Genomic DNA, 71,301 nt, shown 5'->3' with positions numbered 1-71,301 from the left:
CAGTGCATACATGTAAATTTAAAAAATATGTGCAGTAAAGACAGCTGATAGACTCATGAGGGATTTCCTTTTCTGTGACACTTTCCTTTTTTCTTGCTGCCTTTAGAATTCTATCATTGTCTTTAAATTTTGCTTTTTGAATGATGATATGTCTTGATGTGAGTCTGTCTCAGCTGATCCTGTTTGAGACTCTCTGATTCCTGTGCCTTGATACTCGTTTCCTTCTTCAGATTAGGGAAGTTTTCAGCCTTAATTTTATCCAATGTTTTCTCAGCCTTTTTCTCTTTCCCTGCAGAGACCCCTGTAATGTGAATGTTACTATGCTTGCTGCTGTCTCAGAAGTGCTTTAAACTCATGTAGCAGGACTTTTCTTCTTGCTTTTTTGATTGGGTGTTTTTCATTCTGTCTTCCGGATTGCTAATGGATCATCTGCATTGCCTAATCTTCTGTACTACCTGCAGTTCTGCTCTGACTGGTTCTTTTTTTTATTTTCTAGTTCTTTCGACAGTTCTCCCGGTGTCCATCTCTTCTTTTCCCCAGTTCAGTTATCATTCTTGTTGCTATTGCTTTGACCTCTTTGTCAGGTAAAGTATTTATTTCTTTTCATTATGGTTATTTTGTTATTCTTTCATTTAAAATGTGTTCTTGTGTCTTCTCATTTTAACTTTCTGTATTTCTGCGAAATTAGGTGAAACAGTTGCCTGCCCCAGAATGAAAGGTGTCCTTGTGAGAGAGCATTCCTGTGCAGTCTTCTGTGCCCAGCGGGTTTGTTGGGAAGAGCTGGACCTGAAGTGATCCTGGGCTGCCCTCTTCCCCTGGGACGTGCTGGCAGCCACTGCAGTGGGGGCTGCAGGGCTGGAGTCAGAGGGACTGGAGCCAGTTCCAGGTTGAAGCAGAGGCTTCTCCTCTGCTCAGTGACTGTTCCAGCCCTATCAGGGGTGGCACGGGGTCCTGTGGGGCTGGAGCATGATCTCTGTGGGAGTGGGGTTCTCCTGGGTGTGGTGGCAGTCTCTGGTTTGGGATGTGGCTGAGGACTGAGGGCTTGCAGCAGCCCTTCTGTACTGGTTTTACCTTTTCCCCAGTGTGCACACCTTGGCTAGAGGGTGGGTCGGGGCCAGAGAGATTGGGGCCGCACGACTGAGCTGGCCCCACCCCGTCAGGCGTGCACAGGAAAGTGAGTTCTGGGGATGGCAGGCCCTGCCCTGGCGCTGGTGCTGTTCCCTGCAGAGTGTGTGCGGGGACACTAGCTGGCCGTGACTGCCGGCCGTCTTTTCAGAGGCAGGGCCGCACCCAGGCCAGCGCCACTTTCTCCCACGGTGTGCACACTCACTGGCAGTGGGGGCATCCCCCTGAGTGGGGAGCAGCACCAGAACACGGAGGGCGGGAGCAGGAGCCTGGGGGAGTCCGGGGGTCCCCCTGAGCCACCCCTGCCAGCCGGCCGGAGCCCCAGGCAGTGTTCAGCCTGCTGTGTCCCTGCCGTGACGGGGAGTCAGCGGGTCTCTGCACAGGCTCTTCAAGAGCAGTGGCTCCGCATCTTACAGCGCCCCAGCAAGCTCGCTGGTTTTCACCCCAGATGAGGGGGCTCCTCATCCCGGTGCTGAACCCTGTGCCTGGGTTCCTGACACGTGGTTCAGACCATGACATAAGGCATGGGTGGTTGTCAGGGCTGGAGCACCGCTGTGACAACATGCTGTCTGAGCACAGATGCCCACAGCTCCTGCTGTGTGTGGCTGGTAGGGAGCCCTGCAGGGAGCGGCTGTACGTCTGTCCGGCACAGACAGATGGGGCTTGTTATGATCATTCCTCATAAAGATAGTATAAGGACAGGATATACCATCTGGTTTTCCAAGGGATTGAATATTATAATGTGTGATGTGCCCCAGCTGCCTAGTGTGAGCAGCATGACTGCAGGTGCTCTGGGTCCAGGAATGCAAACTCCAGTTATGCCCTTGGGAACCAAAGGAGCAGGTCCTAAAGGGGTCTGCTTACTGTAAATGTTCTTACACGTGTCAGTCATAGGGAAACACCAGATTAGGAAATGGATGCTGCCTGAGTTTAGTGTTGAATTATTATAAAGTGTTAAGGAACCTACAAGATTCTGGGTAAAAATTAGTGCAGTGACAAGTGAAAGTGATCCAAGGAGTACATACAATAAGAAACAGAGTCCTGAATTTAATCATCTTGTCTGATTTTCTCAGTGGGTAGTAAATAATTAGGGTTTTGACTCATGTTGTTTTGATTAAAACTCTAGAATGTGGTCAGTTGTGAAGTGTGAAAGTCTAAGGATGTTTGTAGTAAGGGTACTTGTGATGATACAGTTTCGGGGGTTAATGATTGCTGGGATGGATGAAATCGGCTGGCTGTGTGTGCTGGTGGAAGAAGAGACGTTGTTGATGCAAGTGGAGGCACTAACAGAGAGGAGGCTAGTGAAAAGTAGAGGCTGTGTCAGTTGATTCAGGAACAATAAGCTGATAAGTCTGGTTAATAGGCCATAAGGTTTAGTGTTAATTCAGAGGATATAATTTTTGATAATCATGTTAATTGTATTACTATAATGTTTGGAATAATGAGTTTTAGCCTTGAAGAAGGTTAAGATTTTGTACATAATCAGTACTGCAGGCGCTGGATCCCACAGCTGTTAGTGACGGTCCCGGTGCAGCCGCACAGGCGGGGAGCACTGATGGCAGGTGTTTAGCCAGCTCACGTAGAATGGGTGCTGAGTGTGGTGACAGCGGCTGTAATGAAAAATGATGATATTGTGCTATCTGAGCATAGTAATGGGGATGTTAAGTGTAATTTATATATTAGTGGCCATATAGGGTACTGTAAATGCAAAAGGGATAGTAATGTAGACTAGTGCCATTTGATAATTATGAAGTTAATTATAGTTTTATGAGTCAAAATGTTTTTGTTTAAAGTAATTATCATATGTTCATTCTAATCCTTTTAAATTCATTCATAGGCTAACCTTATGGCTACTAGTAATGCGATTACAGTTTGTGCCATGTGAAGAGTTTAGTTTTTAGGTTACTCTTGAGATGCTCAGGGTAAGGGTAGGAGGAGGGCAACTTTTAGGTCAAATAATAGGAAAGTAGTGACAACTGAGAGTTAAGTAAATGGAGAAGGTGGGCGTGCTGGCCCTACAGAGTCACATCCACACGTGTGTGGGCTTGATTTTTCTGGACACTTACTAGAGGAGGTCAGAGTGAGGTCAGGACAAGCTATGAGTCTGGTAGTGTATTGGTGAGTGACGTCAGTATAAGCTTTATTGTTTCTCCAGTTACAGGAAAAGCTGTAGATTGGAAGTCAGTTGTTCTACTTAATACTAAAAGAATAAAATGCTCATCGATAGATAGCGATCTATAGGAACAAAATCACACTTTACCTTACCTACAAAATGCACTATCAGGCCACTGACTGAAATCCAAAATAGATGTATAGGGAAATTTTAGTTGGCATAGAAAGCACAGAACAAGAAAAGTAGAGCCAATAATTTTGTGTAGTCAGTGGAAGCATTTAACCATGAAAACTACTGAGCCAAAAATTCCATCTGAAATTGTGAATTGTATATTCTTCTGACACTTGCAATAATATAAGTTCCTAGAAGAACTGTAATGAATCAGACTTGAAGTATTGTTTATGATTTCTTTCTGTTAGATGCTGGTGAGCACAAGTGAGGGGAACTTCAGAGGCTCATAGAACTGAAGTATTAAGAAGTTATTATGGGACTGTGTGTGTGCTCAGTGTGTTGTTAGGTGGTGTGAGCACATATCTTTGTCTTTTTTTCTGATCAGAAGGTAAGATGGTCATTTTAGGATCTATGTGCATTTATTTGCCTTTGTGCGTGTGTGTGTGTGCATGTGTGTGATGTGTGTTTGCATGTGTGTGTGTGTTGAGAGTTTGGTCATGAGGAGAAGCACTGTGAACTTACCCACCCTGTACTGAGAGCTGTAGGACCCCCTTCCCTGCTAAAAATGACCCTGCTCTTGTCACCACATCCCCACCCATGACAGCACTTCTTTGTAATGAATGTACGTAATGTCCTGTTTGTCATGGACCAATGCAGTGCATCCATTTATATAGTTCATTAAGTTATTTATATTTTAAATTAAATACTCACATGTATAATGGATTTTATGTTTTTACTCTTATTTACCTTGGTGCCTGAATTAATGATAGAAGACCCATTTCCTGAGACAAAGTTGACTTGCTGTTAAGAGTCAGGATCCCTAGTGAACACATCCTCACCGTTTGTCCTGACTGATGCATGACTTAATGTCATTGCAAGAGGAATTTCCCAAGGAAAAGCCAACAGTATTCCTCAGAACCTCAGGGAGCAGGTCACAGGATGGGTTCCAGGTGGATCCCTTTCCAAGGTAGACCTTGGTTCAGGGTAAAGTTACAGTGCTTTCCAGCCCCGAGACCCTTAGGTGATTCACATCCCTTCTGTCTTCTCATCCATAAAATGGATTATTGAGAATGTTGTGTAGTTGGAACACTGCACTTTGAATTTGGTCAGATGGCACATTTTATTGCTTAGTTTGAGACCTCAATACCTTTGACCTGATGTTAATTGATTTATAGGGGGTCCCGACTCCTGAGAGTTGGAAGGAATTCTGGTTGACAGTAGGAGAAGACCCAGGGTCCCTGAAGCCTGCTCACCCTGGATGGGACTCAGTCCCTCTAGGCCAGGGGATCCTGGAGCCAGCATAGCACCTGAAGCCTGGCTGTGGGACCAGGAAGGCCCAGCAGTGCGGTTGGAAACGCAGCCCCACTGGGTCTGTGAGGAGTCGGGGTCAACTCCCCACAGGGCAGGCTCTGGAGTTTCCTCCCAAGGGGCAGCCCATTCTCCTGGATGTCAGCCCCGACAGGGACAGACACAGAGGCTGGTACCAGCAGTCCCAAGGAAAATGGGACGTACCAGTCTTTGCAAGTACAGTGACCCCTGGGGAGCTCAGCTCCAGGGAGGTGAGAGCCTTAGCGTGGGAGAGACTGTGATGCCAGGATTCCTGCCTTTTCTGCCCCCTCCACTCTGGGCCCCTTCCCAGAGTCAGGCCACCCTGGCCCTTTGTCCCCCACCATGCACTGTGGGCTGGCTCCCTCTTTACTTCTTGCCTTGTCTTTTATCTGCTCTCCCTACCCTGTTCCCCCCTGTCACTGTCTGTCACTCTCTAGGACTTGACTCCCACCTCTCTCTGTCATGCACTGTCTCTCTCCCTGCCCGTCTCTCTCTGTCTCTCCCCCCAGGCCCTCAGGCCCTGGGCTCTGGTCCAGCCCTGTCCAGGGCCATAGGGCCGCACCTCTCCCAGCCCTCCCACCCTCACTGCCACATTTTGGCCCCGGCCCTGCTCACAGTGGAGGAGCCCGGTTACAGAGGCTGCTCCTGCTGGTACTTACTGCTTCACTGCTGTCCCCCCTCTTCCTGGGCAGCACAGTCATACCTTGACCTGTTGGTGGCCCTTGACCAGTTGGCCCAGCCTGGGCCCCAGAGCTGCTGCAGAGCTGGCCACTTGCCCCAGCTGGAAGGAGGGAGGGCCCTGTGGGCTTAAGGGGCTCCTGGGGGATTGGATTGAGGGACGTGTAAGGAGCCAGGTATTTTCACCCAACTCCTCTTTGTCAATGGCAGAGCGTCCCAAACCACTGACTGCCCCCCTGCCCTTTTCTCACTTAGAGCACTGGGCAGACTGTGGGAGCTCCTGAGACTTAGGAGCGAGCTGCTGCCCTCGGCCCCCCTCAGAGTTTGCCTGGAATTGGGGCTCCTGGGGGCAGCTGGCAGGGCTGGGGCCCAAAGCCTGGATGAGTGCGGGGCCCTCTCACTGGACTCTGGTGGCCACTGCAGGCACCTCATCCCTTCCTCACTGTCAGCAGTTGGCCACTTCACGGGGACAGACACGAGGGTCTCCCCGACTCTTGAGACTGGCAGGCCCCATATGCTCAGTATTTCTTGATTGAGTGAACACAACCACCCCCCATATCTAGACACCAAGTCTTCCCACCGCCCCAAAAGGGTTTCTCAGGCCCCCTCACAGCCAGTACTGCCCCAAAGCACAACTTTGCTTCTGTCCCACACGGGTAGTTTTTGCCTCCTTGAACCTGGGTGTATGTGAATCACCCAAATGCAGTGTAGGGCGTGTGACAATATATAATTATTTTTTATAGTTTTATATATTTTTGGCAAAAATCATAGGGCTTATTTTTATGCATGTAACATATGTACTTAAAATTAATGTGTCACCTACAGGTGTACTACAGATGAGGACGGCCACATGGGTGTGGCGATGTGATTAAGATGGTGTGCTGTTAAGATCTTCTCCGTCTTGTGGATGTTCTCTCTGCACTTTGTGTGCAGTGCTGAGCGAAGGGGAGTGAGGACCTCCCACCCTGCCTGTATATTTGATTCCTCTTGGTTCTGTCATTGTTTACCTAATATGTTTTTCAGCCACTGCCCAAGGGAAATCCTGGGAATTTGGAAAAGGAGGAGGGAGCAGCCCGGAAGTAGAGGGCAGGGGACATCGGTTGTGCAGGACCAGAAAGCATATGGTCAGAAAAGTTTTCAGAGAGGACCCAGGGTTGGCTGGCAGTTGGTGGTGGGGGATCAGTTAGGCGGGGCGCATTGTAAAAGTGAGGTCACACAAAATGTCCACTGTGAGGTGCCAGGGGCAAAGGCAGGTGATTGGTCAAGAGAGGTCATAAAGCACTGGCGTTGCTAAGGCAGCGTTCAGACAGGAGAAGGCTTGGAGGGAGGTGTCTCGTCCCCTCCAGCTGCTCCTGAGAGTCGGCTTGCCTGCTGTTTGTTTTCCTGACCTGCTGACCTCCTGACCTGACTGAACCCTCCTTCCTCCCCTCAAGAGCTTGATTGGCCCTCATCCTTTCTGTGACCCCCCTTCTTCTCCTCTCAAGTGCCCAACCCCTCTACCTGTCACACTCCCTCCCCACCCCATCCCCCACCCCCTCCCCTCCCCTTCCCAACCCTCCCCTCCCCTCCCCTCCCCTCCTCCTGCCTGGGGACCTCAAGGCCCTGAGAGGACCAGGACATGGAGGTGATGAGGATGTTCTGGTCCCACATGCTGGGGTGCACTGGATATGAAAATTCAAATGTGAGTAAACATCGGGCATCAGGTGTCCTCCTTTTTCCTGGGCTCTTTCACACTGCGGTTAACTAGCTGCTTTCTCATGGGGTCCTTGATGGGAACGCATCATTGGTGAAGCCCGAGGCTCTCAGGACAGGTTTCTTGACCAGCCTAGAGCGGCCCTGGCCACCGGCATCCTCAAGATCTGAGTCCTGTCAGGACCTCTTGGACCAAACAGCAGGTTGACAGGATGAAACCTGAAATAGTTACTTTATTGCATCAAAGAAGGAAGTGTGAACATCCTAAAAGCCATTGAGTTGTATGCCTCAAATGAGGGAATGGGGGAATTATATCTCAGTAAAGCAGTTTTTTAAAAAGCGAGAAACTCCTATTTACTAGAAGTCATAGTGAGACTGGCTCCTGGAAAGCTTGTCAGGATCCTGCTTCAAGTTGTGCGTGTTCTGGTGCCGTCCCTGTGCGGTGCGCTCTCCTGTGCGTGCGCCCTTCCTGGTGGTGACGTCTGGCAGTCCTGGGAGCAGTGGGGTCTCAGCACTAGATTGGTGCTGGTCTGTTAAACAGGGAAATGTCATCTGTGCTCTGTGCTTTCTGGTTTGTTAACTTACAGCAACTTTGTTTTCTTTGAAGTGTATTCTTTTCAGAAATTTTAATGTAACAAAAATACTCAATAGCCCTATAAATTTTAAAATATTTTTACTGAAGTATAGTCAGTTTACCATGTTGTCCATTTCTCGTGTACAACAGAATGCTTCAGTCATATGGGAAAATACATATATTCATTTCCATATTTTTTTACCATAAATTACTACAAGATATTAAATAGAGTTCCCTGTGCTGTACAGTGTAAACTAGTTGTTGTCTACTTTATATAGATTAGTATCCATGCATCTCAAACTTCCAATTTTTCTCTTCCCACTCCCTTCTCCTCTGGTATCCATAAGTTTGTTTTCTATGCTGTAAGTCTGTTTCCGTTTTGTAAATAAGTTTGTCTTTTTTTTTTTTTTGATTCCACATATAAGTGATATCATATGGTATTTTTCTTTTGCTTTCTGACTACTTCACTTAGAATGACATTCTCCAGGTCCATCCATTCCCTGTTACTGCAAATGGCATCATTTTACCATTTTTATGGCTGAGTAGTAGTCCATTGTATGAAATATAACACAGCTGCTTGTTTTTTACATTTTTTATTGAGTTATAGTCATTTTACAATATTGTGTCAAATTCTAGTGTAGAGCACAGTTTTTCAGTTATATATGAACATACATATATTCATTATCACAATTTTTTTTCTCTGTGAACTACCACCAGATCTTGTATATATTTCCCTGTGCTATACAGTATAATCTTGTTTATCTATTCTGCATATGCCTGTTGGTATCTACAAATTTCAAACTCCCAGTCTGTCCCTTCCCACCCCCCAGCCCCTTGGCAACCACAAGTTTGTATTCTATGTCTGTGAGTCTGTTTCTGTTTTGTATTTATGCTCTTTTTTTTTTTGGTTTGGATTCCACATATGAGCAATCCCATGGTATTTTTCTTTCTCTTTTTGGCTTACTTCACTTAGAATGACATTCTCTAGGGACATCCATGTTGCTGCAAATGGCATTATATTGTTTTTTTTATGGCCGAATAGTATTGCATTGTATAAATATACCACCTCTTCTATATCCAGTCATCTGTTGATGGACATTTAGGCTGTTTCCATGTCTTGGCTATTGTACATAGTGCTGCTATGAACATTGGGGTGCAGGTGTCTTTTTGAAGTGGGGTTCCTTCTGGACATATGCCCAGGAGTGGGATTATTAGGTCATAAGGTAAGTCTATTCCTAGTCTTTTGAGGAATCTCCAAACTGTTTTGCACAGTGGCTGCACCAACCTGCATTCCCACCAGCAGTGTAGGAGAGTTCCCTTTTCTACACAGCCTGTCCAACATTTGTCATTTGTGGACTTTTGAATGGTGGCCATTCTGACTGGTGTGAGGTGATACCTCATTGTAGTTTTGATTTGCATTTCTCTGATAATTAGTGATAATGAGCATTTTTTCATGTGCCTGTTAGCCATTTGTATGTCTTCACTGGACAGTTGCTTGTTTAGGTCTTCTGACCATTTTTGGATTGAGGTTTTTTTTTCTTATTTAGTTGTATGAGTTGTTTATATATTCTGGCAATTAAGCCCTCATCAGTTTCATCTTTTGCAAAGATTTTCTCCCATTCTGTAGGTTGTCTTTTTGTTTTGCTTATGGTTTCCATTGCTATGCAAAAGCTTCTAAGTTTAATTAGGTCCCATTTGTTTATTTTTGCTTTTATTTTTATTGGACTTCTAGCAAATTCTTAGTTATCACTTTCCTTTTCATCTTGGAGGCTGCCCCCAGGGACTCTGTGTCCAGCTAGGTTGATGGAGGAGCCCTGAGAACTGAGCTGATGTGAAAATCAGTGGCTGCAACCTGCTGTGATGTTTATAATGAGGAAATACTCAGGAGGGATGTGACCAGGAAGTGGACGAGTTGTCTTTTTTTTTTTTTAGTGACGTGTCCTTGTGAAGAATGTTGATTTTCCCAAAGCAGAAAGTGTCCTTCATGTCCTTAGAATTGTCCAAATATAAAGAAAATTCAGATACATGTTGTAAAATTTTTACTGTGTCAGGAAAAATCACCTCCACACCCTAAAAAAGAAAGACTGAGAACACCTCATGGATTTAAGTGGGTTTGTTGTGATAGGCTTCCACCAGATTCTTACAGACCTGGAAAAACCGAGTGTCAGGAACAATCTTTGCACTGAAGCAGAATCAATGCCACATGAACACTCCACCCAAAGAAGAGTCTGTTCTGTTTCTTTTGAGCCTACTAAGTAGGGCATTTATAGGTCATCTTTGTTTGGATTTTTTCCCTCAAAGGGAATGAGGCTGAGTTCTCACAGGTTAGTCAGCCCTCTTTCCCTACCACATCTTTGAGCATTTGGATAAACTAACTTGTCCTTCTCCACCATTGCTCATGGCCGCTGACAGAACCTGAGTCCATCGGCCCTGGTGGATAGACTCTAGGTAGGAGGCAGCTGCTGAAGTCAGCGCTCAGACAGTGCCGTGTGTAACAAGCATGCCCACGGTGGAGGGGGTTTTACCAGTTAGCAACTAGATGGTGTTTGTTTTTGTGTCTTTGATCTGCGTGTCTCTCCTTTGTGCTGAGACCCACTGCTCTCTCAGACGGCAGCTATGCAAAGACGGTGCACGTTTTCCACCAGCACACATTTTACTGACCCCAACTGTGAGAGCTGACAATGACAGTGTTACTGATTCAGAGGCTGCTTTCTAGAGAGACTTTATTTGCACAAGACTGAAACTTGGTATCTAGATAAGTACAAATTACATTGCGCATTTATTCCCTCCTATAATACTTATAAATCTAGTTTTTACAAAACTATGTGTTTGACTTTTGTTTTGGTGACTGTACATTCCAGAAATACAAATTAATTTTCTTGGTGGCTGTTAATGGATGTAGGTATAGTACTGTGAAATATGCATGTAAATTATTTGTACTGATTATTTTGAGTTCTCTTTTTATATAACTTCATTCTTTGAGTAATCTTGTACAATATGATTAAAACTCTTATTATACAAATCCTTTTTTATTTCAGAAGTCTGACATTACGTGCTCTGGTTCAGAACCAAAGTGAATATTGAAGAAAACCTCCATGGTTTTTAGATAGTTGGGCTAAAATATATCATTAATTTTTGCTGGAATAGTAATTTTGACATTATTCTAAGAGCTGGTCTGCTTTCTCACTCATGTCTAGTCTATAAATGTAGAAATACATCTCTGTACATCTCTCTGTATTTTAACACATACCTTCATTGCTCTTTCCCCATACATGTTGGGTGTATTTTTGGGGACACTACATAGGGGTTTGTCCAGGTACTTCATGAACATCCAATAGAAGATGGAGGTGTCCCATGCCATGTAGGTTTGTGTTTGTTTATTTTCAATTTCAAGTTGGCTTCTACATTCATAAGTTAAGTTCTGTTAACTATTTTAAAAATATTTGCAATGTGCCTGTCAGCAAAGTCAAATCTCTAACATTTTGTTTATCAGGTATTTGACGTATGTGTGCAGCAGTGAAACTATTACCAAATGAAGGCAGTAAACATGTCCACACTCCCAAGAGCTCCTTTGAACTCAAGTGTCCCTTCTCGCCTCTCGGTGGAGCTATTTGAGGATGTGGTTGAGGGTTTCTAAAGATGATTCCCTGTGACAGATAAACTGCTAATGTCTTTGAGGTTCTTCATTATCTCCAATATCTTTTCAGATCCTCCACACTCTGATTCTCCTTATCCATCCTGGGTCTGATGTTTATGAACTTCTGTGGAAGCTTCTTCTTCTTGTTGTCGCCTGGGATGTTTCCAGTTTCCTCTTGTTTGTCTGGAGGACCATCCGTTCTGTGAGTATTACTAAAGTACCTGACAGTGTCCTTTTAATCACACCTAACAGGAATTTTTATAGTCACTGGACATTTTATTTGCCTGCCTGGGCCAGAATCCAGGAGTCTTTTCTTTGTTTCCTTTTAGATTACTAACTTGAACAGAAATTAGTTTTGAAATGGAAATTTGTTGCAAAATCTTTATAGTAAGAACTCATTGAGCAAGACAACAGTATATTCTCAATGAGACAATGGCAATTCATAAAATCTTCTCTTCAATAACAAAACAGGAAGGTTAAGTATTTGGTGAGCCCATCTATCTCTCCACCTGCCCCTGCCTGTGTGTTGGGTGACAGGGGACAGGGAAGCTCAGTGTTCCTGAGCAAGTGTGAAGTTAAGGGAACATCTGTGGTTTTCTGTTTGCCCTCCGTGGATGCATTCTTCTATTGCCACATTATTGCCACTGGAGCTTCGACACTGTGATGATGCTCCAATATCTTGGCAAGGTTAGGGGCTGGCCTCAGTCTCTGATCATCACTTAAAGTTTTGAATGAAGAAAATATGTGTTAAGGGTCAGGGAAATGTGTCTACATGGTATTACAGTGGAGTCCTGCCTGGGTTTTACTGAGTTATTACTCCGCAGATGATGACTTGTGTCTGAGTCAGGAAGCACGTTCGCTTCTTGAAAATGGTCGCTGTCCGTCCTGCTGCTGCATGTGCTTTTACTACAGCCATGGCTCACTTTCATTCTCATCTGATGTCTCATCTGATGTCCATTTGTTTTTAGTGGTCTTGACAAATCTTACGACCTCATATGTTACAATTGCTTATCAATTCAACAGTCAACTCTGTAAAAGATTTCAGAAAACCTTTCAGTGAATGAAAGGGGTGCATCTTAACCTTAGTATAAAGATTTTGCCTTTATTTTTCTTTTAGTTTTCTCCTCTCTGTCTCTCTCTCTCTTTTGAAGATTATACAACAATCCAGGTTCTGGACTTAAGTGTGGATGATTGGTTTGACAAAAAAAAAATTAGATAAATGATGCATTACAACAACATATTATGAAAATAATATAGTTCAGTGTTGTTAAATATGAATATGCATTATGAAAATTGAATAGAGTGGTGATTATTTAATAGAATGTAAACAGATCTTTTGTTCTAAAATAAGTTATTTACCATTGTGCTATCAGAAATGGTGAGTGAAAGACCATGCCTTAAGTAGGAAATTCTGATTTTTCCTGATTTTTAATCATACTGTTACACTGAACCAAAATGATAATTGTGATTTCAATGATTACTGTTTTGATAGTTTATTAGAAATTATAGATTTACTAATTATATGTTTTGACTTCAGATTTATTGTTTCTTCCTCTCCTAGGTAAAGCCTCCTGCATCTCAAGGTAAGATATTAGGGTTTAGTTTCCTTTGTAATATTTTCTCAATACAAGGATTCGATATGGATTTTAATTCAACTAAGAGTAAACACAATGACTTCTGATGTCTAACTGACTTCTCAACTCTTGAAAATTTTACTCCTGCGATGGTGTCTAAATGACATCGTAGAGGAAGTTGGCATCTATTGAGCTAAGAGGCCAGGAGGGTCACAGGAGTAGGGAGACTAGGATGAGTTTAATTTTGCATAGCAACCTTTAGGAAGCAGGTGAAGAGAAGTCTAATGTTCGGAGTGAGTCCCTAACATGAGCTGGCTCTTGGTGAAAAGTAAAGATGCTGAAACACTACTTGAGCCTGTCAGGACCCTCCAGGCTGAGGGAGGGATGCAGATGTAGCCAGGCGGTGTGTGTCACAGCAGAGGGGAAACCATGGGCTGTGACTTAGACGTGAAGGGAGCCATTCATGGCAGTGGGGACTTAATGGAGGTGATTCAGCCTGAGGATGATGCTTTCTGTGCAGGCTTCACAGACTCTGCTGACTGAGTGGGGCTGTGCGTGGTGGGCAGGGTGGCTGCCTGGTGCTCAGTAGGCCCTCAAGGGCTGCTGTTGGTGACAGTTGATGCAGAAGGGCTGGTGCTGAGAAGAGGGATCTCAGCATCAGAGCGTCCCCACTGGGCAGAGAGAAGACACGTGTGCGCTGTGTGGTCAGATGAGGGACTTAGATACCCGAGAGAGGAGTCTGGTTCTGAGGGCTGCGTTCTAGAGCTTCACACGTGGAGTCGCCTGTGACTGGCTGTTTCACATGTACTGCTTTCCTGAAGCAGTGATGGTAACATTCTCATCCTGGCGACGGAAAAGCTTGTCATTTAGGGCCTGTGTGTTATCCAGGTCCTCTAGTGACTAGGTGGGGAAGCCCACATGGTACCAAAGCTTTTAATTCCAGTGACCTTGTCCTTCAGGGCCCCCAGCATGGTTTTCATGAAAGACGATCTGCCAGGCAGCAGGAAGACACTGGAGGCCTGTGCAGGCCCAGTCAAGGCGACGTTTTGAACTTGCCTTCTGTGGTGCTGCAGATAGGGCCTGGCTGTGGGGTGAACCTGCATGGGATAAGGGTTCTATTTTTTTTTTAAAGCAGGGGCATGTTTACTTACCTTAGTATTTGGAGGGGAGAATGTTAAGGGGACAGGATGCTTGGTTTTTCTTTTTCATCTCTGGTGATGTCAGAAGTATTTGAATGAATTTTCTAAGAATGGTGCTTATAGCTGGGAGGGAATTTAGGGGAAGACTTTTTATTGTGTTTCTGCATCTTTGAAAAAAATTAAACTAGGAATCTCAATGATCTCACATTTAGAATGCCACTAAGATTTGCTTCCTTTAGGCACAGTAGTAAAGCTAAAAAGTTAATTATACTCATAGTGCCAGCCAGATATGTCTCTACTGCTAATAAATCATGATAATTCTATTCTACTGGGTTTTCTTGCCAATATGAGAAATTGCTTTATCTCCTTTTAGTTACTTTAAAGCAGATGACTGAGCAGATCAAGAATTTGGAGAACGAAAAGAGAGAACTTGCAGAAAATATATCTGCTTGTGTGCAGAAGGTATCCTGGTCCTTTTGCTTTTTTTTTTTTTTTTTGTGATTTCACCTTCAGTTCCTCCCCCCTCTGGTAGTTCAGTTATTTGGCTCTCTTTTCCTTCATCCTACTGTCCTGTTCCATATGTTCCATAAGAGGTCTAGGCTCAAAGCAAGTGTCCTAGATAAAAAAAGTAAAACCAAAAAAAAAAAAAAAAAAAAAACCAAAAAACAAATTTCTTCTGTAGAGCACAGGGAACTCTACTTGATGTCTTGTAATCTATAATGAAAAAGAATGTGAAGACAAACATAGGTGTATATATATATGTGTGACTGAAACATGCTGTACACCAGAAAATTGACACATTGTAACTGATTATATTTCAGTAAAAAAAAAAGCAAGTGTCGTAGATGTAAAGCACCACTTTCTGTATTAGTGGAAGGGGTCACACACAAGATAGGTTCAGCTAGCAGTGTAATTAGTATTTGTAATTCTGTTTCCTTCATTACATTTTTGCATAGACCAACAATGCAATGAAATGCTTAGAGGAGACCATCAGGCAAAAGAAGATGCCCTCTGAGAAAACACTGAATTTTAAGGTACGAACCTCTTCTCTTGTTAGATCACATTCTGAAAACAGAATTGAAAGTAATGAGTAATTGTTACGAATACAATGTTTCCTTGAAGGAGAACTTGAAAACCATTGAGAGGGTGAATGAACATTTGAATGACGTTCAGATTGCTCGAGCTAAGCTGCAGGCAGTGAGGGAGCAGAACGCCAAGAGTCCACACTTGGTAAGAGCTGCCACATTGACCATAGCCGGGCTTCTGAGGCTTTTTGTGCCCTGGGCGAGCTGCACGCTCCCTCTTCTCCTGCTTTTGGCCACAGCAGAGTGTGAGAGCCCAGGAGCGGAACCTCTCTGTGAACAATGACCCAGAATTTTATGGACTAAAACCTTCGTGACTTTTCCTATTTCAGAGACTAGGAAATATGTCTTATTTTCACAACTTAGAGAGTTTTCTCACCACTCACACTGCCCTCCAAGATACACAGAAGATGCCAGGAAATACCTGAGAGGTGAAGGAAGTTACTAGACTAGGTGCACAGCTCCTTGCCCTGTTGATGTTAAACAGAGAACTTTCCATGTGAATTTGGGTAAACTTTGTTTATATTTTACCAGGGACACTCATTTGTGAGCTCTTTGACATGAGCAGTTTCCCACCCTTGCTTCCCCCTGTCATCCAGTCGTGCCCTCCATTGTCCAGTGAGGAGGAATCCTGTGGAGGCGAGGAAATATCTGCGCCTGGAGGTCTCTTTTTTCTGCATTTCTTTATGGGCTTGACATTTGTCCTGGGCTCAACCTGGATCAGCTGCCATCACAGGAAACTTAGGGGTAGTTGTGGATACTGGCTGAGAAGGGTCAGGATTCCAAAAGGGTTGAAGAGAAGCAACTGCCCATCAGAACAATCCAAGACTTTCTGGAAGAGATTGGCAGGCTGGCAGTGGAAGAGGACCAGCTGAAGAAGGAAATGCAAGACTCAGGGGGACAGAACGAGCTGCTAGGATTCCCAGTGCTAGAACTTGAAGGAAGAGGCACCGTCTGCTGTAAACTCTAAAATGGAGCACTGTCTTCAGCCCCAAACCAAAATTCAGGGAAAGTCCCAGATGCTTTCAAGCATGTGTAAGGGAACGTATAACACTTGCTTTCCTTTCTTTGTAAAATGTGTATGTTGAGAATCATTTCACTGCCTTAATATCTTCTGGAGAGAATGCTCACCAAAGTCTTTGGACATGCACCAGGGCTAATATATTTATTTTCCATTGTTTGTTTTGCAGTTAACAAAATACTTTGTTTTTGGGGAAAAAAAAGTTACACTTTTTAAGCATATCACCCTGAGTTTTCATTGAAATCTTAGTACATACTTTATTTGTGTCCTGTGTGAAGATACTGGAAAAAGGAACATCTCCAGAGAACTTGAAAGGTACTGTTTCAATGAACACTTCAGGAATTTGAGGTAAATGCCTCCAGTTGCAGCAGGATTTCCACTGTACACATTAGCTTTCACAAGGAACAACAATCTCATGTTTTAGAAGATTAAATGTTGATATCTATTCAAATTATTTTTCTTGGGAATTTAGTCATCAATGAGAATGTTTTAGGTTGAAATTGCCCTTAATAAATCTCACGTCTGTGAAGCCACAGTGAAATCTGAAGAAATGCATGTGCAGGAGGACGTTCAGCTCAGCAGCAAGAAGAGAGTAAGGAATGTTACTCACCACCAGAGATGCTTAGCTCAGAGAACCGAGCATCAGTGTGTCAGAGTTTAATTGTGCTGTAACGCACGGAAAGCAGATGGCCCGTCTTAGCTGATTCCAAGCGCACGATTCCTCTCGTGTTAAGTATGTTCACATTGCTGTAGATCAGTACTTCTTGAATGTCTTCTCATATCTATCTTACAGCCAGGTGTTTCGAAGACCAGATCTGAGGGTTCGATGCAGCGAGCTATGACAACTGGAGACTGCAGCCTGGAAGGTATGTTGCTTGTTGGGAAGAAAACCTTACATACAGGCTTCCTGGGAGATGTTGTGGCTTCAGTTCTAGACCCCTAGAATAAAATAAATATAATTAAGAGAGTCAAATAATTTATTGGGTTTTTTTTTGTTGTTTTCCAGTGCAAATAACAGTTAAGTTTACACTATACTGTAGTCTATTAAGTGAGCAATACCACTGTGTCTAAAGACCCCAATGTTCATAACTTAATGAAAATACTCTTTATTACTAAAAACTGCTAACCATCATTGGAGCCTTTAGTGAGGTGTAATCTTTTTGTTGGTGGATGGTCTTTTTTTTTAACTTTTTTTTTATTGAGTTACAGTCATTTTGGTGGATGGTTTTGAATTAATGTTGGTGGCTGCTGACTGGTCATTGTGGCAGTTGCTGAAGATCGGTGTGGCTTTTGCAATTTCTTAACATAAGACCACAGTGAAGTTTGTGACAGGATTCTCTCTTCCTTTCAGGAACAAGTCCTCTGTCGCAGGCAATTTGACACATTTTACACACAGTAGAACTTCTTTCCAAATTGGAGTCAGTCCTCTCAATCCCTGCGGTAATTTATCAGCTAAGTTCATACGCTCTTCTAAGTCCTTTGTTATTTCAACCTTCTTCACAGCATCTTCACCAGTAGATTCCATCTCAAGAAACCAATTTCTTTGCTTGTCCATAAGAAGCAGCTCCTCATTCATGCACATTTTATCATGAGGTTGCAGCCAATCAGTCATATCTTCAGGCTCCACTTGTAACTCTAGTTCTGCTATTTTCAGCACATCTGCAGCTCCATCCTGCACTGAACTCTTGAGCCCCTCAAAGTCACACATCAGGATTGGAATCAATTCCTTCCAAAACCCAGTTCATGTTGATATTTTGACTTCTTCCCATGAATAACGAATGTTCTTAATGGCATGTAAAATGGTGAATCCTTTCCAGAAAATTTTCCATTCATTTGCCCAGACCCATCATTGGTGTCACTGTCTATGGCAGCTAAAGCCTTCCAAAATGTATTTCTTAAATAATAAGACTTGAAAGTCATAATTACTCCTGATCCATGGGCTGCAGAATAGATGTCGTGTTAAGCATGGAAACAGCATTCATCTCATGCATCTCCATCAGAGCTCCTGGATGACTTGTGCATTGTCCATGAGCAGTAATATTTTGAAAGAAATTTTTTTTGTGTGTTTTGTTTTGTTTTGTTTTCTGAGCAGTAGGTCTCAACAATGGGCTAAAATATTCATGTTGTAAATAGATGTGCTGTCATTCACGCTTTGTTCTATTTATAGAACACAGAGTAGATGTCACTTGATTCTCATGGGACATAGGATTTTCATAATGTTAAATGAATATTGGCTTCGTTAGCCGCTAACGGGAAAGTCAGCCTGTCCATTGAAGCCTTGATGCCAGGCGCTGACTTCTCTCCAGCTGTGATGGTGCTGGGTGGCCTCCCCTTGCACTTCTCTGCATTGAAAACCTGTTGTTTAGTGCAGCCACCTTCATTAGCTGTCTTAGCTTCATCTCCTGGAGCACTTGCAGCAGCCTCTGGGTCAGCTCTTCCCACCTTACCTTGCACAGGTATGCAGTGGAGATGGAATCTTGCCTTAAACTTCATTGGCCAACCCCTGCTGGCTTCACACTTTTCTTCTGAAGCCTCTTCACCTCTCTCAGGGTTTATAGAATTGCTGAGAATTAGGGACTTCCGCTGGATTAGGCTTTGCCTTAAAGGAATGTCATGCCTGTTTTAATTAAAATGATAAAGAACGAAATATTTCAGAAACTACCAAAATGTGACACAGAGATAAGAAATGAGCAAATGCTGCCAGAAAAAAATGTCACCAATGGAATTGCTGTACTCAGGGTTGTTACAAATCTTCAATTGTTTAAAAATATGCATTACCAGGGAGGGCAATAAAATGAAACATGCCTGTAATAGCAATGAATTTGCACTGGGAAGGTAAAAAGGGGATTCCTGCCTTCAGAATTCTCTCCTTTCTCCACTCCCCAGCACAGCCAAGCTCTTGAGTGCACACGTGCACACACAAAGCCAATTGTTTTATGTTTATAGAGGATAAAAAGAAAATGCAAGACCACCATGCTGCATCGGGATCTCTGAAAGAACGTGAGGAAGACGGTTTCCAAAGGCAGGTGAAGAAAGTACGCGTCCTTGATGAAATCAGTGGACAGAGAACTATGGACACTGAAGGGTAAGACGTTCCCGTGTTAATTATGACAATGTGTGAATGAATGTGGGGAGTTATGTGGATATTGTAATATGTTTCAGAATACTTACCACCATATTTTTGTTACCATATTCGATCAGTACAGATGTGCATTTATTTTTCAACCTTGATTTCTGTAATCTGCTGCTTCTGTTCATTCTAACTGGTTACCAGAGTCTTGTTTGTATTTAGTTTGAGATTTTAGCGGGTTCTTGGACCAGATTTAGTCACTTCATTATCTGGATCCCTCTAGGTCCATTTCTATTGTCCTTAGGTTTCAACCACATCAAAGTGTCATGACCTGCCATGTGTCTATCATTTTTAATAAACTCTAGACATTGGGTAGAAAATAGAGAAAACTTGAGGCCTCGTGTGAGGTTAACTTGCTGCAGAGAAGGTGGGCATTACAGCTGGCAGGTGGTCAGGGCGCCAGCAGCACTACATCCTGTTAACCCGGTTAGCAGCTGAGATCAGTCAGTGCAGCCAGCCCTCGTGAGGCCCGTGTGTCTCCTGTCCACCTTTGTTTCTGGCATGTAGCTCTCACGGATCCCAGCTAAGTCCTGTGGGTCTTTCTAGGGATCACCTTCGCTGACGGACCATGAGCTCCAGCTGCCTGACTGCGGTGCCCGTGCGTAGGGGGCACCGGCTGCCGGGCTGCTCTGCATCTCAGTGGTTTCCTCTGCAGTTACCGGGTGACCCCCGGGGAAGGTGGGCCCAGTCCTGGGCTTTCTTCTTCTCCATCTTGGCCTCATGTCCCTTTCTGGCTTGTTAGCAATTTGGTACATTTGATCATGGATTTCATAATTTGTCCAGAGTTTCCTGTCATTCTCAGGGAGAGGTCATGGACATCACACCCATTAACCCGCTTTCAAAAACAAACATTTCCTTATATTTCCTAAAGGATCAGGTTTTGCTCCAGGTTTTGACTGAAATCTGGGCTCTCTGTGGGAGAAATCAAACAAGTCATGAACGCTTGCTTTACCCTAATGTGTTTGGTTGTGGTGACTTGGTCAGACCCTGATTCCCACGTTGAAACACAGTGAGCTCGCGCTGTCCCAGGCACAGGATCCTGAGCCTGGTGGGGGGTAGGGGGCGCAGAGCACACCTCACGTGGGCTTTTCCTGTGTGTTTACTTTATGCACAAATGAGTAGGGGTGGGGACGCTGAAGGGAAGCCCAGATACCAAACACTTGCCAGAGGCCTGAGTGTAGTTTTTTCATATTTATTAGTGGGGGTACTTTAATTCTTTCCTGTGTGTTTATCAGCCTGAGCATTTATAGGGAAGGGCGAAAGGAACATGGAATTCTTCCCTTCCAGTTTCTGGGAGGGAAACTGGCAGAATTTCACAGTTTCTTTCCCCTCTCAGGAAGGTGGACATGAACGGAAGTGAGCTAGTGGGAAAGCAGCAGCTGTTGGCAGCAAAGGAGGAGGCAGAATTGGCTGAAGAGGAGACAAGATGGTACATGTGAGTTCAGCTCCTCCGCACATGCGGCTTTGAAAACACCTGTTGGATTTTTTGAAAACTTTTCTAAAATGTTTAGACACAATATCATAAACCGACCCGAACAAAAGACATTTGTATACATGGCTTCACACAGGAGGAAAAGTGTTAAGTTTTACACATGTTAAGTTAAACGTTTAACTTTAAAAAGTATTAATTTACTAAGAATTTCCTGGTCCCCAGTGCTGGCCAGACTGAGAGGAGAGACGGTTCACAGAGATGTTTCTGAAGGTGCTATAAACCGTTGTCACCCTGAGGATAGCAGTTTAGTGTAGCGTCAGTCGGACCAATACACATTCCCGTGCTGCTGGGGAGACCCAGGTGTAAGAAGTAGGGTCAGGATGTAAGGAAAGGAAGAATCAAGCTTTGTGATGAAAGATGCTCAGCACAGGACACGTGAGGGAAATGCTGAGAACGGGAGGGGGAAATGTGTCAGCGCAGAACCGGGCAGGCGTTCAGTAACAGTGACGGAAGGAGTGTCTGCAGTGACAGCTTTGCACCTGCTGTGCTTCTGCAGCCGTGTGCAGTGTGTCTTGAGCGGTGAGATGATGTGTGTGAGTGTGCAGTGCAGATAACGTGGACTGGGGCAGGTTATTTAACAGCATACCCAGCATTGTGTCTTCTCTGATGCAACAATTTGTAACTCATAGGATAAGACTTGAAGAATGTCATGGGCAAATGCGGGAAGCAGAGGTCACTTGGAGACACCAGGTAACCTGCCTTCCTCCTGACACACCGAGTCCTCAGCACCTAATGCAGACAGTTATTTTGGCCCTGAGAACCCCTTGCCATGGGGTGTTTCTTGATGTGTTGACTTTTTCAGGTCACTCTTGCCGAGAAGAAGGCCCAAGACAGCTCGGTAAGAATTTGTTTCCTTCCTTCCCTTTGTGCACAGTCGGCCACAACTGAACATGGGTGTTTTTCTCCCACAGCTCAGGTCTCAGGAGCTGGAGAGGGAAATCTCTGAATTGAGAAGTGAAAACTCTGACCTGAGAAGGGTAAATTCTGACCTGAGAAGGGAAAACTCCTCTGAGCTGAGAAGGGAAGTTGCCCACCTGAAACAGAGGTACAGAATTTTGACACATTTTTACGGGTGTTTTGAGATTTTTAAGGACTGGTTGTTTTGTGCCTAGTAGAGGAATTCGTGGTGTAATTTGTATTGAAGTCATTCTTTATCTTTAAGATTGGATGCAATCTGCAGACGGAGGCAGGCAGAGGAATACATGAGGCAGGAGCCCACCCCAGGAGGACCGTACAGGCTGCACCCTCCCCTGAGAGGTAAGGAGCACAATGTGAAGTGCGGCAGCTCCATTTCTGCAGCAGGAGCCGCCCAGTGGGCTGCTTGTCCCCATGGGTAGTTGTCGGGTTTCCTGGACACCACACCACACACTTACTGTGGGGAACAGGTTCACAGCTGGGTGACAAGGTGCTGTTTTCTTTACATGCCACCAGCCAGCAGGGCTCTGTCCCCTGTGAGCAGTGGAGCTCGAGCCCCTCCAGGGACTGCGGGCCGCCCCCCAGGCTCTTGGTTGGCTGGCGTGGCTGGCATGGCTGGTTTCTGTGCGCTAGAAGACGTGAGAGTCAGCCCTCTCTTCCCGCCTGGACACGGTTTTGAAGGCTGAATTTTCTTCTCATTTCAGGAAAATAACATGGATGACGTTTTAGAATGAAGGCAGTATGTCATAACGAGAAAAACATTTTTCTTCATTTGCCTTGGTGGATAAATATTCTATTCAAGATCTGCTTTAAGGCAGCAGGCATTTCTTCACTAATTTTCAGGTCCCTTCGTTCTTATAAAAAAGCTTGCACAGTGACTTAGAGTAGCCAGTTAGTAAGTGACATGACTACGTAGCCTCCCTCTCCCAGAGTTAACGTGTAACTCTAAAGTCTCCCAGCAGCTACTCCATGTAACTCACCATTCTTTTGCCGCTTATTACAACATGAGTCATTGAGGCCACTTCTTTCATAAATGTTTATGTGACATCTGGTCACTTATACAAGACATGCGCTGTCAGAGAGAAGGCTTATAACAGTTTACCAACAGGCTGAGGGGGAAGAGGTGGAGCTCACAGTCAGGGGTTGTTGATACTCTTCCTACGAAAGACCCTTCTTACTTTAATGTGTAATCTGCATACAGACTGATTTGCCCTGAAGTGTGCTGTGAGTCCCGAGTGTCAGAGTTGGTTGCCAGGGATCTGAGCACTGAGCCCCCATCCAGGGTGATTAGCTATGAAAACACCTGAATAAAGGCACTGTGGTGTCCTCGTCATGGGACAGGGGTCCAGTCTCCCCTCGTCCTCGGGGTCACCTGAGGCGGGAGGGAGACCTGCGGCTTCTGTGAAGAGCCCGGGGCGCGGGCGGGAGTGAGAGCTCCTGGAGGAGGGCAGGGAGGGCTCGGCTCGTGCTTCCCCCGCAAGGCCTCGGTCAGATATAATCAGCCTTCAGCTCTGCTCTCCCTTTACAGATTCAGGGCGGGGTGGCGCCCCTGTTAGGAATGGCACCACATTTCCGGCTCAGGAGGCAGAGGAAACCCAGGTAAGTAATTTATTTCAGCTGTGTTCCAGTGGTCATTTTGTATTGAAATAATCTCTAGAACTACCATTTCCCTTTTGAACAAATTTTTCTTGGCCTTGCCGATGGATTGGGTATTCCGGGATAAGTATGCCCTGTCATCACAGTGACGTGTGGCAACAGAGTTTTATCCCGAAGGCCTCCTGTGCAGCCCAGGCTGCAGGCAGGCCCCAGGGTTGATGAAGGGCATGGCGCGTAGTTGCCAACTGGGCACCCAGTGCAGGGGAGGGTGATAGGTGACGACGACTGCTGCGCTGGGTTACAGGTTTGTCGGTGTTGGCGCTTTTGTCTGTCATCCAACCCAGCTCTCCCTTCTGTCCCGCAGGCCACCCCGTGGGCCGGAGGGCCCCAACCTTTCCGAGGACCAGCCCGCGTGGCCTGCCCCGAGAGCGGCCCGTCGTCGTCCAGCGGGCCACCTGCACCTGGGCCCCCCTTGAGCCCTGTGCAGCCTCGCCCCCCACCGCCAGCTGCTCCGCTCGGTAAGAGGAAAGCATAGTCCTCTGTTTCTTCCTTGAGTCACTGCAGAAGAAGGGCAGATCGCTCTCCAGTGCTTCCCCGTGCACGGGCCGCCCTGACCGGGCTCACGGCCGTGTCCCTCTGGTCCCTTAGCAGACGCACTTGATGGGCCGCGTCTTCCCCGTCCTGCCCTGGGGAGGGAGGTGTCTCTTGTGGAGGGAAAGAGGGTCCTCTGACGGAGGGCAGACGTGTCGGTTCTGCACACGGGCCTTCAACAGAGACCACGTTCCGGGCTCCCTGGAGGAGAAGCCCGCCCCTGTCACTGTCTGCAGCGAGTGGAGCCCTGACCTTCCACAGCCGATGATCGGTTATGGAAGAAACACCCGATCCCGGGGCCTGTTGTCTCTTCAGTCAAGGGTCCTGAGACCTGTCTCCTAGTCTGTGTGATATGAGACCGAGTGTCATACGGGTAGACATTGCTCATAGTTTTGTTTCTTTTGATAATTTCTACTCAGAAATGCCTAATCCTGCATCCTTTCTTTAGTTTTTTTCTGATGCAGAACCTCTGCGTCTCCAGTGTTCCCCGGTAGCTCTTGCCTGCCTTAGGCGACCACGGAGGCCCAGTTAAATTGGGATGTCATTTTCGGTGGAAGTCTTTCTGGGATATGTATTCTTTTTTTTTTTTTTTATAGCAGCAGCCTCTTCTGCCCTGTCTGCAGACTTTATGTTCTGTTTCGTGTCTGGCATCTCATTTTGTTTTCAAATTGAAACTCTTGCCCAGGGTCCATTGGCTTTTCCTCTCAGCCAGTCACCTGAGTGTTGCTTGCAGAAGCCATCAGCAATGGAGTACATGAGGGCTGAGAACCTCAGCTTTGACTGTTTGTTTCTTAAAATAGCATAAGAATGGTGAGCCCTTGCTCCATACTGACTTCTCCTGGCTCTGCTGACTCCTTTTTACCTCCTTCACTTGGGATTGCTCCTGGGTCACTGAGACCTGTTCCTGTTGTCATTCTTTGAATGGTTTCCTTGCTCAGGCTGGGGGATTCTCCTTTGTAGAATGCCCATTCAATTACTCGTAACTGATAACTGAGCAAAGCCACCCCTCCATCCTTACACCGTGTTTGTGCAACTTTTGAGTCTTCCTGTGTGTGGTAAATATCACAGCCCATCACTGTCTTTTCTGGGGAGGTAAAGGTGCCTTCCCCTCTGCCATCAGTTGTACTTTTGGGCAGAAAAGTCTGACTCTCAGAGATGGTGCATTTGTAGTAGGGAATAGAGGATGGAATGGAAAGAGCCCGCAGTGAAAATGCCTCCTTCCCTGCAGGGCCAATTCGTACCAAAGTCCTGGCATCATGTTCTTCATCCCGCGCTGGGTCGATTCTGCCCTGGAAGCTGTCAGAGCTGCTTCTCTGTCTCATCACACACCATGGGATTTTCCACATGCGCTAAAATCCCATTCGTGTTATTTGCAGGATTGAAACTTCCCCCTTCCCTTTCCCATAGGACAAATGTAGTGTGATTTTCCTAGCGAACTTAAAATCCAGACATCCCTGAGAATAAGGATGATTGTAGCGGAGCCCGACTCCCTTCTGAGGACAGCCTTGTCCCCTCAGAAGCACATTGCCAGCTCCCCCACAGGACTGCGGGGTGCCCAGCTCCTCAGAGCTCATTGCGCCCAGGGGCAGCTCCTGCTGGCGGAGGAGGGCCCTTTGTGAGCAGGGAGTAGAGAGGGTCTGGCAGGGTCCTGCAGACAGAGCAAGTACCCAGGTGCGGCTCTCATTCTATGTGTGGGAAACCAGGCCTTCGGTTCCTTTCTTTCTCTGTGTTTCTGGTTCATGCAGACCATGCTTCTGTGGAGCTGGGGAAGGTGTCAGGGTGGGTTGTCCTGCACAGAGAGGCTTCCTGTTTGGGAGGCCCTAGTTTATCAATTTGCTGGAACCTCTGTACATCGTCTCAGGCAGGACTCTCGCCTTCCTCCACTTACAGACACTGGCGGTGTCGTGTGGCAACAGTGTTTTATCCCCAAGGTCGAGTGTGTGGCCCTGTGCTGCTGTCTGGGCACCCGGTGGAGGGGAGGGTGCCCGGTGCTGACAGCTGCTGCATTGGGTTTCAGGTTCTGTAGGTGTTGTTCCTTTTGTCTGTCATCCAACACAGCTCTCTCTTCTGCAAGTCACTGTGGATTCCAGAGGTCCCAGTACTTGTCCAGGACCACTTGGTGTGCCTCGCCCGATGGGACACCCAGTGTCACTTCTCAGAGGCTCTTCGTCACCGCCACCCCCACCTCCCTTGTGGCCTATGCGGTCTCAGCCACCGCCACCCCCCCACCACCAGTTACAGCACTCGTTAAGATGAGAGCATGTGCTTCTGCTCCCTTGTCGAGTCTTTGCAGAAGGGGAGATGGCACTCCAGGGCCTTGCGATGCCTAAGGAAATCTGACTTGGGACATTGTGACGTCTGTCTAGCTTCCCAGCACACACATCTGATGGACTGTGTCATTTCCCCGTCCTGACCTGGGAAGCAGGCGTCTCTTGTATAGAACAGAAGAGACTTTTGACAGAATATCAAGTGAATTTGAAGTCCCAGTTTGGCCGATGTGCCTCTTGCATGGACCATGTGATGTGCTCTGTGAGGGGTGAAGCACACCCCTAACTTCAGGGGCTCACGGGGTTGCCTCGAGGGGTGAGGGAGCGAGTGAGGGAGAGAGACATTCACAGCAGACAGCTTGTCACCATAGCAGATGTGCCCGTGCAGGGCCTCAGAGTGCAGAAGAAGGACACGTGAGCCACACAGGAGTGAATAGGAGGGTGTGGAGGGGAAGAAAGAAATTGAGGGGCTGCCCAGTGGGCGTTTGTTGGGTTCACTCAGATGGAGCTGGAAGGTCACTCCCGGCAGGGTGGGCAGTTCAGGTGGGCCGTGTGAATGCAGCGTGAGGTCCACTCAGAGCCACGTGTGTGTGCAGGGGACTCAGTGCAGCCATGCACGTATCCCCTTCAGAACCCACTGCCTCCAGAAAGCCCTCAGTTCACAACCTCATATAAAGATAATTGTTCTCTTGGGTTTCTGAAAGTTCTGGGTCTGGATGAAATCTGTGGATATCAGAGAAACTGAAGTTTAGCTTGTTTTTTTCAGGGTATTTGTGTGGCTGAAGTTTTCTTTTGATTTGAAAAGTGCAGGCAGGATTTAGATCAGCTGAGCAGGTGCCTTGCCCTTCAGCATGAGGCAGGTTCTTTGGGGGAAGTCAGGGGTGATCAGGAGACCCCCTGTAGGACCCCTGTCCCCACACCCCTGCTCCCTCATCACCACGCCCACTGTCAGCTTGGCATCTCCACATTTATGTCACAAGATCCAATTTCTGATTCTTTGAGTTCTTGCAGTTCATCCCCTAACACCAAGACTCAGTGGGGCCCCCACAGGGTCTCAGCGTTGTTGTCTGTGAGCCGGGGGGTAACGCTGTTCCCTGACGTCATTGTGAGGAGGGTTGGGTCAAGCACACATATTGTTTTGCAAAATGACTGGGACATATTTCTCACTCAGCATTCTCATAGTTTAAAAGAAAGTGTCTGCACACAGTATCATCAAAAGAGACCTCAGGAAGTACATTAAATTAAACTGAAGATATAAGAGCTCAGGCCCAGAGCTTACCACTCTCTGCTTTAAAGATAAGGCGAAAGGTCCCTTTCTTCTATTAAATATTAGGTCTTACTAGTTAAAGAAGGAAATATAATAATGAGAATGTGCACATTTTGACATCTGTGTCTGAGATGTGAAAACAATTATTTTCATTCTGTATAGACACGGAGATGCACACACAGACTACAGTGTCCGTCAGAGGCCTTACATACATTAGAGAAGACAAAATTGGGAAAAAATAAGATCCTATTAAAATAAATAACTCTTTTTGCCTTACAGCACAGTCTGCCAACTGAAGGGGCCCCTCAGCTGTGGCAATGATGTGTTTAGAGAAGATGTCAGAGGTGCATTATGGCCGAATGTTTCCCTGCTCCAACCTGCCCCCTCTGCTGTTCTCTCCTATTGTCACCCCTAATGAAATTGTCACAGTTCTCTCTGTGTCAGTGTCTGCTTCCTGGAGGACCAGTGGTCACACCCTCTTGAGGGCATGCAGTGATTTACGGGCACACAACTCACAAACCAGCAGGAACTAAGATGACAGGGCAGACGCAAGATTACCCCTTCAGGGCAGCAGTGACCGCAGGGGCCCCGGGGCTCCTCCTGGGTGGTGGGTACAGCCTGTATCTAGATCTAGTGATGGCTGTGCTGCTTCAGTCTGTAAACACTCACTGGGCTTGTGGGGCCTGTCAGTCACAGGGGTGTCCGGTCGTGAGCTAGATGACCAGAATGAAGTGGCCGTGTCTCATGGTGAGGAACGGATGAGGTGCAGGAGGGGGCCATGGGCGTCCAGCGAGAGGCCCTGCACTGACCAGGCCCATGCCCCCGCCCCATGTCAGCTGCCCGGCAGCCCCGGCTCCAGGCAGGCCCTGAGGCGGGCTGAGGGCGGCAGTGCTCTCAGTGAGCCCCGTGAGCACCCCTCATCCTCCCACAGCCTCCTGACTCTGAGGTGGGCGGGGCAGGGTCAGTGGGTGGGACGCCACCACTGCCAGGGAGAAGGTGTTGGGTATAAAAAGAGTCCACTCTACTCTGCGCCAGCTGTCCCTGGAGCCCACGGGGCCCTCCCTCCTTCCAGGTGGGGGAGGCAGCCAGCCCTGCAGCAGCTCTGGGGTCCAGGCTGGGCCACAAACAGGTCAAGGTGAGACTGCTGCGCTGCCTGGGAAGTGGGGGGAACAGCGATGCAGCAGTAAATGCCAGCAGGAGCAGCTCTGTAACCGGCCTCCACTGTGAGCAGAGCTGGGGCTGGAACATCACTGTGAGGGTGGGAGGGCTGGGAGAGATGTGGCTCTGTGGCCCTGGACAGGGCTAGACCTGAGCTCAGGGCCTGAGGGCCTGGGGGAGAGATAGAGAAAGACACGCAGGGAGAGACAGTGTGTGAGTGAGAGAAAGGTGGGGGTCAAGTCCTAGAGAGGGACAGGAGGTGACAAGAGAGGGACACCGGGTAGGGGGAAGCAGAGACAAGAGGAGGCAGGAAGGAAAGAGGGAGCCAGCCCAGGGTGCATGGTGGGGGACAATGGGCCAGGGTGACTGGGAAGGGGAGTTGGCCCATCCTTCACCAAGCCGTGCAGCTGCCACCGTCAGGGCCGCAGGGACCAGCAGCCCGCCCAGCTAGACAGGAACCATCGGCCCTCAGGACGGGGCTGACAGCCGCGCCCAGGGCCCTCCGACCACTTCCCAGGTAAGGAGGACCATGAGGGCTCTCCCCAGCACCACAGCAGCACCATCTCTAGCTTCACAGAGACCCTGTGATCAGGCACCGTCCCGTCCCCCGTTCCACAGAAGGGAAACTGAGGCTCGGCCAGCCAGCCAACTTGGCCCTGTCTGCAGGGTTATTCACTTTCCCGATGCTTCTTTCCCAGGCAGGCCTGTGCCCCTGTCCTAAGAAGGGGGGCTGTGACAAGCCCGAAGGCCTGGGTCCCACCCGACTGCCCTCCTGTGCTGGGTGACCTGGGCAGGTCTCTTCCCCTCCTTGGGCCTCGACTGTATGACCAGCGGACCTTCTCCCCATTTTCCTGGGAAGTGGGACCCCAGCAGGGCCATCACTCCAGGCCTACCAGGGCCCTGGTTGGGTGTGGGGTGATCTCTGGCTCTCGGGGGAATTCCTTTCTGGGCGGGGCGATGGCTCATGTGCGCTCACCAATTTTTATGGGGTCACATCCTGCTATTTCCGTCTGGAATGGGACTTATTTACCATGGAGCCTGAAACTTGGTTTTCCACATTTTTCTAAATTGGTCCTTGTGCAGAAGAGCAGCTCCCCTGGCCGGGATGACAAACTCAGTCCTGGTGAGGAGGCCCTTCTTACTCCCCTCACCTCACTGCTGCTGGTCACACCCAAACTCCAGGGCCATGTTCGCCCCCTTGGATTCCCTGCTCCCCCCTCCCCATGCCAAGCCCAGCCTCCTCCTGCCCCAGCGACCCCTCCTCCTGAGGGAAGTTGTGGGGCCCTTAGAGTCAGGACTCCAAGCCCTGTGTCACGGCAGGGAACACCCCAGCTGATTGGTGGCAGGCCTGGAAGCAAGGGTGGGGCCCTGAGCCCCAAGACGGGCTGTGTGGCCTTGGTCAGGTCACAGCCTCTCAGCCCAGCATCACAGCCTCGCACACCCCTCCAGGCCCACGTGCCTGAGATGTCACTCAGTCACACACGCAGGCTCCAGCCCCACTCCCCACCCCCATGCAGGCACATGGAGGGCACACATGCACACACAGGGACATGCACACACATACAGGAACACACACACATGCATGGGGACACACACACAGGCTCATCCCCCAGCCGCCAGGATGCCACTTTTTCATTATCCTACATGTCGCTGCTGCAATAAAATAATTAAAACATGAATATTCAAACGGGAAATGCTGGAGAGGGTGTGGAAAACTGAACCCTTGTGCACTGCTGGTGGGAATGCAGTTTGGTCCAGCAGTTATGGAAAATGGTATGGAGATTCCTCAAAAAACTAAAAATACACTTACTATATGATACAATAATCCCACTCCTGGGCATATGTCCAAAGGGAGCCTTAATACAGAAAGACACCTGCACCCCAATGTTCATAGCACTATTTACAATAGCCAAGACATGGAGACAGCTTAAATGTCCACCAACAGATGACTGGATACAGAAGCCGTGTCATGTATACAATGGAATACTACTCAGCCAAAAAAATAATATCATGCCATTTGCAGCAACATGGATGGCCCTGGAAAACGTCATTCTAAGTGAAGTAAGCCAGAAAGAAAGAAAAACACAATATGACAACACTCATGTGGAATCTAAAATTAAACAGACATAGAAAACAAACTTATGGTTACCAGAGGGGAACAGGGTGGGAAGGGATAAACTGGGAGTTTGAGATTTGCAGTTAGTGACTGGTAAATATAAAATAGAGCAACAAGTTTATACTACACAGCACAGGGAACCATAGTCAGTATCTTGTAGTAGCTCATGGTGAGAAAGGACATGAAATGAATATTCGTATGTCCATGTATGACTGAAGCATTGTGCTGTACACCAGAAATTGACACAACATTGTAAACTGACTATACGTCAATAAAATAAAAATTTAAAAACCTGAACATTTAAAACGACCCTTGAGAGAAATGGCCCCATCTCACCAAAGGCAAGAAAACGCTGAGACACTATGGGGAGGAGGAGGCGAGATGGTGCTGAGAGGCTGGAGGAGCGGGAGGGCAGCTACAGAGGGGCACAAGGCAAGGGGCGAATGTGGAAAAGAGGGGATAGCTGCTCTAGCCCAAGGAACGCTTGTCAGCCAGATGTGTGACGTGGCCCTGTGGCATTTGGACAGGCCAGGGTGGGGCAGGGTTAAAAATGGGCCACAGGCTGACCTGGGCCTCTTTCTGGCTTCCAGCTGGGCTGGGGATGGAGGGACATGTGTGACCCAGCCTCCCCTAGCCAGTGTGAGTTGCAGACCTCCCTGGGCACAGGCTCAGCCAGGAAGGTCTAAAGCTTGGCCCCTGCCTGGGTCAGCTGTGTGCTTTCTGAATGACTGCTGGACCTCTCTGGTCTACGTGCCACCCCACACTGACACACGTGCGTACACACACACACACCCTCCCAGTAGAGTGCCTTGTAGGGGATGCTCCATGTGGGGCCACCAGGTGACACAAGCTGGCAGTTGGGAAGAGGTACACACTGTGTGTTTGTTCCATTTGTACTTTTTGTTTCTTTGGTCAGGTTGGATATATTATCATTTGTTATGCTCCTCTTCATTTTTATGTACTGAAATTTATTTATTTTTTGAATAGAAAACATGACAATTAGGCAAGTTAAATGGCTGAGAGGTGACACACACACACACTGGGGTGCATCATGAACCCCCTGGATCTTGGCTAATGATGGAAGTGGACACATGAAGGATTCCCTGGTGTGACAAGTGAATGTGAGCATCTTGAAGCCCAGTCATGTGATGTTCCTACCTTAATGTTCTTTGAAATAAATGATTGCCTCCCCATGTTCCTGCTTTACTGAATTACCCACTGCTTTGGTGAGTCAGCCTCAGATACCAAAACCTGCAAAGTAATATACCACATCATATGCTTTCACTCATGAAAAATAAATGCACTAGCTTCCTTTTTTTGAAGTAAATCATTTTAAATTTGCATCTTATATTTGGTTATCAAGAGGCACGCAGAACCCTCCGATTTTAATGAGAACAGTGCTTCTGTGTCTTTTTGTCACATACCTGCTTAATGTTAGGTGTGGTATTGCTAAGTCAGATCCACATCTAGTTGTTTTTTTCCAGCATAATAGGAAAATCCTGCTTCACACAGGTGCATGGTAGTAAACGAAGCAGTACACAACCTGCACGCCTTGCAACGCTTGTCTACTCCTGACTCAGGCTGCTCCAAAAATCATTTCATGAAAGTTCAGTGAAATTTTGCTTCACCTGGGAATCAGATGTTAAATCAATCAGGCTCTCATAGTCCCATGACACTAATGAGGTTGGGTTAGGTTACTGTAAATAAATTTCTAACCCAAGCATTATTACCTTTTGTTACAGGAAAATATTAACAGAGTAGAATGCAAACCCCTGCGGTGCTGCACAGCGGCCCTGAAAGTATCTCCATCAACCATAGGATTAATTTCAGTCAAGTCACTGAGTGTAGGAAAACAAAGTTTTCTTTTGATGACATTTTATCAAATACTGTAAAAACTGTCACATTTCCCCCTTGCATTGACAGATTAACCTCATTTAATTTAGTAAAAATATCTGCAAGATATACAAGTCTTAGCAGCCACGATGAATTTGTTAAACAATCAGATCTTCAAAAAGCAGAATCCATGAAAACCAATCGTTCACAACGAAGCTCAAAAAGTCTTACAAGATCTTTACGTCGGGAAAGCCGCCTCACCTCTGTATTTAGAAGTGCTGTGTGCTGGGCACCCAATTCTTCACATAAAATTTTTAGTAGTCTGGGCTGATGTAGCCAAGCTTCAATATAATTGATGATTTGGACTGCCTGATCGAGCATGTTTTCCAGAGATGTAGGCATTATTTTAACTGCAAGTGCATATCTATGTAATAGGCAGTGACTCCTGGTGCTTTCGGGAGCCACATATTTTATCCAGGTGACAGTCCCAGCAATTTTCCGGTCCACCCCCCTAGAAGCATCACTACAAACACCAGCACATTTTCCCCATTCAATTTCACAGTTTTGCATAAAGCTGTGGACGCAGTTGAAAATGTCCTCTCCAACGGCATTCTTTGCAAAGATTCACGTAAGAGCAGGTTGTCCTCAGTGGACTTGTTAAACCTGCAACAAGCAAACACGAGGAGCACAGCGAGTCCTGAGACGTCGGCTGGATCTGGAAGCTGCAGTGAGAACCTGCCACAAGTTTCCCGTCTACAAACAGGCCCTTCTTCAGTGGCAGCAGCTAGAGCCTTAATTCGACCAGCAGCCATACTGACAACTGCACGGCGTCTATTTGTTTTTACAATACTGTTCGTCACACATCCACATCACAACGTCTTTTGCACAAGGCTTGGTGAGCAATTCTCTGATGTATGAGCCTCCACTCAGGGCTGCATTGTAACTTACACTGCATGATGCTTCTCTAGCGCTTCCATGAACTGTGTTGACAATTTTAGGTGCTGGGGGTTTATTGTTTTCATGTGAATCAAGATGTTGCTTGAAAAAGATAATGTCTTTGTCTTTATATGCAGCATGTTTAGTTTCCAAATGTCTTCAAAACTTACTAGGGGCCAAAGAGCTTTTCAATAAAATTTTCTTACATAACACACACTGAGCATGAGGTGCAAATCTATTTCCAAAGGAAGTAAATCCAAAAAACAAATAACTTTCCTCATATTTTCTTCTTAGTGGTTTCTTACTAAATGTTGTTATTTTGTTGGAATTGGACATAAACTTGACCCTGGAAAACTCACTTCCTGAATTTCTAGAAACGGAAGGCTGCAAGTGCTCATCTTTACTTTGTAATATTCTGACCTTTTGATCACTTGATTCAGACACAATTTGATAACAAAAAAGATTCTACTTCTTGTTTAAGTCTTCCTTGTTTCAGCAACAGATCCACAGGCAATGTGTTTGTGGTACAAAACATGGTTAATTTAGAATAAACATTGAGTATCACAAATGTGTTGAAATTATAAGTCAGGACACAGAAGATGAGCCATCATCAAAGAGATGATGCCAAGCATCTCATCAGTGACTGTGTTAAGTGCTGCCTGGGCATCAAGGCGCAGGTGGAGCATCGCACGCTCATGTATCAGGTGATCTCTCACTCGACATCCTGGTGCTCTCAGGCATGGGACACCTTTTCCTAAAGGTAGGTTATCACATAAAAATAAAAGCCATAGCAATGAGTTTGGTAGTCTTAAATTTTATTTTAAAATAAATTACAAATAAAAAATTACTGTTAGCATGGATCTTTTTCCCACAACACTTATTAACTTAGACAATATTAATATTCTGCAGAAGACAGTTTGGGAACCATGGACTAAGAAATAATGAAGAGATCATAAGTGTATTTTTAAGGAAGGGACTTCGAGGTCCCATGGCAGGGGCTGGCAAACTTTTCCCTAAAGGATCACACGGTAAATATTTTTTACTCTATGGGGCCACACGGTCTGTATTGCAACCACTCAGTTTTGTAGCTGTGGCAGCAGCCACAGGCAATACGGTAAAGAATGGGCACAGGGGTGTCCCAATGCATCTCTATTTACAAAACTAGGATGGGGCTAAAATTTACCAACTCCTTTCATGGATACAGTATCCCGGAATCTCTTTTAGCTTTCTGCTGCCTGCTGTCATTAGACACACTCGTTGTTGACACCATTATACATCTGAAAGCTGCTTTCAGGGCTAGAGACTGTTTGATGAGCTATGTCAAAAACACACAAACACAGTTCAAGGTTTTGCAAGACACAGAATTCTGCTGTATCCCAAATACTGTGTGTTAACATTGAAAAATAAACTATAAACTGAAAGTTAGTTACTACTTCTCTGGACTTAAAAGTACGTAAATATTTACAGTATACAGAATAAGACTCATTAAAAGTACTGTATATATTTTACTGATTACTCTGCATCCCATTATTTTTTTACTGAAGGCTTAACAAAGACCTAATGAAAACATAATCTCTCATTTTAATAGGTTTATTCCTCATAGAATAGCTTTTAAAAAGCATAATTAAATGGAAAGGTAATGCAAGTTTTAGGACCTCTAAAGAATGCTGGCTTTGTAAGTTTAGGCGTTCAGACTTAGGGTCTGCCTAAACATAGCTACTTTTGATTTAAGCTTTATGATTTGGCTGCAGAGTGAGCACGGGCTCCTCATGTTAGATCCTGACTCTGGCTTTCCTAGTGACAGCTAGAGAGCAAGGTACCTGGATGAGGAGTCTTTCCTTCTGTAATCACACTCTTTGCCCTAGCAGCTTGAAATGCAGACTCTTTCAAAAAATAAAATTAAGGGATAGGGTGGAAGGGGAGTAACCAAAAGCCTAGAATGAGAAAAAATTAAAATCAGACACTGCAAAAGCAGAACTAACTACAAACCTCTTAGATGACCATTCCTTACAATTTATTTTATAGCCAGACAGTGCAAATTCTTCTTCACCATAATGCCGATCTTAAGAGTGAAGTAGAAGATGCCTAGCATAAGAGAAACACTAATATTTTTGTCCTGTTTATTACCCAGGTAATTTCATTGCTTTGAAATGCTCCCCCATCCACTGACTTCATAAAAAGACATTAAAAACTTTCAGAAATAAACCTAACTTTTTAAAGTACAGCCATACCTTAATGTCTCTAAAACTAAGCATTGAAAGTAATCTAAAATGGAATTATACATAGAAGTGTTACACCATGACTTTTTGCTGTAACGACTCTTGTCTCAATAACCAAGCTCCTAAGGTTACTAATGTTTGAGTGACCATTGTTTACTACGTGCCAGGAACTGCTAAATCTTTCATAGATTGGCTCATTTAATCCTCAGAACAAACCTGAGAGTCAGAGACTATCATTTATCCACCCCCAACAAGCAGGGATAAAGAAATAGACACAGAGGTTAAGCCACCTGCTAAGTTAACACACCTGTGAAGAACTAAGAACAGAACCCAAAAAGCTCACTTACAGAGCCCACGTGCTAGTCACTGCTGTGTGTCCCTGAACACTCCTAACTTCCCAAGCACTCAAAACACCTGGTACCAGGGGTTGGCTGGTGCAGAGAGAAATGACCAATGATGGGTCGCAGCTGCCAGGAAGTCAAGGGTCTCAAACTGGAGGCGGCAGCGGCAGCAAGGCCTGCTTTTCCATTGCTGGGAGAAAATGAGACTGTCCTTCCACAGTCCCGAACGGAATTTGGTGACAAGAACTGTATGGAGCTGATCGCTGGGTGACCTAAAAGCTTAGGACCCCTCTCCTTTGCTGCCCGAGAAGGACGTAGCGGAGTAGGAAGCTTTGTTATCAGGAAGGGGGGGCCTCATCCCCACCTTTTTAGTGGTGCTTCCCCGAATCTCTTGAGGACAGAGATTGTCCTCTCTAAAGTTTCTGTTCGACTCCCTGAAAAGGGCAGGGTGAGGGGGAACCCTCAACTTTTGTCTCTTCCGGTTAAGCTGACAGGTAGCACAACCCACTCACCCCCACCTCAGGCGGTTCCGGCTTTGAACAACACCCTTGGGGGCAGGAAGGCTGAGGAAGAGCACAGTCCACTCACAAAGGCAGGGTGGGCACGGACACCCCATCCAGCACCTGAATGCTTTTCTCAACAGTCACCTCAACCTGCAGCCTGGGCCAGCTGTCCCTCGGCTTCTACTTGTCACAGGTGCGCGCTGCCCGCTGCCCCCGACAGCTGGGAGCTGGCTTTCCATCGGAGTCTACCCTCGCTTGCGGAGCTCCTCTTGTGTCCCTGGGCGGTGGTCTCAGCTAACAACCACAGGAAAAGGACACTATCTTTCTCCTTCATCTCCATCAGTGATGGGGAGAACCGTGTGGCTGGGCTGTGGAGCCTGGGGCCACCCTTTCACAGAGCGCAAGGCAGCCGTCTCGCCAGAGGGCACCGCTGGGCCGCTGCGGGGCTGCGGTCCCACCCGCATCCGCACCCAGGCCTGAGCAGGGTCAACAGCCAGTCCTCGTGGACGAGAGGGGGGAAGGGGAGGAAAGAAGTGGGGAGGGGGAGGCAGGGGGGAAGGGGGAAATGAAAAAAAAAAAACAGAGGAAAGAAAGGAGGATTCGGGATCGGGTGATGCTCTCAGCTCGGGAATATCGCCTGTGCCTTCTCCGCAGACATCCATTCGCGGTTGGCGCAGCCGCTCATCTGAAGACACATTGAGCTCTCTGGGGCACCGAGCTTCCCGTCTTGCACTAGCTTCTTGAACTCGCCAAGTTTCGTGATCCTTGCAGCACTAAGTTCTCACACCTTGAGGGTGAAGTCCTCCTCTTCAGAACTCCTGACGAGGCTGCGACACCAATAATCCCATCCACACTCCTCCCGGAGAAGGGAGAAGAGATGGTTTAAGGACATTTTCCCGAGTGTGCAAACGGTGTTTCCATTTCTATCTCTGGGGGAATTTTTGTCACTTGACCACATACAGAGACTTTCAAAGGAGTCTGAAAATTATGATTTCTTTTTTTTTAAAACTGAAGTAGAGTTGATTTACAATATTGTGTTAGTTTCAGGCATACAGCATAGTGATTCCGTTTGCTGGGCTTTTTCCTTACAGATTATATTTCATTCTGGTTATTACAAGATATTGGGTATAATTCCCCATGCTGCACAGTAATTTCTCATTGCTTATCCATTTTATGTTTGGTGGTTTGTGTCTGTTAACCCCATATGCCTAATTTGCATCCCCCTTTTTGGTAACCATAAATCTGTTTTCTATGTGAGTCTCTTTCTGTTTTGTATATAGTTTCATTTCTATTATTTTTTAGATTCCACATGTAAGTGATATCATGTAGTATTTGTCATATAGTGTTTGTCTTTCTCTGTCTTAAACTGGGTGTACTGAGACTTGTATTTGAGATTCAGATTCTAAAGGTGAGGTGAGACTAGTTCAGAAAGAGCAGTCTTAAACACGCCCAGCAAAGAGCATTCCTTACATCATATGTTCTGGTTACCTATGGCTGCGTGTTAAACCATCTCAAAGCAATAATCCTCTCTGTGTTCAGGATCTATGGGTCAGGACTTTAGTTAGGACTCAACTGAGTGATGCTTCTGCTCCTAGGTTTGACTGGGGTCACGCAGTGGCATTCAGCTCGCAGCAGCCAGTCCCTAGTCTGAGAAGGCTTTTTCCACGTGCCTGAGACTCTGGTGGGCACAATACGAAGGCTGGCTGAGTGGGCGTGCTGTCCCTCCCCATGCATTCTCAGGGCTTCTCCACACAGTCTCCCCGGCAGGTAGCTGCTCTCCTACCTGGTGGCTTAGACGCCCAGAGCGGGCGATCCTTGCAAAAGGGGAAACTGTCGGGCTCTTAGCAATCAGACTTTGAAACTGACATGACAAGCCTTCAAATGCAAGAGAGGAGAAACGGCATACAGACGCCCCGTCCTGCTGGAGGGATGGCCAGACAACCGTGGCCATCCTAAACCCGCCCTGCAGGTGGGAGGCTCAGCAGGGTCCTTGTGCTCACTCTTATGAAATCTGAATCACAGTGCTCAAACTGTAAAAGTAAATAAATAAAATTTTAAACCTCAGGTTTAAGAAATACCCTGGAGAGTTTTCCTAGATACAGATGACTTATAAAAAGCTAAGCTATTGGTTGTATCTACATTGTAGGATTTTTCACAATTTAAATTTTAGGTTCTGGAAGTAATTACCAAAGTTTAAAAATATTTAGTGTCCTTTTGAATACAAATAGGCTGTTATCTTCCTCTTGAGTTAGTCTGAGTGAAAAAAAATCTAGGGTCACACCTTTCATAATATAGTTTGGATACCAAGCAACTGGACGTTTGGGGTATATGTTGTGTGTATTTCTAGTTTAGGAAGAGATTAAAAGGACAGGTGAGTTGTCGCACATCAGTGTGTCATTCCTTCTGGGATGAAAATGAAATTTTAGACTTCTAATTTGGTGTTAGATGCAGAAAATAAAATAACCTCAGAATAAACATAGAAGGCTGACCAAGTGTCATCCAAGACCATTACAGCTCCAGAGACACCCCATAAACCATATAATCTTCTTTAGCTAAATACACACCAAAAGAGTTCATTCTTTGCTGACTGGACAAGTCTTTTATTACTTTGTAAGTAATAAAATAAGAAAGAGACCACTTCTGAAAGTTTTATTTGGAGATCCTGAATTTATCTTTAAACTTCCATTCTTAATTAGAGGTCACCTGTACTCTCCATTATTCCACTCCTTAATTTTACTTTGAAATAATTTTAGACTTTCAAAAAGGGTAAAATATTACAAATATTGTCCATACAGCCTTTACCCAGCTCCTCCAAAGACTAATGTCTTATAAAGTCATGGTGCAGTCATCAAGCCCTGGGAAGTTAACAGTAACAAGACGTCACTAACTAACCTACAGGCTTTATTCAAGTTTCACCCTTCATTCCACCAGTGTCCCTTCTCTGGTCCAGGACACACACTGGGTTTAGTCATCAGCTGTCCTCCGTGTCCTCCAATCTGTGGCGGTTCCCAGCCCTCCTGTCCTTCACGAACTTGACACTTTGGAAGAAGAAAGGCCATTTTGTCTATTTTCCCTCATTTGGGTTTGTCTGACTTTTCCTCAGTTTTATGTTTAAATTGTCTTTTTTTTTTTTTTGCAAAAAACACCAGAGAAATGGCTCTGTGCCCTCCTCAGTGCCTTATATTGAGGCGTATATGACATTAATATGTCTCATTATTGGTGGTGTTAAATGAAAACTTGACTAAAATTATATCCAGTAGGTTTTTTCACTATAAAATTAGCTTTTCTATTTATAATTATAAAGTATTTTGGGGGGAGACACAAACATGTGCAAATATCCTTCTTCCCATTATACAGAAGTTTTGGCCACAAATTTTGGCATCCATTGATGGTTTTTTTCCTGCAGAAGTTATTACAGTGGTATATGCCAAAAAAGATTTTCTACTTCCATTATTTTTATATATGTATTAATTGGAAATATTACTAATTGCTTAAAGGAATTCTGGATTTTATTTCCCACCCTACTGTGGCTTGATGATAACAATGATTATATACGAAAATAATACTGAGTTTTAGGTTTTGTTTCCCCTCTGTTTTGGGGTAGCTATTATTAGCCTTACTTTGATCTATTTGTTATTAAGGCCATTTTGTAGGGAAGTATTAAGGCTATTCCATCTTCTTTCTACCTGTCTTTTCCTCTTTGTCTCTAAAACTTAATTTTTTAAAACCATACTACCTTTTTATTTTCCACTTTTTTCTCTATCATCTATTTCATGTGGAAGATATTAACCATAATGTAGAAGCTTTGGATGTGATATCATTTGAAGAGAAATAAATTAATTAATAGAAGAGAAGAAAACAGTATTTTATGTTGGTTTCATTTTTTGAGCCAGAAAATTGACACATTAGCGAGATGAGAGAAAGCAGCTTGGCATGACCAGAATGATCAATAACTTCCACAGCCCCTAGGAAACAGGTCGGAGGCAAAATTCAAACAAACCAAGGGGCCAGTAGGAAAGAAATTAAGTACACAAGTTCAAAACAGAATAACTGGCCCCTGGAGGATTTTTAAAACAGTAGAATTTTAACTGAATCTTGAAATGTTTCTGACATTCTTTGAACAAGAGGAGACGTAGCCCTCAGGCCACAGACGGAGTGTTTTGGGGAGACTGGGATACGTCCGTCTGGAATTCCACTGCCAAGAGCAGAGTGAGGCCGGGGTGCTTGTGAAGACGTGGATCTGGCTTGACTGGGACTCAAAGGATGGTGGTGGAAGAATGGTTTCAATTAAAAGAGGAAAAAGACCTGTAAAGTATGTTTATTTTCATCTGAAGAAGAGTTGAGGACATGTATCTAACTAACTAACTAACTAACTAACTAAATAACTAACTAACTAACTAACTCACTAAATAAATAAATAGAACAACAACAACAACAACAACAAAAGCAATGAATATATGTATGTTCACGTATAACTGAAAAATTGTGCTCTACCCTGGAAATTGACACAACATTGTAAACTGATTATAACAAGAAAAAAGAAAGAAAGAAAAGAAAAGAAAAAAGACAGGACAGGACATGTGTCACATGATGGTATCACCAGTCAAACTCATCTCAAGGGAGAAAACAAACAATTTTGAGGAAGCAGTCCTTCTGTATCATCATTTTTTCATGGGTAGATGGTAGGAATGATTTATTTTATAATCTTTCTGATGAAGGCAAACAGCTCATAAGCTAAGTCATAGCTGAATGTTTGCCCCATTCTTCACCTCAACATACTTCTGGTCATCCATCTGCACAATCTAAAACACAAATGATTGGCACACAAACTGGCCCCCCTCTGCAAAGAGTTCCAGGCTCCCAGGATAAACTTCAGCCCACACAAGGGTGGTGGATGCAGGAAGTCTCAGCTCCTGAAGCCTGCTGCTCCAGTGCCTTCAAACTGTGCAGCTCTCAGTGGACCAGCCCTGACCCAGCCTTGGGTAGGAGAGACCAGCAAGCTCTGGGAGGAAGAAAGGGGGCTTTGGATCGTGCTCTCAACCATGTGCATTTTATTTTATTTTTGCTAGCATATTCAAAATTAGTGAAACTTCAACTGAGAAGAAATTATATTATATAGTGGCCCATTTTACCATAAATAATGCAAAAATAGACTACAGCACAGAAATGAGATAATTCATGGGCAAATTTAAAATGTCTCCTGAGTTCCAACTCAACTTTGTTTGAGTGTGACCCTAAACTTCACATTTATGAAGCTGACATCACTTTCTTCCATAAACTTATCTTCCCTTACCCAACTTCTTATTTTTTATTAATTGTATGGATCTTAAGTTTTAGAGTGTTCTGAGCGTTAGAGTCAACTTCAATTATTCTTTCTCCATGATACTCCACTTTTCATTGGTCACAAAGTTCTGTCAGTTCTTCATTTAAAATATATTTCAGATTATGTTTTATGTAAGATTGCATTGAAAGAAAGTGTTGCTGTTTTTCAATTAGCAATAATCATGCCTTGGATAAACCTCACCGGCTATGATACTGCCACTGTGCAAAGCTTAAGTGTTGCTGTTTTTAAAAGTCTGTAAATGGTGGTATAATAGAAGGGGTGATTGGCTTTGGAGTCAGCCTCCAAGGCACATCATAGCTCTACTACTTTGGACAAATTAATATTTTAATGTCTTCATCCTTTAAATGAAGGTAACTTCTTTGTAACATTGTTGTGGATTAAGGTAATTTGCAAATTGAATGGCATTTAGTAGAAGTTCAATATATTTAAATTTTGTTCTGACTTTCCTAAAGAACACAGACTGGCAAATACTCATTTTTTTCTTCCAGTTTTATTGAGTTATAATTTACACTATATAAGGTTAATATGTACAGCATAATGATTTGACTTCAATATATCATTAAGTGATCACCACAGCAAGTTTAGTGAACATGTATTATCTCATATAGATACAAAATTAAAGAAATAGAAAATTTTTTTTCCTTGTGAGAACTCTTAGGATTTACTCTCTTAACAAATTTTATTATATAACATACAGCAGTGTTAATTATACTTATCATGTTGTACATTACATCCCTAGTACCTATAACTGGACATTTATACCTTTTGAATGCCTTTATCCAATTTCCCCTCTTCTCACTCTCCACCTCTGGTAACCATAAATCTGATCTTTTTTTCTATGAGTTTGTTTTTGAAGTATAATTGACCTACAACACTTTGTGAGTTCCTGTTGCAAAACATAGTGATTCAATATTTCTATATATTTCAAAATGATCACCATGGTAAGTCTGGTTTCCATCTGTCACCAAACAGGTATCAGCTAATTACTGACTATATTCGCCACACTGTACATTTCATACCCATGACTCATTTATTTTGCAACTGCAAGTTTGTACCTCTTAATCTCCCTCACTTATTTCTCTCCTCCCTTTATCCCCCTCCCTTTTGGTAACCTTCTGTTTGTTCTTTGTATATATGACTCTGTTACTGTCTTGTTATGTTCATTCATTTGTTTGTTAGATTCCACATGAAAGTAAAATCAAATAGTATTTGTCTTTTTCTCTCTGATGTATTTCACCTAACCTAATACCTTTCAGGTCCGTCCATGTTGTCTCAAATGGCAAGATTTCATTCTTTTTTATAGCTGAGTAGTATTTCATTGCACATATGTGCCACATCTTCTTTATCCATTCATCTATTGATGGCCATTTAGGTTGCTCCCATATCTTGGCTATTATAAATAATGCTGCCATGAATGTTGGGGTGCATGTATCTTTTTGAATTAGTATTTCTGTTTTCTTCAGATAAATACCCAGGAATAGAATTACTGGATCCTATGATAGTTCTTTTTTTAATTTTTGAAGAACCTCCATGTTTTTCTTAGTGACTGCACCAATATACATTCTCACCACTGCTCGAGGGTTCCCTTTCCTCCACATGCTTGCCAACACTTGTTATTTGTTGTCTCTTTGACAACAGCCATACTGACAGTTGTGAGATAAATAGCTCATTGTGGTTTTGATTTGCATTTCCCTGATGATTAGTGATATTGGAAGTCTTTTCATGTGATATTGGCCATCTGTATGTTTCCTTGGGAAAAATATCTATTCATATCCTCTGCCCATTTTTTAATTGGGTTTTTTGTTTGTTTGTTTGTTTTGATGTTAAATTGTGTGAGTTCTTTGTATGTTTTGGATATTAATCTTTAATTGGATATAGCATTTGCAAATATCTCCTCCCATTTAGTAGGTGTGCTTTTAATTTTGTTGATAGTTTCCTTTGCTGTGCAAAAGCTTTTCAGTTTGATATAATCTCAATTGTTTATTTTTGCTTTTGTTTCCCTTGCCAGGGGAAACATAATCTAGAAAAATATTAATTAGACTAATGTCAAAGAGATACTGCCTATGTTTTCTTCTAGAAGTTTTATGATTTCAAGTCTTACATTTAAGTCTTTAAATCATTTTAAATTTATTTTTCTGCATGGCATGAGAAAATAGTCCAGTTTATTTATTTATTTATTTATTTATTTATTTATTTATTTATTTTTGCATGTAGCTGTCCTGTTTTCCCAGCACCATTTATTGAAGAGGCCGTCCATTGCCCAGTGTATATTCTTGCCTCCTTTGTTGTAGACTAATTGCCCATGTAAATGTGGGTTCACTTCTGGGCTTTCTGCTCTGTCCCTTTGATCTGTGTGTCTGTTTGGGGCCAGCACTATGCTGTAGCTTTGTAGTGTGATTTGAAATCAGGGAGCATGATACCTCCAGCTTTTTCTTCTTTCTCAAAACTTTTGGCTACAAAGATCTTTTCTGTTTCCAAGCAAATTTTGTAATTTTTGTTCTATTTCTGTGAAAAATGCTATTGGTATTTTGATAGAGATTGCACTGGATCTGTAGATTACCTTGAGTGGTGTGGGAATATAACAATACTAATTCTTCCAGTCCGTGAGTGTGTTACATCTTTCCAACTATTTCTATTGTCTTCAGGTTCTTTCATAAGCATCTTACACTTTTCTGTGTACAGGTCTTTTACCGCCTTAGATTTATTCCTGGGTATTCTTTTTGCTGCAACTCTAAAGGAGATTGTTTTCTTAATTTCTCTTTCTAATAGTTTGTTGTTAGTGTATAGAAATACAACAGATTTCTATATGTTGATTTTGTATCCTGCAACTTTTCTGAATTCATTGATGAGTTCTGGTAGTTTTCTGAATGTATTTTTAGGATTTTCTATGTATATATTATGTCATCTGTCAACAGTGACAGTTTTACTTCTTTCTTTCCAATTTGGATTCCTTTTATTCTTTTCCTTGTCTGGTTGCTGTGGCTAGGACTTAAATAGTATGTTAAATAAAAGTAGTGAGATTGGGCATCCTTGTCTTGTTCCTGATCTAAGAGGAAATGCTATTAGCTTTTCATGATTGAGTATGATGCTAGCTGTGGGCTTGTCATAAATGGTCTTCATTATGTTGAGGTGTGTTCCCTCTGTACCCACTTTGTTGAGAGTTTTTATCATAAAAAGGATGTTAAATTTTGTCAAAACCTTTTTCTGCATCTATTGAGATGACTATGTGTTTTATTCATCAGGTTGTTAATATGGTGTATCACATTGACTGATTTGCAGATACTCAACCATCCTTGCATCCCTGGATAAACCCCACGTGATCATGGTGTTTGATCTTTTTACTGTATTTAATATTTTGTTGAGGATTTTTGCATCTGTCTTCATCAGTGATATTGACCTGTTTTTTTTTTTTTTTCTGATATTTTCATTGGGTTTTGTGTCAGGGTGATGCTGGCTTCTTAGAATGTGTTCAGAAGTGTTCCTTCCTGTGCAGGTTCTGAAATGGTTTGAAAAGGATAGGTGTTAACCTCTCCAAATGTTTGGTAGAATTCACTTGTGAAAGCCTTTTGGTCCTGGACTTTTGTTTGTTAGGAGTTTTTTGTTTTTGTTTTTGTTTTTGTTTTTCAGGTTTTTTTTTTTTTTTTTTTTTTTTTTTTACTAATTCAGTTTCATTAGTTATAATTGATCTGTCCATATTTTTCTCCTGGTTCAGTTTTGGGAGATTGCACATTTCTAGAAATGTTTTCATTTCTTCTAGGTTGTCCATGTTATTGGTATATAGTTGTCGGCAGGAGTTTCTTGTGATCCTTTGTATTTCTGTGGTGTTGTAATTTCCTTTTCATTTCTGACTTTATTGATTTGGGCTCCCTCTTTCTCTCTCTCTCTCTTTCTTTTTTTGATAATTCTGGCTAAAGGTTTATCAGTTTTGTTTATCTTCTCAAAGAACCAGCTCTTAGTTTCATTGATTTTTTTTCCATTTTTCTAGTCTTTATTTTGTTTCTGCTCTGTAAATACTAAATTTTTTTAAATCTCCTCAAGTATATCTTCCCAGCTTTAAGGAGGTGTTAAAATTTAAACTTTGTATTTCTTGAGTACTTATTAATTGACATTCTGATTAAACATTAACAATGTTCTTTGGCTGGTCATTTTTATACTTACCATCAGTTGTATAAGCTGCTTTTATTTCCTAATTACTACTGAGTCTTCTGCATTTCTCTCCCTGCTCAGAATATCAAAATCACAGGTATCAAAATCTTGGCATATCACTTTTGGAATGTTTTACATTCCTGTTTAGGATATTATTAATATTTTATTTTTAACTTTTTTTTTATTGAGTTACAGTCATTTTACAATGTTGTGTCAAATTATTTATACTTTAAACAGAAGCTTTTGTTGTTTTTATTTTTGTCCTTGGGTCATTTGGTCTCTGTTGCAAAGATTCAGTGTTAGTGGGAAACAGGCATTTCTTCACTATTATAGTCTTCTGTCCCTAGTTTTAATGAACAACCAAAATATTTTATTGGCTAAGATTCAAGAAATGAATATATAACTGAGTTTGCTTGTGAATAAGTCAGTTAAAATATTTGCATTTTTGTTGTTCCACTTCTAAAAATCTGTATAGATGTCATTTCCTATTTCAGATGTTTGAAGCAAGACATGGTAGGCAGTTGTTATTTGGAAATTTCAAGAGTAAGCCCTGAAATCGTCTCTTTGCAGAAATCTAGAATTGAGAATGTATTTCCCGAATACATATACTTGTTAGTGCCTTGGTTCCTTATTTTGACAACTTTATAGTAGGACTACTGCATTGACCAGAAAAGAATAAGCTGTTTGTTTGGGGGATTTTCTGGTGAATATACTTCTGCAGTGAATCTGCCTAGAGTAAAAGAATGTATAGGTCTCATTTTATTTACAAAACACTGTTAGGTGTAAATGGGACTTTCCAATTGGTTTGACAGTTGTTCAGAACATAAATATTCAGTGTATATAAATTAATTGTTTAAATATTTGACCTTCAAAGTTGTACTCAAACACCTTGATAAAATATTATTAAATAGCAGTTAAAATCACCTAATTCAGGGATCAACAGACTTCTCCTGTAAAGAATCAGACAGTAAATATTTTAGGTATTGTGGGCCATACGCTCTCTGTTGCAAAGACCCAGCTGTGCTATTATAGTGCAAAAGCAGCCAAAGACAGTACATAAACAAATGAGAGTGACACTCAATAAAAGTTTATTTAGAAAAACAAGCAAGAGACTATAATTTGCCAATGAGTTTCAGTTTTAAAATACACTATATATGGGAACTCTGTACTTTCTGTTCAATTTTTCTGTAAACCTAAAACTACTCAAAAAAAAAAGTATTACTATTTTTAAAAAGTCCCAGAAAATAAAAATAATTGGGAATCAAGATTAAAACTTCCATGGCATTGCTTGGTTTTCACTGAATGATAATCTACTGGATGATTAACTCACAAGTCCTGACTGGCACATATGCTCTCAGAGGGTCTCATAGTATTCTGTTTTACAGGGATCTTTTTTAGGACTTACTTTATTCATTGATTAAAACAAACAAAAAATTGTGACATACTGTTTCCTTATGAACCATAGCATCAATGCCCAGAGCACCTTCTTTGATGCATGGGGGACTTGTTAGAGAAATTGATCATTTAAAATATGTCCTTGGTTGAACAGAAAATCATTCCTGAAGAGTTTTTAATTATACTGCTATTCTCCAGTCATTTATATGTTAATTACTTTGAGTTTCGACCCTACAGTATCTATTTTCTTCTATTCTATGAATATAGCAAGGAGTATGTGTTTCAGTAAGTCAGCTAAAATATTTACAGTCATTGGCTGTAATACCTAGATAACTCATTTGACAATTAATTTGAAAAATTCATTTAAACTAATGTGTTGTAGCTGAACTAACTTTTGAAACTTAAATATGACTATAATATATGTATTTACTTTTAACCTTTCTATTGTGACATACAGCACATACAGAAATGTGCATGAGACAGAGATGTGCAGTTTAACAAGTTATCATGAAGCAAACAGTGGAACTAGCAGGCAAGTCAGGATATGGAGCATAGCCACCGTCTCAGAGACTTCTTGTATGCCCCAGTCCAACCATAACTCCTTCCCTAAATCCTAGGGCTAACTACAGTTGTGATTTTTATAGTAGCCCTTTCCTTTTCTTTATATGTGTACAGCTCTAAACAGTATAGTTTAATTTTGCCTCTTTTTAAATTTTACATTTGGACTCATAGTATGAATCCTTCAGTTTATGAGTAATCCTTTGTACTGTATTCATTTTAGCTATTCAACAATATAAATGGCCATGGTAGACTGAAATGATGAAATACTGAGCTGTGTTCAAGGCTGTGTTCAGTAGAACTGCTCCCATGAGTGACCTGTCAAATAGTTGGTGTCTCTTCCTGCCCTTTAATTGCATTTTCTACCATGCAGGACGCTGTTGCAGGCACCTAATGATGACCAGGGTGGGTGGTGAAAGGTGCACCTTTCACCTTTTATCACCCTAAGTTTTACGGTGATAGGATTGACTTTGTTGTGTTAAAGACTGGTTATAAAGATCTTAAAAATGTGAATGTTGTATACATATAGTAGATACACATAGCACATGTACAAACTTGTGTTTCTGACTAAAGAAACACTTTAATCACCAAAACATTTGATTTTACATAAAAAATATTTTGTTTTTCATGTGAAATTTCCACCGACAATGGAAATCATAACTGCTGAGCAACTGATGGAATATTTAGGTTAGTGTTGAAAAGTGAATGATTTTTAGATCTTTTAATATAAAACAAAGTTTTCAAAACTTACAAATATATTATCAAATTTCACCTTTTGAAGTGCTATTATATGAGCTATTTTTAAATTATAATTTTTAATCTCTTACTTTAAAAAATTTATCAGTATATTACTGTCTTGGATGTTCAAGCCTTCTTTCTGACCAGCATTAAAATTTTGTAATGTAAATATGGAGACTGGTGACATTTGGAAAGTAACAAGATATGTATTAATTCCAATAAATTGCAGAATGGAAAATGGCACAGAAACTCTAACACTTCATGCAGAAAGTGTTTAAAAATATTCAGTAGACTTGAATTAAAACCCAGGAAGCACTTTAGAACAGTGCTACCCTGAATATAATTCACTGATCTCTGCCTGTCTATAAAATGCTAGTTACTAGTCTGCAGTGAGACAGAGGCTTGTATTAGAATGTAGAGCATTTAAATTAGTAAGCACGCTGTTTAGTCCATCTGAAATTTTTTCAGAGCAAAATTTTCTTGATGAAGGAAACAGTATATTAAATTGCATTCTTACAAAAGCTTCTTATTTCAAAACAGACCAGTAATGTACAGTTTGCAGACCAGCTGCATTGAGTAGAACTTGTTTACAGAGCAGGTAGTTATATATCACACTGAAATATTTTATGATTTAGCAAATAAAAATTTTTATGTTAATACTGTTACCAAATAGGAAATCTTAATCCATTTTTACAGCTTTTTTAGTAATTAAATTTTTATTTAAAAAAAATCTCTTTAGTTGATTAGTTTGTCTGTGCCATTCCAGACAACTAGCTAACTGATTTTTTGTGAGATGTAGGTCTAGTGAAGTAATTAAGATTGCATCTTTTCAAAGACCTTTTTCTTTATGTAAGTAATATCATTTAATCCCATTCACCAGCCAGGGAAACTCATAGTTAACTGTTGACTATTTTGAATACCTAGATATCTGGAAATAGAATTTCTGTTTATAACCTTTTTAGTCTAGCTTGGTGGTGATTCTTTTTTCTTCCTACCTTCCTTCCTTTTTTCTTTTTTCTTTTCTTTCTTTTCTTTTCTTTCTTTTCTTTTCTTTCTTTTCTTTCTTTCTTTCTTTCTTTCTTTCTTTCTTTCTTTCTTTCTTTCTTTCTTTCTTTCTTTCTTTCTTTCTTTCTTTCTTTCTTTCTTTCTTTCTTTCTTTCTTTCTTTCTTTCTTTCTTTCTTTCTTTCTTTTCTTTTCTTTCTTTCTTCTTTCTTTTTTGCATCTAGCAGAAAACAAATAATTTATTTTTTTGTTTTCAGTTTATAACCTTTAAAGTTTCTTAATTTAACTAGGGCAAACATATTTACATAAAGCCACCAGAACAAGGATCACTTAAAGAGATGGATGTAAAAAATATGATTGCAGTATACTACAAATATGGAATCTTTTTATATGAACTACAAAAAGCAGCATTTATGTTTATAGAGTTCAGTGCGATTGTTTACATTAAAAAATCCTGTAAATTAAGAAGGCAACAACGTGACAGAAGAAAATACAACCGCTGGACACACGAGCTCCTCTCTGGGGAAGCACGTGGGCGACTCTGTCCTGCAGAGCTTCTATTCATGACACGATCTTCTTTTCTGGGATATGCAGGTGTCTCTTCTGGGGTGACGGACACGAGGACAACAGTGCCAAATGTGTGACTCTTTGTGTGGGAAGTGGATCGAATGACAGCCTGAGTGGCATCTAATTCCAGGTCAGACCCCCTTTCCACCTCACTCTGGATAAATAAGGTCACCAAGGTCAAAGACACTGAGAAGACAGGACAAGATAGACAACCCACCAGCCAGAAAGGAGAAAAATGTTTTAAAATTTATAGCTAGAAGTGCAGAGTATAAAAAGTAGATGGAGGAGGGGAATATTTCAACTTGACTTTTGGGCGGTGTTGCTGCAGAGGGGCGGGTAGCACTTCCTGGTGCGCTGTAGCTTAGGAACACAGGCGAGGGAGGGGCAAACAGAAAGGGGAAAGGGAACAAAATCCCTTTTGGGGATAGCAGTAGATTTTAGAGCCAACCCTTTAGAGTAAACCCAAAGCAAACCTCAAATCTAAAACCACCCCTGCAAGTCATAATTCAATTCTTTGGCTGTCAGACAGCCCATCCCAGCTTTTACTTGCTAGTATTAATGGCTCAACACTCCCAAAGGAAGAGTTATGGGCCACCTTCCCTGGCCCTACCTGGACTTCTATCCCTCAGCTCATGTGCCCTGGCTGGGGTGATGTTGCAGGTCCTGACCTGAGAAGATGGGGCGAAGCAGTGGGTGAAGGCGGGGGTGGTGGCAGCTGCTGCGGCAGGCCACGAGGCAAGCAGGGCCAGGTAGAGGGCAGCATGTGGGACGGGGTGGAAGGTGAAAGGCCCAGGATGGACCGCTGAGGCGGGAATGATGTGGATGGGATGGCTAGTGAGAAAGGTGGCAGGGTGGCCAGGGATGATTGCGTGAGTAAGGTGGGACAAGGAAATGAGGATCAGGTGAGGCTGGGGAGTATGATGTACTGGGGCAAGGGCTGGGGTGAGGGTAGGGGTGGATGCCGATGGCGGCGGCAGCTGCTGCGGCTTGATGCTGTAGGACACAGGCTGAGTGGCTGTGCCGGAGGTGGCAGAGGCTGTGGCTGGCTGCTGAGTGTGGACGGGCTGCCAGGCTGGAGCGGCTGGGCCGGGGCAGCAGAGGCTGGGCAGGCATTTGCTCGCTGGGCCAGCAGCTGCTCTGGGTGTGTGCTGTGCGGCCTGCTGGAGCTTGCTGTGCTTCTCCAGCCCCTGGGGGGCTAGGGAAGCACCTCGGTCCATCAGCTGAGTCAGTCCTAGGCTTCCCCCCGACCCCGGAGGTGCATAACTGGGGAAGTGCTCCAGGTCTGACGCTGTAGGCAGCAAGCCGGGTTCCACAGGGCCTGGTTGGCTGCCACTCTCCGAGGACTCGAGGGTGTCCCCAGCACTGGCGTCAGGGAGCAGTTATGGGTGATGGTTGGGTCCCCAGGATAGCAGTCAGAGTGCACTGGGGAGCCTAGCGGAGCCACAGGGTGATTAGCAGTGGCTTCTTCAGACTCTGGCTCTTCTGGGGGCAGGTCTGATAAGGGGCTGGCTGTTTCCTCTGAGGGGAGCTGATGTCCAGATGGGGCATCTCTGCTCCCTGGAGGCCCTTCTCCTGTGTCTGACTGTTCTTGCTCTCCCCCCTTTCTCAGCCAGACTCTTCACATTTCTTGGGGCTAGGCTTTCGGGAAGCTGGGAGCTTTCCTATTGGTGGAAGAACAGGCTTACTGCTAAGAGAAGGTGGGAGCTTGGGCCCAAACTGACCTTGTGGAGGGTCCTTGAGCTTCAGCCAGCTTTACTAGGGGTGGCCAGCATCTCCTCACTCACACTGGGTTTCCTCTCCACTTTCCTCGACTGAATCTTCTCCAGTAGTTTGGCAGTGACAGTTCTTGTCTTCAGGGCTGCAGTCACCTTCTGACCCTCTTCCTGCACCGATGTTGCTGTTCTGGGAAGGTGGGCCTAACCCTCTGCCATCTTCTTCTTCTCCCCGGGGCCTTCTCCCCAACCCGATCGAAAACAGTGGGGCGACCGGGAGCGGTAGATTTTAAAGCGAATGAAGTCTCGACAACCAGACCGCCTGTCCTCGGGGCTCTCGTGACCCCATGATCCCTTCCTGGAGCCTGACCTCTGGGAGGGGCTCCAGGTGTGCGGCCGCGGCCCCTGCTGCAGCTCCGGCTCTGCCGCCGGCTGTGGGACCTCGATCGCCCCCTCGTGCGACTCTGAGACAGGCGCCGGGACTGGCCGCAGCTGGGGCTGTGGTCATCACCAGAAGATGAGTATTTGTGCGCTTTGGACCGGTGCTTGGAATTGGCGTAGTCTGAGTCATCCGAGTCATGGGAGCTATTGGAGTGCCTTGGTGATCGGTCACTATAGCCACTGTAGCTTTCACCAGAGGAACTGCGAGGCCTACTCTGGCAGCTCTGGTCTGAAGACGCGTCTGAGCTACTTGAGTAAGAAGGCCGGGGAGGAGCGGCGTGAGGAGCGGCGCCGGCCAGGCCGTGAGCGGCTGCGGGAGTGCTCGCTGCCCGGCTCCTCCACCCCCTGCTCCCCCCTCCTCCCTCCTCCTCACTGTACTGGGGTGGGGACTTCAGGTGCAGCCGGCGTGACGAAGCACCATCACTATCCTCATCTCCTCTGCTGGGTCGACTCCGATGGATGGAGCGGCTGCTCCGTTTGGTGCTAGCTACTCGCTGGCAGGATGAAGCTGGAGGTTCATCTTTGTGTTTCCTCTCACCGTGATCTTGGGAGGTGCCACCGGCCCCACCTTCACCCTTCTTGCCGCTATTTCCTTCTTCAGCTAGAAGGGGTCTCCGCTGGGAACCGTCCTGAGCTCGCCGCGTCTTCGTGGTGGTGCAGGGCTACCACTCCCAGCGGTTCTGGTTTAGGCCCCGGCTCAGAAGCTTCTGGGGCTGATGACTTATTTTTCTTTTGTTTTCATTTCTTGCGCTTCTTAGACTGCTCCCCAGACTCTGCCTTAGAGCTTTTCTCTTCTGGGTCAGCTTTGTGTTTCCATTTGTGTTTGCTGGATTTTTTGTGTTGCTTTTTCGTTTTGTGTCTGTGGGACTTACCAGATCATTCTTTCTTGCTAGGAAGGCTTCTCCATGTGTCTTCTGTCTCTGACCCATGGCTGCCTCTGGATTCTTGCTTATTCAGGCTGCTACAGGCAGACCCTGAAGCAGGGGCATCCAATCCACCTCCTGAAGAATGCTCTACATTATCCCCCTCTTCCTTGCTTTTATTTGGCTCACCAGGATCACAGCCTTGGAGACGGTCCTTTGGGGAGCCTCCTATGTCCTTTGGCTTTTCTGTCCCTTTAGCTCTGGCATCGTTGTTCTTTGAAAGCTTAAAGTCAAAGTACAAAGAGTTACAACTGTATGAAATGGAGGGTTCTGCCTTCGTGAAAATTAATAGTTCTGATGGTCAGTGGAGGGCAGTGCTTTCATCTTTGCTCAAAACTGGAAAGAAGGGACCAGTAGGATGTTTAGGCCCCTCCCGGCTTTCTTTCCCTGGTGGAGGGGCCTGAGGGGGTTCTTTAGAAGGGTTAGACTCTCTGAATCCTTCTGACTGACTTTCTAAGCTTTGTTCACTTTCATCCCCTCCTGAGGTCGTCTTTGTCTCAGCTTTGCTCCTACGCTCTGTGGGCTCAGCCACACTGGTTTCCGTCGGTCTTTTCTAATCCTTGGCTTGCTGCCAGCTTGACGCAGCCCTTAGGCTTGGGAGAACTACTTGTTTTGCTCTCTGGGGGATTCTTTGGGTGTGTACTATTATCACCTTCCCTTTGTTCACTGGCTGTCATGAAGAGTAGGAAAGGAAGATTAGGTTTTACTTCGCACTGTGCTGGGGGGATGTAGTGGTAGTATTCTGGCTCTGCAGCCCCAGCTCCTTCTTCTTACTTCATTCTTTTTAACTTAGATAATGTTGAGACAAGGGACCCTCCATCCTGAGCGTGTTCATCCTCTTTTTTACCATCAAGATTACTGCTACCATCAGAGTCTCCCACCTTCTGAAGTCCTTAGTCAGAAGCCTTCTCAGCAGCTTTTGTTCCATCTTCAGAGGTCCCTTCCTCTGCCTGGTCACTGAAAACTGATGCTATTGATTCAAGTTTGACAGGACCCTTCTTGGCAAAGGAAAATGACAGCCCCAGTTTTTGCAGTGGGGTCCCCAGATTATTCTTAATGCCAAAGCTGATGCCTTGAGAGGCTAGCCAGTGAGCCTGTGCCAGTCCAGTGGTATTAGTGATTTGTATTGCAGTGAAAGGGCCTCCTTTATCTGTGGAGAATTCAGATCCCAGGCCGCAAGTAGCGGGCCACTTCCAGGTGCACATTCAGCTTGTTTTCTTTGCTCTGCCAGCTCATGGAGCCACCGTAGGGCTTTCTCCTGTTTCCCCTCATCCTTGCGGGATTTTGAAGATACATTTCAAGCAAACTCTCTCTGCTTAAGATCCTTCCATCTCTGCTTGTGTGCATGACCATAGGAGTTGATATGGTTGTCAAATTCCTGGTGTTTCTGATATTGCTTATCACGGAGTTCACAGTAAAAGCTGGCTCTGAGATCTTCCAATGCTTTGGCAATAGCCTTTTCTTTGTCAACATAATCCCTGTACTTATGTCTCAGTTCTTCTGTGTCTTCTTTTTCCACTTCTAGGACACGGTTCCGTACCGCAGCATCTTCAGCATAAGCAAGCTCCATTTCCATGCAAACCCATGCCCATGACATCATACTTGACAACAATCGGAATGGGATCAGTTTTCCCCTGAAGAGATTTTCCCCAATGCCTGGCCCAGCTTCCACCCATGTGTCTGGAGTAAGTGATGTCCAATACTCTCCAGTTCTATAGGCTTGTCAAGTGATGCTTGTTCAATTTCCAAATGTCTTTCTTCATACTGATCAAAGTGATTACCCTGAAAATCTTGGTCCTTGTTGAAGTGGGAGAAGCAGTCTGCCCTCTTGCCGCCTTCACTCCTCTCAGGATGATGTTCTCCGGTTCACTCCTTCCCTCCCATGACACCTGCCCCTTGCTCCCCTCTTGGTGATTCTTAAACTTTGTGATTTCTGAATTACATTTCATGGAGAAGGCTGAAATATGCTTGGTGCTTTTGAGGAACAGCCAGTATGACTGCCAAGGACTATGCCAAGGGAAGGTATTAGGAAATGAAATTAGTGAGGTAATAGTGTAATATCATATAGGGCGCTAGGCTATTGTAGCAACTTTGACTTTTGCTGTGAGTGATCTGGGAAGCCATTCAAGGATTTTGGACAGAGGATTGACATGATCTGACTTTGAGTTTCACTAGAATTCTCTGGCTGTTATGTTGAAAATAGAAGTTGGTAGGGGGTAAAGACAGAAGCAGGGAGATCAGTCAGGAAGCTGTTACACTGGCAAAAGGTGGTGGTTCTTCAAACAGGGTGGTAGAAGTGGAGATTATAAACTGTGCTCAGATTCTGGATACAGGGCTGACGGAATTTGCTGATCAATTGAATGTGCAGTGTGAGTGAAGTCAAGGGTTAGTTACCCTGTAGTTTTTGGTTTGAACAACCAGAAAGTTGGAGTTAATATCAATTGAAACAGGAAAAAAATGGAAGGAACATGTTTAGGGAGGAACCTGAGGAGCTTGGTTTTGAGATGTTTACTGACATCCAAGTGAAGATACCAGGGAGGCAGCGGGGTGTAGAGTTCAGAAAAGAAGTGTAAATCATCACTGTGCAATAAGACTTCCTGTGTTGATGGACATGTTCTGTTTCTGTGCTCACCAGTTTTGTAGTGGTAGTTAGACTGAGTGAGATCACGAATAGAATAAATGTAGATAGAGGAGGGAGGAGATGAGTGGACTGAATCTGGGACATGCCAGTGATTAGAAGCTGAATAAGAGGAAGTATAGGGGTGTTCAGCTCTGTCGAAGACAAACAGGAGACTGATTGCCCAGAATCTAAATGAAGAGTTTCAAAGAAAAGTGAGAGATTAGCTGAATCAGACGCTGCTAATAGGTTTTGCAGGATGAAGACTGAAAAAATGACCATTGATCGAGCTGTAGGGAAGTAATCAGTAACCTTGACAAGTACGTGGGATGAATACCTGACTAGAATGGGCACAAGAGAAAATCAGAAGCCTTCAGACATAGCCAGCAGTAATGTAACACAGTGCAGCCACTGTGGGAAATGATTTATCAGTTCCTTAAAAAGGTAAATACAAGCCAAAACATGGAAACAGCCTAAATGTCCATCAACAGGTGACTGGATAAAGAAGATGTGGTATATTTATACAATGGAATACTACTCAGCCTTAAAAACTGACAACATAATGCCATTTGCAGCAACATGGATGCTCCTGGAGAATGTCATTCTAAGCGAAGTAAGCCAGAAAGAGAAAGAAAAATACCATATGAGATCGCTCATATGTGGAATCTAAAAAACAAAAACAAAAGCAAACAAACAAAAACAAAGCATAAATAAAGGACAGAAATAGACTCACAGACAGAGAATACAGACTTGTGGTTACCAGGGGGGTGGAAGATGGGAAGGGATAGACTGGGATTTCAAAATTGTAGAATAGACTACACTGTATAGCACAGGGAAATATACACAAAATGTTATGATAACTCACAGAGAAAAAAATGTGACAATGAGTGTGTATATGTCCATGAATGACTGATAAATTGTGCTGAACACTTGAATTTGACACAACATTGTAAAATGATTATAAATCAATAAAAAATGTTAAAAAAAAGGTAAATACAGAATTACCATAGGAACCTACAGTTTCACCCAAGAGAAGTAAAAATACATGTCCATACAAAAACCTGTACTGAAATATTCATAGCAACATTATTCATAATAGCCAAAACATAGAAACAGCCCAGCTATCCATGAATTTATGAATGGGTAAGCAAACATGGTGTAGCCATACGCTGAGTCATTATTCAGCCTTAAAAAGGGATGTACTGATACATGCTAAGGTATGGAAAAGCTTTAAAGGTATGATAAGTCAAAGAAGCCAAGTCACAGAAGACCACATATTATGTGATTCCATTTATACGAAGTGTCCAGAACGGGCAAATGTATACAGACAGAGAGTAGGTCAGTGGTTGCTTAGAACTGGGGGAGGTAGGAGGGAAGTAGAGACTGACTGCTAATAGGTATAGAATTTCTTTTAGTTGGGGAGACAAATTTTTAAAATTAGATCATGTTAATTTCACAATCCTGTTAATATACTTTAAAAACATTGATACTTTAAATGGGTTAATTATATGGTATGTGAATTGTATTTCAATAAAGCTGTTTTTAAAAAGAGAAAGGTAAGGAATTGACAAGAGTACTTGAGACGAATAGAAGAATTAGTCTTAGGTAGTACAGCTAGTTCATACTTAGCAACAGGAGGGAAGATAAGATGTATTAAAAATAGATGCAGGTAAGTGGGTAGATGGTGGTTGTGGTAGCTTTTTGGAAGGTCTTTTGACTGTTTTTTTTTCTCTCAGTGAAATGGGAAACCAGACCATCAGCTGAGAGTGAGGATGAAGGAGGAGCTGTTGAGGATGGGAAGGAAGGTGTAACACAGACGAGTGAGGAGGGAGGTGCAGGACGATTCCTCAGCATCACCTGTGAGGTTGGTGAGACCAGCCAGCAGGGCTTCTCCAGTCACATTCCGCTGCACAAGGGCAGGTCTGAATAGCGGGATTTAACCAGAGCTGGGTTTTTGCCAAGTGAGCACGTTGAAGAGTCTGCAAAATTGAAGATATGTGTAGAGAGTGATTATAAACATGAGCCATAGAATTTAAGTTGCATTAAGAGACAATAAGGCTATAAATATGTGGAAGGAAGATGTGATTGGGTTAATGGATGGTAGGCTCTGATAGAGCTGAAGAATTTTTGGAACCTGATAATAACAAACCCATGTGACCATAAGATCTGAGATAAGGTGAAATAGAAGATTTTTGTTGGAGAAGATGTCAATTAACAAAGGCCAGGGTATCAGATGAGTTATCTCTATGAATATTGAAATTACTGAAATTTATGGCAAGGTTTGTGTCAGAAAGAGAGCTGGAAATGAGGAGATTCAGTGAGAACGTCTCAAGACCAGTCAGAAGTTGGTGGAGGACTATAGTCAGGCGGGTGGATAATGGGTAGTATTAGATGATGGCACGGGTATTGCAACTCGGCATTTCAGGGAGAAGAGGGAGAAGGAATGACAATGAGGAGCAATAGATACCTGATCTACCTCCAGGCTCACTGGTAAGAATGTATGAGAGAAAAGAGCTTTCACTAGAGAGGGTGGGAGTGTCATCAAAGGACAAATTTAATTTAGGCAAGAAGGTAAAGGACAAATTAAGAAAACAAAATACTTGGAAAATTTTGTTGTTGAGAGACCATGAGTTCCAGGGGACACTGAAATTCAAGATAAGAATTTAGGAGTCATTCGTATAAAAATAGTATTTAAATCTTTGGAAATTGGTGAGATCATGAAGAGAGGAAGTATAGAGAGAGAACAGAAGTGGGTCCAGGATTGTCCCCTGAAGCTTCCCAGCATGCCAAGATTTGGGTAAAGCAGTGTTTCTCACCTTTTTTTTCATTGTTCCCCAAGGAGCCTTTGTAGACATTTGTGTCCTAATCATGCACTCCAGGAAATTTTACCACCACAGATACACTGTTTGTCTCTTCATGTACTGTGACCCTTTGAAGGCCACAAACCATTATAATATCTGAGATAATTTCCCCCCACCTTCCAAGAAGCATTTTTTGCTCCTTTGGGGGCAAGGTTGCCTCCACTGAACTGCATGGGTCACAGGATAGAGAAGTGAGGGGAGGAGTAACCACTAAGACAGGAGAAAAGCCAGGAGAGGGTGACATAGTGAAGCCAGGAGAAGGAGCGTGTGAGAAGGGACAAGAAAGGGTCCTGAATACTGGAGAGTACTTTCCACATGATTTGGCAACGTGGAGGTTACTGTGACCGTCACAGAAGCAGCGTCAGCACACTGACGGGCCAGAAATGCAGCGGTGAGTGAAGAGCATCTAAGAGGCGAGTAAATGAAGGCTCAAGTGAGGGTGGCTTCGAGAAGCTTGTCTGTAGATGAGTATGAGGAGTCGGCGAAGAGCAGGAGGAGGCTTAATGGGGAACATGAGCCTTGCTGTCAGTTGTGTGATACAGTTAGACTCTAAACCCTTACAAAGAAGCAGAAAGAATGTTTTGGTAGGTGGAAACTATTTTAAGCTCAAGCTAGAGGTGAAAACATGTAAGACGTATTTGGAAGAATGGTGAAGGAGTACAATTTGCCTGTGGTTGGTAGCTGTGTGTCACACTGTTTTAGGGATGGAGACTGTATTAGTAGGCTGTAGCTAAACTCAAGAGTCTTGGGAGCTAAGCAGGACAGTTTGGGTTTACTATGGTAGGCCGCTTAATTTATCTTAGTTTCTTACGTGGAGTAAATAACATGTTAAGTGCAATGTTTAGGGTGGTCTGGTTGAGACCAAACAGGAAACAGTAGTTCACAGTCAAATATTAACAGATTTTTGAATGCCTACTCTATATAGAAAATGTGTATTTTTGAGCCCAGTTTCCTATTCATCTCTTCCATTATCCAACCACTGTCTGCCCTACTTTTTTTGTTCTCATATCGTGACCATAGTCACCTAAACATGCACTGTCCAGTATAGCAGTCACTAGCCACGGGTGGATATTGAGCGCTTGAAATATTGCCAGGGTGAACTGAGATGTTCTCGAAGTGTAAAATACACCCTGGATTTCAAAGATTTAGCCCACTCAAAAAAGAATATAAAATATCAATAATTATTTAAAATGATTATGTGTTGAAATTAAATATTTATAATATACTAGGCTAAATAAAATGTTATTTATTAATTTCACCTGTTTCTTTTTACTTTTTTTAATGTGGCTACTAAAAATTTAAAGTTACACATAGACTCGCATTTGTGGTTTGCATTATATTCCTACTGGACAGCGCTAACCTAAATCATGCCGCCACGTCACAGCTGCTAACTGCTTTCTAGCTCTGCTCTCTGTGCTGTCAGAGGCTGATGCCACCTACCTGCCCTCCACCCTGCTAGTTAATGCCATCACTCTACTTGTCTTTGTCTACACTGCCCGGTGAGAAAATGAGCTCATTTGCTGTTAGTTCCCATAACTAAAGAACACGTAGTGGCAGAGACCCATGAGCAGAGGCAGAGGGTGTCTGAGTGGAAGAACTAATGGTAGAAAAGGGTAGGACTGGAGTGGAAATAAAAGCATTGTCAGTTGTAATGCCTCATCATTTACAGATGAGGTGAGCTCAGAAAGGTGAGATAACGAGCTGTCTCTATCTGGACACCTTCTTGTCAGATTTTTAAAAATCTCAAAAATATATCCCCTTTCCCTCTCCACCCCTCAAAAGTGTTTTTAGTATATTTTAAATTCCTATACTTTTCTTTTTCTTCTCCTCTCCCTTTTTTCTTATCCAGCAAGCACTGACTTATGTACTGCGGACAGCTTATTTGAAGGTGTCAGCAATACAGTCAGTGCGACTACATAAACGTACTTTACAATGAAAACGTTAACATGGTATTTTTCTTGAAAAGAAAGTAACTTGGTATATTAAATTTATCTAGCTAGCAAAGTCCTGAGGAAATAGGACACATAATAGAGAATTTTTTTAATTAGGGAAAAAGAAAAATCAATGAAGGCTATCCAGATCCGGGGTACCTAAAGAGGCCTGAACATCCTTAATGAGGGGGCTCAGCTGCCAGGGACGTCGTGAGAGTAGTATGATCCTAATGGGAGGGGGGAGGAGCGAGCCAGCATGATGTGAGGAAAGAGATTCTGAAAACTCGGCCTCACCAAAAGTGAACTTTATTCAAGGCCAATCCTGCCAGAACAAATGGTTTAATTTTCTAAGCTCTGTGGATTTTCTCCTCTTGAGCTTACTCCAGTTCTCTGGAGAAACCAGAGATACTTTTGCATTAATAAGCAAACAATAGAAGAAAGATTGCAAAAGACTGTAAAATTAATTGCTTCCCTAGCACCTAGCTGAGGAACCACAGAGAATGGGGATTTTGGCTGGCAAAGGTTAGAGGAGGAGTGAATTTTAATTTGGAAATTTCTGTTCCTAGAGTGTTAGAGCAGGGCCAGAGCTGGGCTCAGCTTGTTGGAGGCTCTAGCGTGGGGAGAGGAACACGGCAAGCTGGGGTACCTAGGAAGCGCTGGGGGATCTCAGTAATAAGGTGAGGAGGAGGTGAAGGTGGAAAGCAGAAAATGGGTAGGAAGACAAAGTAAAAAAGCATAGCACAAACTAGAACGTGCAGCGTGACTTTAACCACGCAGGCCAGTCTGTGTGATGGTGAGACTAGCACTGTGTGTCACAGTCAGGAAAATAGTTATTGAGATGGTGGTGCTGTCTGACTTTTCAAAAGATAACTTATGTTCATCTTTTGAAAACAAATGCAATAAAAGGAGGTCAGTGTGGAAACATTTTAATTTTGTTCAGAGTTGACTGTCTCTCCTTTTTTCCAAATGCTCACCTGGGGCTTCTGCCAAGCCTTCTCTTCCATTTTTGGCTTAATGTAGCTAGCTGCAGGTTTTTGTTCCTTGATTTCTCTTTGTCTAGAATATCCCATTAGTAGCAAAGTCTGATGGATCCTTTCTCTGAAATCCTTTCCTCTCTCTGTGTGCTGGTGCTTCACAGCAGGGTTTACTGCAGACTCTTTTGTTTCCTCTCCTCTCCAAATTAGCTTATGTACCATTGTTACCTTCCTAAGCACCAATTTCATCCTTCACTTGTCTGCTTTATTAAAAGCATAAAGATCCCTTATGATTTTTCACAAATAGCCAAACTTATTAATGTATTATTTATGATTTTCTATAATCTGATCAAGTTTGCCCATCCAGCCATATTTCCCACCACTCTGCAACATAATCTTATGTATAAACCTTCTTATAATCTGTCCATATGGCACGATGTTTCTTATGTGTGTTTTTTCCATCACTTGTTCTCCCTCAGAGAATGCTGCTTCTCTCACTACCTTGGCAAGTTCTGTCCATTTTTCTGAATCTGGTTTAGATATGATCCTCTCCAAAGGATATTTCTAAGTGCTACAGGCTTTATCAACATCTCTTTTCAAACTCATTCGGTGCTTAAGGCATTTATTACATTTTACACTATATTATACTTTATCATTATCTTAATCTCTATTTCCTGTATGTTCTTTGCCCAACTGGATTATTAGCTTCTTTAAGGGAACAGGCATTTCCAAACAAGTTATTTGCTTTAACCTGTTACTAAACACAGAACAGATTCTCAATATTTTTGATTGAAATAGTGTTGTTGACCAATTGTGATAGAAAGGTTAGATAAGCGAGATAAAGCAGCATCCATAAGCGATGATTTACTTAGATATCTGAAGCTGAAAGCTGCTCCCTTAGAAACTCAAACTCAGTCTTGTAAAAAATCTAACTCTCTATTATAAGTTTTCCTAAAAATATAGATATCTATTTCTGCATAACATATCAGCTGAAAATTTGGTTGCTTAAAATAATGAACCTTTGTTATCTCATGTAGGTCAGGAAGCTGGGTGCAGGTGAGTGATTCTGGCTTAAGGTCTCTCTCTCTCTCATGAAGTTGCATTCAGTGTGTCAGCTAGGATGCAGTCTCATCTCCAGCCCAACTCAGGAGGATCTGCTTTCAAGCTTATGTGGTTATTGGCAGGATTCAGCTCCTCACAGGTTGTTGGATTGAGGTCCTCAGTTCCTCACTGTGCCCAGAGGCCTCCTTCAGCTCCTTTCCATGCAGGTCTCTCCAGGACAGCTCAAAATATGGCAGCTGGCATTCCTCAGAGGGAGCAAATGAGGGAACACCATGCCCAAAGCCACAATAGTTTGTATTCTTATTTTGGAAGTGGTATCTCATTAATTCTGTCATTTTATTCACTAGAAGGGAGTCCAATCCACACTCAAGGGAAGGGGGTTATAAAAAGGTATGACTGTCAGGAGATGGGGATGATTGAGGTCCATTGAAGAGGCTGCCTCTATCAACTAGGCTATTCTCTTGTCCATAGAGGTTTTCTGACATCAGAAAAAGAGGAGTTCTTAACTGGATTTTTTTCCAAAATTATTCTATTCTTAGCACTTAAGTTTTTAATCAATGATAGCCTTTCTAGAGTCATTTTAATATTGAATAATATAGTGTTCTGCATCTTGACCCTTCTAAAGTGTTAGGAAAGCATATACTACAGTCTGTTATCAGGATCAATACAGAACTTTAATGAAATACAGGATACAAGTATAGCAAATATGCTCTCAATCATTTGAATAAATAATGTATAAAACTTACTCAAAACATAATTTTCAGTTAAATGTATTAAAACCTCAACATATAAATATATAATGTGCCATGTATGATAAGGACACAAACATATTTGTTAAGTGTGTGTGTGTGTGTGTGTGTGTGTGTGTGTGTGTATGTATATCATATATATTTCTATGAATCAATTAGTTTAATGCTTTTAGGGCTATATAATTCTATGAATCAGTTAATTTAATGCTGTTAGGGCTATATATTTCTGTGAATCAATTAATTTAGTGCTTTTAGAGTTCCTGTGCCGATGGTGGAATAAAATTACTACTAGATTTTGCTCTTAAAGTTCTAATTAAAAGCATAAATAATAATATATTGATGCTCATAGGAATTCTTTCATTATCAGAGTTGGAAAGATTAAGACAATACTTGATGCAGTCTTTAGAAGTTTATATTAAATTAGAAAATAAAGATTATATTAACAGCTTCATCAACATGTTAGTGACTTGGGAGGCTGGATGAGAAGTTGGTTCCATATGTTACTGTTTATATCAAAATAAATTCCAGGTAAGTTAAAGATTTAAACATTAAAAAAAGCAAACATAAAATTACATGAAGAATGCATTTGGAAATGTTTGTAGACTCTGAAAAGGTGAATATCTTTCTAAACATGACATCCAACCCAGAAGCCATTATAGGAGAACTGACTGTATTAAAACTAATTATTTCTGAATGGTGAAAATAGGCAAAAAATGGGGAAAATAAATATTTACCACACATATAACAGGAAATGTTCTAATTCGTCTAATAGAAAAATAACTTTTATAATTCAATAAGAAAAGAGTAAAACTTGTATAGGCAAGTGATTCAAAGAAAAAAGTGTATACAGTTAATACATAGTTAAAAAGGCAAAACATAGATTAAAAAGGTACTGCATATATTAAAATAGTGCTACATATGTTTAAAAGGTGCCACACACACTAAAAGTCATATATGTATTAAAAATGTGATCCACAAATGATAAATGCTAGAGAGAATGTGGAGAAAAGGGAACCCTCCTACACTGTTGGTGGGAATGTAGTTTGCTGCTGCCATTATGGAAAACAGTATGGAGATTCCTCAAAAAACTAAACATAGACTTACCCTATGATCCAGCAATCCCACTCAGCATATATCCAGAGGGAACTCTGATTTTAAAAGATATGTGCACTCCAATGTTCATAGCAGCACTATATACAATAGCTAAGACATGGAAACAACTTAAATGTCCATCAACAGATGACTAGAAAAAGAAGCTGTGATGTATTTGTACAATGGAATACTACTCAGCCATAAAAAATAATAAAATAATGCAATTTGCAATATCAGTGGACTTGGAGGTCGTTATTCTAAGTGAAGTAAGCCAGAAAAAGAAAGAAAAATACCATATGATATCACTCATATGTGGAATCTAAAAAAAGAAAAAAGACACAAATGAACTTATTTACAAAACAGAAACAGACTTACAGACATAGATGACAAACTTATGGTTACTGGGGGATAGGAGGTGGGAAGTGATAAATTGGGAGTTTGTGCTTTGGAAATATTAACTACTATATATAAAATAGATGAACAGGTTTCTTCTGTACAGCACAGGGAACTATATTCAATATCTTGTAGTAATCTATAATAAAAAAATATGAAAATTAATATATGTATGTATATGTATGACTGGCACATTATGCTATACACCAGAAATTGACACAGTGTAAACTGACTATACTTAAATAAAATTAATTAATTAATTAATGAAAAGGTGATACCAATAAAAGTACATGTATAAAAACTATTAAACTTTTTGAAGTATAGTTGCTTTACAATATTATATTAGTTTTAGATATACAGTATAGTGATTCAGTATTTTTATAGATTATCCTGTGTTAAAAATTATTACAAGATAATGGTTATAATTCCAAGTGCTATACAGTATATCATTGTTTGTATCTTTCAGTTCCGTACCCCTGTGTTGCCCCTCCCCCTTCCCTCTCTCCACAGGTAATCGCTAAGATATCAGTTTTTTTAATGTAAGGAGAAGTTTGTTTATGTCTAAGAATGGCAGACATTTAGAAGAGTGGTAACGCTTGTTCTTGGAAAAGTGTGGAGGTAATGTTTATACTTGTTGATGAAACTTGGTTAAACCTTTTAGAGCTTTATTGTAGTGACATGGCAAGATGCTCAAATATATTGTAAAGGGTAAGAAAAAATTCCAAAGCATTGTAGGATGTACACTGGAAAAATTTATGTGAGACTGTGACTAACAGTTAACATTGATTTTCTCTGAATGGGATTGAGGAGTCACTTTTGTATGTCGCATGTTGCTATAATTTATCATTAAAATATATTACCTTCGTAATTAGAAAGAAAACATTTCTAAAAGGCAATTTTACAATTTCTCTTTACAGGAGATTACATGCTTGATACAAAGCCAAAAGAAATGCCAGAAATTCAACATTTAAACTATGAGCAGGTAATTGACACAATTTTTGTTATATTAAAATATGTAATTTTAACTTATGGATGTATTCTTTGATCCCTATCAGTGGCTTTTCAGGTATATTCTTTGATTTCTTTATTTTGAACACCCTTTCAAAAATATAAAAAACATCCTTTTTGTAAATGAGGATAAGGAATTTTTATTATTTTTTAAATGTGATGATGTATGGTGGTTTTATTTTTAAAGCCCTATCATCTAGATATGTGTACTGAAGTATTTATGGATGATATAAATATGTCTGGGCTTTGCTTCAAAATAATACAGACGAGGGGAAGTGGGTGGGGGTAAGGGTGAGGCGTGCTTAGCCAGGGGCACATGGGATTATTATAATTGTCTACTTTTGTGTCTGCTCAAAATTCCCTACAATAAAAAATAATCATAAAAGAAATGCAAATCAGATCAGTCTCTCCCCTCAAAAGCTTCCTCAGCTCCGCAGTTACTTAGGGTAAAATCCAAATATTTTCCTGTGTGGTTGGGACCCCACCACCTTCTGCAGGCTTCTCTCTGTCCCTCAGAAACCCCAAGCTCCTTCCCACCGCTGGGCATTCGCACCACCTGCCACCTGCCCCCTCTACCTGGAGCCCCCCACCACATTATCAACACACCTTATCAACCCTCCCTCACCCCCCAGGTCTCAGCTTAGACATATTTCTTAAGGAACTTTTATCAACCACTAAACCACAGGGGGCCCCATTAGACTCCCTTGTGGCACGGCATCCTGTGTTCTTCCTTCAGGAGGCTTATCCCAGCTGTGAGGGCAGGAATGTGTTTGGAACTTTCTCCCTACAGGAAGGCCAGCTCTGCGAGGGCCTGCTGCCCCCAGGCCTCAGGCAGTGCCTGTCCCGGAATGCCCTCCCCTGCCAGTCATCTAATTCAGGTCCCAGCCTGGCCCTTTGCCCTGGATCTGAAGCCTGACCAAGGAAGGCCAGAGAAACAGGGAGAAGGTGGGCCAGGGTTGCCCCCAGAACCAAAGGTGCGTTTGCCACCTGCCCAGCCCTCATCCAGACACGAATTTCAAAGCAGCCCAGGAAGTTTCTCCTCTAGAGCATGGGAACATCATCCCCACAACCTTCTCCTCCCTCACCCTGAGCCCCCACCTCCTTGCTGATCCCACCCAATCCCAGCTTCCCAGGACCTGAGTGTCTCCCTGGCCCAGACTCAGCCCCACTCCCCCAGCCCCAGCCTGGCTCCAGGCTCCAGGGATGAGGGGACATGATTCTGAACAGGCACCTTAGGGGTGAGGACCACGGCAGAGCCCCCACTGATGCTGAGGATAGGCACGAGGGGCTGGGAGGAGATGAAGTCCAGGATCTGGGCCACAGCCTCAGTGCCGAAGTTGCCCTCAGAGACAATGCCTTGGACGCGGGCAGCACCCAGCAGCCCGCAGATCTGGGTGAGAAGACTGCTGGGGTTGGTGGTGTTGACCCCCACGGTGAGTGGTTGGATCTCTAGGAGCAGGTCCAGGAAGCTCTGGGGGATGAGGCGGGTATGGGCCTGGGCCTGCAATGGCCCTGAGCTGCCGAACACCACGGCCACCGTCACAGCCTGCTCGCCCTGCCCGGGGCCCAGCCCTGCCCAGGCATCAAGGAGTGAGGTGAGCAGCAAGGCCGGCCCCAGAGCCCCCCATCATGTCCACCAGAGGGTCCTGCAGAGAGACCAGGGTAGGCATGGGGAGGGAGGCAGAGGCACGAGGAGAAAAGAGAGACAGAGAGGAGGCGAAGGCCAGCGTCATAGGGGCACGCATCCAGAGGATGAAAGAGAAGAGGGGGAGCCTCCTTCCACAAAGAGAGGCAGAGAGGGAGACAGACAGACACAGACAGACAAAGAAAAAGAGACAGAGGTTAGCTGAGCATCCAAGCGCAGCCCAGAGGGTGGGGGCTGGGAAGAAGATGCCAGGCTAGGTGCTCATTACTTCCGTTTTATGGGTGAACACCATGCTTGGAAACTCATCCATCTGGGTTCTGCCCCAGGAAGGTACACAGCAAATGCTAATCTGGTGCCAAGTGCATGGATTTGTGTGGAGAGGCTTGAGTTCAAGTCCCAGTTCTGCCACTTACTAATTGTGTGATCTTGGGGAAGTTGCCTAGCCTCTCTGAGCCATGTTTTCTTGCCTGCAACAATCACAGGACCTACTTCACAATGGTGTGAGGGGTGCTCGCTCTTATCAGCATCCTTATCCTACAGGTGACAGCCCCACAGCCAGGGGAAGGCAGGCAGCTCTGTCACACACACACACACACACACACACACACACCTTTCTCCATCCTAAACTGGACCTAACATCTCCAAGGAACCTCCTCTGCATAACCCTGCCTGTCTCAGAGCCCCCTCCTCCTGGGCACTGGACATCCCTACCCTCCCCCCATTGCCTCAGTTAGTAGCCGCTCTTCCACAGCAGGTGTGTGACCCAGTTGATTTGTTCGGAGCTCAGAGTCACCTGAAACCCTGAGGTATCTCACATATGAGCTGCCTCCCTAGGCCATCACTGATGGGAGGGGATTTTTACCATAAGCCAAGGGCCTGATGTGTATCCCTGCTAAATGAGCATCATGGCTTTGGACTGGGACCAACAGCCACACTGGTGAGTGGTGCCCATGCATGCAGTTCTCCCTCCCAGCCGGCCATCAGCCACAGCTTTACCCCCTCTCCATCTCCATGACATCCCCAAAAAACTTCCGAACAGGGGAGAGTGGAAGTGCGACCAGGCCGGGCCTGGTTGAATTCAGGAGGAGGAGACGGGAGTTTTGGCGGGTGAGGGAATACTGTGCTCACTTTTCTGCCCTTGCAACTCCCCCTGTGTGTGATTTCCTCGTACACTGACTTCCAATGTCAGCCTGGAGGCGCGTGTGCGTCTTGTGTGCGAGCCTGAGCGTGCTGTGCCCGCAGCTAGCTCCAACCAGAGGTTTCAAATTACACCTGAAAAGGGCACTGCAGTGCTTGTTCCACACTTTGCAAGGCCTCTCTGTGCTCCTCTCTGCCCATCCCTGTAGGTTCCCCACCCTCTGGGAAGCCCAAAGCTTCCCCCACCTCTGCCTCCCAACTCTGAGCTCCAGATCTCTGCTGCCCAGCACAGCAGCCTCCAGTCACGTGTGACTATCGGGCACTTAAATGTGTCTCATCGGAATTGCGGTGTGTCGTGTCAAATACACACTGGCTATTGAAGACTTAGTGTTCAAAAAGGAAAATATCTCAATATTTTTATATGGATTACATGACAAAAGAACATTTTAGATACATAGAGTTAAACACAATATAGCCTTAGAATTCATTTCACCTTTCTTTTTACTTTTTCTACTGTGCCTTCGTGAGCTCTCATTTGGTTTCTTTTGGAAAACGTGGCTGTAGATGAAGGTCCCAGGTCCTCCCTCAGCTCCAACGGGGCGCTGTCCCCCGAGACTCTCTGATGGGAACGTGTCCTCCAGGACTGGAGTTGAGGAGAGGAAGCTGAGGGAGGTCTTGCCTCTCACAGAAACGGATCTCAGGATGCCTCTGGAGGGAGGGGTCCCAATCAGGCAAGTCTTTGAACTTAAAATAGCAATGGGCAGACTCAAAGAGATGTAGACTCCAGAATGATAGCACCACATGGCATCCAACCTCCCACAAAGGCAGGAGAGGGGGACCCACTGGCCTGAAACACTCCTCTGGCCACTGCAACCCTCAAACAGCACAGCTGCTCCCTGGTGCCCACAAATTAAGCCCAGACACTGGGTCTCATGGACAGAGCCCCACACACTCTGACCCCAACCAACTGTCCTCCCCTCCGTGGACCACACACTCTTGTCACTTAGGGGTGACCCTACTACCCTCGTCTCTTGGCTTTTGCTCTGCTGTTCCCTCAGGCTAGAATGCCCTCTTCCCACCACCTCTCTCTTGTCTGCACAACAGATCCCCGAATTTTCAGAGCCCAACCTCAATCCCTCTCCCACAGAGCACCTGCCTTAGTTCATCCAGGCTCTGGAAACATGCATGAGAAGACAGAGGGTCTGGGTCTGGCTCTAGGCCGGTTGCCCTTCCCCCCACCCCACACCCCCACTTCTCCTGGGTTGGGGAGCTCCTCTGCCAGGGTTTCACTTATTTTGCTCCGTGGCAGGTTATTTGCCAGCCCAAGATGCCCCCGACCCACACTGGACTATTGTCTTACAGACCTCTGCCCACCCACTTGGGGTCCACCCCTTTCACAAGTGGGCTGTTAATATTTTATGAACACCCGGGCCCCAAAAAGGGTCCAGGGAGAGGATGGCAATCGTCAGTCTTCCAGGACCCTCAACATCACCTTGAACCGCCTGAGCATCTCCATGTGCTCGCCCAATCTCAGGCAGGCTCCCACACACGGACATGCACACACACTCACACTCCAGACATCTGATGGCTGCCCCCTCTCCCAGGCCAGAAGCCTTGGTCCCAGGAGTTGGCCCCACCCACCAGCCACGCTGTCTCTGGGGGAGCCGAGGGACCGAGGCTCGGTGGCTTCTCTGGATCCACTTCCCTCCGAGTGAGCGGACTCTGCTTTACCGTCGGGTTTTCCTCCCTCCCTTTGGCTGAGCTAAAACCCAAACCCAGGTGTCAGGGGAGACAACCATTTCTCCATCATGACCCCACTGACACGGGCACGGAGGTCTCCCTCCTCCAAAACTAAATCCCCCCTCCCCGCTGATTCCGCCCAACCCCCAGGGAACCTCTTACACTTGGCCTGTGAAGTTCGGGGTATTTTTAGGCCAGCGATAAATAATTCATAGGGAAAGTGGCATCAGGCTACCCCCACGTGAGGAAGGGGTGTGTGCGGCGAGAGCCACCATCACCCACGGCTCAGGGACACTGGCGTTGCGGCAGAGGCAGCAGCGGCGACTCCGAGTAACGGGACCCGCGCCACGCCTCCTGGCGGCCAAGCTGGGCACCACGCACTCCGCGACCCTCGCCTCGCAGCTACCCTCTGCGGGGGGGGGCGTGTCCTCGCTGCCAGGCCCCCTTCCCCACTGCCCCAAGCTGGTCGCCACCCCAAGCCCCGAGGGTGGGGGTTGCGGAGCTCGCCTGACAGGTAGAGCTGTGGGCGGGTACCACCCCGGGCCTGCCCTGGGGCAAACCCAGGGGTCTGGACCCCTGCTGACCCAATCCCCTGAACAATGCTATTGGAGTTTCTAGTATTGGCACAGCCAGAAACTAGATGGGTTCCAAACTAGAATCTGCTGAGTCCCCTCCAACTTCCTCAGTTTCTCCATGGCCTGGATCAGGACCAAGCCAGGGCAGTGCCCCCATCGGAGGGCTGGGACCCGAGCCAGAAGTCCTATCG

The 71,301-nt window shown here is 44.1% G+C and overlaps 2 protein-coding genes, 1 long non-coding RNA gene and 3 pseudogenes across 3 annotated transcripts; 2 read left to right on the top strand and 4 right to left on the bottom strand.

Annotated features, from left to right (window-relative positions):
* Window positions 1-15,144: 15,144 nt before the first annotated feature.
* On the top strand, window positions 15,145-17,642 carry LOC135319876 (uncharacterized). The gene is made up of 4 exons (XR_010378869.1): window positions 15,145-15,262; window positions 16,305-16,483; window positions 16,929-17,001; window positions 17,487-17,642. It is a non-coding gene; the product is annotated as an uncharacterized LOC135319876 (long non-coding RNA).
* A 3,621-nt stretch (window positions 17,643-21,263) lies between these two features.
* Window positions 21,264-22,111, top strand: LOC135319875 (transport and Golgi organization protein 1 homolog). The gene is made up of 4 exons (XM_064481986.1): window positions 21,264-21,447; window positions 21,560-21,595; window positions 21,669-21,802; window positions 21,920-22,111. Exons 1-4 carry the CDS (start codon window positions 21,364-21,366, stop codon window positions 22,092-22,094), a joined length of 429 nt encoding a protein of 142 aa, XP_064338056.1. The 5' UTR covers window positions 21,264-21,363; the 3' UTR covers window positions 22,095-22,111.
* A 9,941-nt stretch (window positions 22,112-32,052) lies between these two features.
* LOC135319831 (zinc finger BED domain-containing protein 5-like) lies at window positions 32,053-34,043 on the bottom strand (annotated as a pseudogene).
* A 7,880-nt stretch (window positions 34,044-41,923) lies between these two features.
* LOC135319885 (U4 spliceosomal RNA) lies at window positions 41,924-42,052 on the bottom strand (annotated as a pseudogene).
* Window positions 42,053-50,880: 8,828 nt separating this feature from the next.
* LOC116150290 (G patch domain-containing protein 8-like) lies at window positions 50,881-60,273 on the bottom strand (annotated as a pseudogene).
* Window positions 60,274-67,172: 6,899 nt separating this feature from the next.
* LOC135319830 (glutamate receptor ionotropic, NMDA 2C-like) lies at window positions 67,173-67,634 on the bottom strand (the record flags this gene model as incomplete). The annotated part of the gene is made up of 1 exon (XM_064481701.1): window positions 67,173-67,634. A coding segment is annotated over one exon (462 nt), but the record flags the coding sequence as incomplete, so codon positions are not given.
* Between the last annotated feature and the right edge of the window lie 3,667 nt (window positions 67,635-71,301).

This window comes from Camelus dromedarius, chromosome 33 (assembly GCF_036321535.1).
Source record: "Camelus dromedarius isolate mCamDro1 chromosome 33, mCamDro1.pat, whole genome shotgun sequence".
In the NCBI taxonomy this organism is placed as follows: domain Eukaryota; kingdom Metazoa; phylum Chordata; class Mammalia; order Artiodactyla; family Camelidae; genus Camelus; species Camelus dromedarius.
This window is presented reverse-complemented; position numbering and strand designations above follow the sequence as displayed.

Coding starts and splice junctions, on each gene's coding strand:
- LOC135319875 (XM_064481986.1), top strand. CDS start 21,364: ATGCAACAATTTGTAACTCATAGGATAAGACTTGAAGAATGTCATGGG. Junction 21,596..21,668: donor AGAAGGCCCAAGACAGCTCG/GTAAGAATTTGT, acceptor TTTCTCCCACAG/CTCAGGTCTCAGGAGCTGGA. Junction 21,803..21,919: donor GTTGCCCACCTGAAACAGAG/GTACAGAATTTT, acceptor TTTATCTTTAAG/ATTGGATGCAATCTGCAGAC.